General features: G+C 46.0%; 4 protein-coding genes across 7 annotated transcripts; 2 read left to right on the top strand and 2 right to left on the bottom strand.

The window, feature by feature from the left end:
* The first annotated feature begins 3,006 nt into the window (after nt 1-3,006).
* Nucleotides 3,007-9,136, top strand: LOC101066771 (desmin-like). Of its 2 annotated transcripts, XM_029840721.1 has the most exons (11): nt 3,007-3,702; nt 4,312-4,372; nt 4,479-4,574; nt 5,062-5,223; nt 6,782-6,907; nt 7,009-7,119; nt 7,227-7,336; nt 7,437-7,489; nt 7,945-8,036; nt 8,205-8,243; nt 8,530-9,136. In XM_029840721.1, exons 1-11 carry the CDS (start codon nt 3,122-3,124, stop codon nt 8,569-8,571), a joined length of 1,473 nt encoding a protein of 490 aa, XP_029696581.1. In that variant the 5' UTR covers nt 3,007-3,121; the 3' UTR covers nt 8,572-9,136. The 2 variants fall into 2 exon arrangements, with proteins under 2 accessions (XP_029696581.1, NP_001292528.1); NM_001305599.1 differs by lacking the exon at nt 8,205-8,243 and having other exon boundaries at nt 3,200-3,702; nt 8,530-8,571.
* Nucleotides 9,137-10,071: 935 nt separating this feature from the next.
* tmem198aa (transmembrane protein 198aa) lies at nt 10,072-28,877 on the bottom strand. Its single transcript, XM_029840628.1, has 7 exons — nt 28,460-28,877; nt 17,596-17,838; nt 15,037-15,275; nt 14,732-14,944; nt 14,421-14,544; nt 12,222-12,523; nt 10,072-11,891 (listed from the first exon to the last, which is right to left on the bottom strand). Exons 2-7 carry the CDS (start codon nt 17,732-17,734, stop codon nt 11,739-11,741), a joined length of 1,170 nt encoding a protein of 389 aa, XP_029696488.1. The 5' UTR covers nt 17,735-17,838; nt 28,460-28,877; the 3' UTR covers nt 10,072-11,738.
* A 1,250-nt stretch (nt 28,878-30,127) lies between these two features.
* Nucleotides 30,128-40,454, top strand: bin1a (bridging integrator 1a). 3 transcript variants are annotated; one of them, XM_029843944.1, is made up of 19 exons: nt 30,128-30,452; nt 31,185-31,265; nt 31,421-31,475; nt 31,636-31,730; nt 31,988-32,083; nt 32,180-32,290; nt 32,379-32,471; nt 32,693-32,778; nt 32,957-33,032; nt 33,152-33,207; nt 33,432-33,476; nt 34,256-34,325; nt 34,429-34,551; nt 35,722-35,742; nt 37,060-37,422; nt 37,910-37,963; nt 38,151-38,225; nt 38,319-38,420; nt 38,505-40,454. In XM_029843944.1, exons 1-19 carry the CDS (start codon nt 30,366-30,368, stop codon nt 38,604-38,606), a joined length of 1,791 nt encoding a protein of 596 aa, XP_029699804.1. In that variant the 5' UTR covers nt 30,128-30,365; the 3' UTR covers nt 38,607-40,454. The 3 variants fall into 3 exon arrangements, with proteins under 3 accessions (XP_029699804.1, XP_029699810.1, XP_029699819.1); XM_029843950.1 differs by lacking the exon at nt 33,432-33,476; XM_029843959.1 differs by lacking the exon at nt 37,060-37,422.
* A 346-nt stretch (nt 40,455-40,800) lies between these two features.
* Nucleotides 40,801-45,766, bottom strand: LOC101066095 (indian hedgehog B protein-like). Its single transcript, XM_011610797.2, has 4 exons — nt 44,893-45,766; nt 44,211-44,368; nt 44,006-44,109; nt 40,801-42,587 (listed from the first exon to the last, which is right to left on the bottom strand). The coding sequence occupies exons 1-4, from the start codon at nt 45,202-45,204 to the stop codon at nt 41,863-41,865; spliced, it is 1,299 nt and encodes a 432-aa protein (XP_011609099.1). The 5' UTR covers nt 45,205-45,766; the 3' UTR covers nt 40,801-41,862.
* Between the last annotated feature and the right edge of the window lie 7,636 nt (nt 45,767-53,402).

Below are 53,402 nucleotides of genomic sequence, written 5' to 3'. Positions count from 1 at the left end.
AATCTAATATATATCTTCCTAACTGTAGTGTTCATTTCAAACAAAACCAAATGTTTGTAAAAGGGAGTAATACTTTGGTTCTATAATGTTAGTACACAAATATAACACAATTATTGAAGTTTCAAGGTGAAACATGAACTGTAAGAACGCTAAATTAATATATTGTCATTGTGATTGTTTGCCCTATCCAAAAAAATGTGGATTTATAAAAGAACAATGTATTATTGTCAGCTTTTAATATTTTTCACTCTGAACATACATCTAAAAATAAGTCTGAAATTTCCTAAAATATCAGTATGAATACACGTGTAGTACTCATATATTGTTTACTATATGCTGTGACACACACATTAACACACACGCTTGCTCTCTTTAGACTTCCGTCCGTGTGTCACTCTTTTATGACGGCTCTGCTGTGGCATGTGTGTATGAGTGCTTGCTTTGGTTGCTAGGTAACTTGTATTCTGACTGATCTCAGCACCCCTCATGCACACATGCAGCAAGTCTTCCAGTGATATATTTCCTTTTAATAACACCTTTAATAACACCTGAATTTCTATTACTGAGGTTTGGATCTTACATTTTTATTATTAAAATATGTGTTTCATTACCTCACATGTAGCACAGAACTAAATTGCTTTACAGTTTGACTAATTCTGCTTAAAGGACAATATTGTACAATAGTTCTTGAGATTACATACTTAAGATTTACGATCACATAGTTAACATTTATACTTTTTAAAATGTATTTTTCACTGAGTCGTTCTGTTATATCCAAACATACTGCAGATATCTTCAGGTTCTGCATGGGTGTGTGTGTGATCACTCTGGCTCTGCTGGGTAGAGGAGGCTAATTTAAGACGAGTGGTTCTACCAGGCTACAGTCCAGATACTGCGTCTATGTCTGGGGTTGTTTGGTGTCTCGTCGTTAAGAGTGTCACACACACTACAATGGTGTGACCTGAACCACTGGTGTGGTAAGTTTGGAGTTTCCCAGCCCAAGACCACATCATCCTCCTCATCATCCTCAATGATCATGAACTGGCTGTTGATATAAAATGCTGACAGCAGAAGTGTGTGGTACATCACCATTCGGGGATGGTGATTCACTAGGTTTGATGTAGATCAGAATTATTGCATGAAAAAAAATGTGTATTTTTATAAGAATCATAGACACCAGGCAACATGGTGGGGTGAGCATGAAGATATTTTCCATGTTTTCGTATTCGAGTGTGTGTGTGTGTGTGTGTGTGTGTGTGTGTGTGTGTTTGCGTGTGTATCACAGATCCATTGTAGGTTTCACAGTGGAGTTGTCCTGAGTGAACAGTATTCCAGTACAGACAGACAGACAGACAGACAGACAGACAGGCAGACAGACAGAGCTCTTTTCTGTTCTGACACCAGTGTGTGTCAGGTGTGATTTTCATTTGATATCACAATTTAGCCAGTCATCAAAAATACCAAATGTGTATAAAAGTGCCTGGCGACCCTGAGTCACATGATCTTTTTTTGGGAAAGTGGCTGGATAACAGTTTGAACGGGAAGGCCAAAAATAAAGCTGACCCCAGCAGCAGCTGACACACACGCACGCACGTATGCGCCCACGCACGCACGCACACCTACCCACACACACACACACACACACACATGCACGGGGTATGCAAATGGCTGCCCCCGCACAAGCACACATATTTCCCCTGTTTCGGAATAGCACGGATGATTTGCTCATGTTTCCAAAAGGCCTGCTGATGTGTCCCCTCCACCATTTGCACCACCAGCACCAAAGTTGCGTCATTTCTTTCCCAGTTACACCCCTGTGTGCAAATGTCCTCTGATCTTCCATGACATTGGGGGGAACCCCTGTGTGTTTCACCCATTTTTCAACTCTTTAAATGCCCACCTGTTTGTGGATTTCTGGTTTTATGTTCATTGTGTTACCAACTTTACCTCTGGCCACGTGCCTCCAGGGTCGTGGGAAGCCATCAGTTATAATGTATTATCAATGCACTCTTAAAACAATGTTTGATATCTCATCACCGCCATTTTTAAATTCCATTTCAGCGGACACATTCACAGACAAGAGGCCCTGACTCAGGGAGGGGTAGCAGTACCTCACAAGCATGTCTGATAGCTTTAATCTGCAGCCCCGGCTATCTGACAGGAGGAAACCTCTGTCTTCCCAAGCCAAACAGTAAACTTCTGAGGACTGTGGCTTTTCAGAGGCCTTCTGTGAAACATAAAATAATAAAGAATAAAGGAGAGTGCTCTAGAGGAAATGATTCTAATGTTGCTGTTATAGGAGGAATCAGTGATTTAACTCAGACCAGAGAACTGAAAGCTGATTGTGTGGAATTCATTTATTCTCTCCTGAGCTGATGAATAATACATAATGCACTCTTAAAAATGATGCATTTAAATGCTCGGTGAATGGCAGAGCTGCACATTCTGGTGGCGGGTGTGTGCATGCGGTGGAGAGTGTGACTGACCTTCCCAGTAGGCTGATCATGTAACAAGGGTAACTCCATAACTGCTGTAACCCTAGAGGTACTGCCCGGCTGGAAGCCGAAAATTCTACAGTTTGACATGAATCTGTTCTCACAACAGTGGAAATGGATTTAGTTTTGAGTACAATCTGCAGATTTGTGTGTTTGGGCACATGGGCGGGTTGGGGGGAAGGGGAGGGGGGGTAAGTCTGAGTTAACGCTGAGTTTCCCTCAGCTGGAGGAGAAATCAATGAGTGATATGCAAGTGTTCAATGATTTAATTATTATTATTAAAGCTTTTACAATTAAACATAGTGACACAATGATACCCCCCCCCCCCCCCCCATACACACACATTCACACACATACACACATTCATATTCATAGACCATTTATGCTTGTGAGCATGTTATTCTGGAATTTATTTTATTCCCTGGTGGCATTGCTGTCGAGGGGTGGGTAGGTGTAGAAGATAGTGGGAGGTCCGGGGAGGGGTTGGAAGTGGGTGGGGTAGAGCTACAAATAGCGGCGTTGCGTCCAGAATTCCTCCACATCTTTCCTCTCTCAGTTGCCAAGTAGGACATTGGGTCTTCATCAGTTTTGCCGAAGACACAGAACCAGCGGACACAGAACCAGCCATGAGCAAGTCCTACTCTTCAGCCCAGAGTGCTTCTTCCTACCGCCGCACCTTCGGCTCTGGTGTCGGCTCATCCCCAATGTCCTCTCTCTTCTCCTCTGTCGGAGGTGGTGGCCGCAGCTCTGCTTCAAGCCACATGGCTTCCCGAGTCTATGAGGTCAAGAGCACCAGCATTCCCTCTTACTCCAGCTACAGGGTCTCCTCAGGATCCATGGGTGCAGGCTTGGGTTCCTCCACAGCCCTGCGCACCTACTCTGGAGAGAAACTCGACTTCAACCTGGCTGATGCCATGAACCAGGACTTCCTCAACACAAGGACCAATGAGAAGGCCGAGCTTCAGCACCTCAACGACCGCTTCGCCAGCTACATTGAGAAGGTGCGTTTCCTGGAGCAGCAGAATGCGGCCCTCACTGTGGAGATCGAGAAGCTGCGGAACCGTGAGGGACCCGGGCGTGTGGCTGAGATGTACGAGGAGGAGATGAGGGAGCTGAGGAGGCAAATCGAAGCCTTGTCCAACCAACGTGCCCGGGTGGAGGTGGAGAGGGACAACCTGGCGGACGACCTGCAGAAACTAAGGGGCAGGTAGGAAAGTTTTTCACTGAAACTGGCCTAAATTATCCTGAACTACCCACACGAGCATTCGGTGAACGCAAAATCAGAAGAATCTTGTCACATTTCGTGGTGACCTTTGGAGTTTCGAGCATGCGTGTGTGTGACGGCGATGATGGGAATATGGCTGGGGGGGCTATTTGTAGTTACTGGCTCAGTTCTTTGTATTTGGATCATCTGGCGCCGCGACAGCCGGCAACATTATTAAACTCCCTCAGCTGTTTTTTTTTTTCAATCTGAGGTCTTGAGTGAAGCGTGACAAAGCACCTGCTGCTATTAACACACACACACACACACACACACAGAAACTATTTGCCACTTTGTTGTCGCAGTATTTTTTGTGCACATTACTCGCATGCATGTCCCATTTGTCACCTACTGAAATGCTAATTTTGGAAACAACCCCGACCAACCAGACTTCTCATTCCTTCACCTGTTCACCTATGGATAAGAATTTAGAACCTCGTGAGGGTCTACTGTCAGGATTTACAGCCATATTTTGATCTCTACTCGAGTCGTTTTCATTTTTCTTGTAAATGAGAAAGCAGAAATAATAGCCAGGATGCTGTTGTTCCTCTCCAGACTGCAGGATGAGATTCACCAGAAGGAGGAGGCTGAGAACAACCTTTCTGCTTTCAGAGCAGTAAGCCTACATTAGCCTAGCTCATTTCACCTTCTTAAATGATGAAAAAAAGGAAATACCACATTTCCTTTCTTCTTCCTTACTGTGTTTTTGTCATTTCATCCAGGATGTTGACAATGCCACTCTGGCCAGGCTGGACCTGGAGAGACGCATTGAGAGTCTGCAAGAGGAGATCGCCTTCCTTAAGAAGATCCATGAAGAGGTATGTTTCTGTGCTCTACCTGCAGGCAGGTCTTAGTGAGCTGGAAGACTGTGTGAGTTACACTCTGATGCAATCATACCATTTGCCCAGTCGGCTTCAAAGGACACACACGCAGACACCTGTCACCAGTCGCAGTCCCTTCCTGTCATTTTGTCTCCTGATCCTCAAACTCTGACCTCTCTGAAATGCTGAACTGGTGATACGCTGAAGAGAGCATGTCAGCTGTTGTTCGTCTCTCTCGCTCTCTCTCTGTAATAGGGAGAAAGAGATGGAGACAGAAGCAGAGTATGTGAACAGTTGCTCAGCTATTTATACCTTTCAGTAGAGAAGAAGAAAACAGCTGATTGGGGCCAAAGGCTACTATTTTAAACCTTTTGGTTTCAAACGTGCAACTGATCTTGTGCCCACTGGGTTAACTTCTTTTTCGTTTTAATCACGCCTAACTGGAAATCTCAGGTTAAGCTTTGTCTCTACTGGAATCTTGCAGGAGATCCGGGAACTGCAGAGCCAGATGCAGGAGACTCAAGTCCAGATCCAGATGGACATGTCCAAACCAGACCTGACTGCAGCCCTGCGGGACATCCGCGTGCAGTACGAGGGCATTGCCGCCAAGAACATCTCAGAGGCTGAGGAGTGGTACAAGTCTAAGGTAAAGCAGAAACACACACACACATACAAAACATGTCTTAACTCTCAAGCAGCCCTTTGAATCTGTGATTACCATAAAAAAATATCCTGTTACCAAAAATGTCCTCATTTTCAGTTGAAATACATATGGTTCACACTACACAGCATAAACAAGAACCAACACACACACACACACGCATATACATCCAAATGGTTTTCTTGAACCCCTCCCTGGGCTGCCACCTTATCGTGGTGGAGGGGTTTGCGTGTCCCAATGATCCTAGGAGCTCCGTTGTCTGGGGCTATATGCCCCTGGTAGGGCCACCCATGGCAAACAGGTCCTAGGTGAGGGACCAGACAAAGCGTAGCCAACAACTTTGGTGCCAAGTTTCCCTTGCCCGGATGCGGGTCACCGGGGCCCCCTCCTGGAGCCAGGCCTGGGGGTGGGGCACGTTGGCGAGCGCCTGGTGGCCGGACCTCTGCCCATGGAGTCCGGCCGGGCGCAGCCCGAAGAGGCAACATGGGACCCCCTTCCCGTGGGCTCACCACCTGCAGGAGGGGCCAAGGGGGTCGGGTGCATTGTGTTTTGGGTAGCAGCCGGAGGCAGGGACCCTGGCGGTCTGATTCCCGGCTGCACAAACTGGCTCTAGGGACATGGAATGTCACCTCTCTGGTGGGAAAGGAGCCTGAGTTGGTGCGCGAGGTTGAGAAGTTCCGACTAGATATAGTTGGCCTCACCTCGACGCACGGCAAGGGCTCTGGAACCAGTCTTCTTGAGAGGGGTTGGACTCTCTACCACTCTGGAGTTGCCGATGGTGAGAGGCGACGAGCAGGGGTGGCAATTCTGGTTGCTCCCCAGCTCAGTGCCTGTGTATTGGAGTTTACCCCGGTGGATGAGAGGGTAGCCTCCCTTCGCCTTCGGGTGGGGGGACGGATCCTGACTGTTGTTTGTGCCTATGGTCCAAACAGCAGTTCAGCGTATCCACCCTTTTTGGAGTCCTTAGAGGGAGTGCTGGAGAGTGCCCCTTCTGGGGGCTCCCTCGTCCTCCTGGGTGACTTCAATGCTCACGTTGGCAATGACAGTGTGACCTGGAGAGGTGTGATTGGGAAGAACGGCCCCCCTGATCTGAACCCGAGTGGTGTTTTGTTATTGGACTTCTGTGCTCGTCTCAGATTGTCCATAACGAACACCTTGTTCAGACATAAAGGCGTCCACATGTGCACTTGGCACCAGGACGCCTTAGGCCGCAGATCGATGATCGACTTTGTGGTTGTGTCATCGGATTTGCGGCCGCATGTTCTGGACACTCGGGTGAAGAGAGGGGCAGAGCTGTCAACTGATCACCACCTGGTGGTGAGTTGGCTCCGATGGTGGGGAAGGATGCCGGACAGACCTGGCAGGCCCAAACGTGTTGTGAGGGTCTGCTGGGAACGCCTGGCAGAGTCCCCTGTCAGAAGGAGCTTCAACTCACGCCTCCGGGAGAGCTTTGACCATGTCCCGGGGGAGGCGGGTAAGCGGTAGAGAATGGATGGATGGATGGATGGGTTTTCTTGAATAGCTGCAATGTCTTTCCCATTAGGTGTCTGACCTGAACCAGGCTGTGAATAAGAACAATGATGCACTGCGCCAGGCCAAACAGGAGTCCATGGAGTACAGGCACCAGATCCAATCCTACACCTGCGAAATTGACTCACTCAAGGGAACCGTGAGTATCGACTGCGGGGTCTCAATCACACACCATCACTCCACAGATTTCTTTTGTTCATTCTGTTCCAATTGCACTTTCACATCTTCGCTCCCATTTAGAACGAATCCCTGCTGCGCCAGATGAGAGACATGGAGGATCGCATGGGCTGCGAGGCTACTAGTTATCAGGATACCATTGGACGTCTGGAGGCAGACATTGCCAAGATGAAGGTGATTTACCCTCTGGTTTCACTCTGCAGCAACAAATTTTTGTCTCAAATGCATTGAGTTTATTTCTTCCTGCTAATTTAATTATAAATGTTTTTGTGACTTTAAAGGATGACATGGCTCGTCATCTGAGAGAGTACCAGGACCTTCTCAATGTGAAGATGGCCCTCGACATAGAAATTGCCACCTACCGCAAGCTGCTGGAAGGAGAGGAAAGCAGGTGTGTGAGTGTGTGTGTGTGTGTGTGTGTGTGTGTGTGTGTGTGATTTCTATGAAATTGCTCCCTGTGATTCTCACTTTTGGGTCTGTCTTTCCTGCAGGATCACCACCACTGCCCCTCTGCAGTCAGCTTATTCCTCCATTGGATTTCGAGGTACATAAAAGAACCAGTTTGCCTTTCTGCTCCCACTCAGGAATACTGAAAAATCCCTTTTTACATTCCAGCTGAGTCAGTGGGGTAAAAAAAAAAATCTAATTATAGTTTGTGACTCTATATGGAAGGTGCTATTCTGAGGGTATATGTGCCACAAAGCTGCAGTGACACGTTCTGACCACAGTGTGGCACTGTTTGAAAAAGTCTTAATAGCACATAAGCGTTCCAGGAAAGCCGCACATTGGTAACAACAGGCTTTATTCTCATCATTCAATGTATTTAGAGCTGAAGTATACACTGAATCTGTTCTAGCCTCTACTTTGTGGCAGCTAATGAAAACAGCTGCGGCTGTAATGGAAAATGATGTTTAGAAAGTGGTTGTGATTGATTAGGCCTGTCAAGTGTAAATGATACCTCTAAGTGTTAAACACGAATGTGGTTTTTTTTTCTTCCAGAGACCAGTCCTGAGTCCCAGTCTCAGCGCGGCTCAGAGGTTCACTCCAAGAAGACCGTCCTCATCAAGACCATTGAGACGCGCGATGGAGAGGTTCGAAGACCCCAATAATCTTGTTTATGGCACATTTCCTGTTTTTCAAATATAGTTCCTTTTCACTATTTAAAGTCAAAGAATTGTGGATCTTTAAAGGAAAATCACTTTATACTGTGAGACATTAATTTTGCATTTTAAGACACACTCTCTTATATTTTCGTACAGATGATGTATTCAATGAGCCAGGGCAGTGCTGGCCAGTCTGTAAGTCTGGGGTCCAGTAGCCTAGCTTCTCACATCATCACCATTTTGAAATGGCTCATGCAAACTAGTAGATTTAGAAATAAACTGAATGTTTGCGTAGTCACGATAAGCACACGGCAGCAGTTCTCAGCTCCACAGTTCTCAGAAGCTGCTGGTCGCTCTGACGCTTCACCTGCTCCACAGCTGCTAGCCAACACTGCCACTCACACTGCTGTTTTTAATGGCTGACACAGTAAATGAACACGTGCGCTTCCTCCCTCGACCTCACAGGCTCTTCTCTCCGCAGGTTGTCAGCGAGTCCACGCAACACCAGGAAGATATCATGTAACGCGGAGGAGGCGACCGAAGACATGCCATCATAGATTTAGAAAGTAGTAAAACATCCGTATTTTTTTTCCTATCGAAGCCTTGATTTACTAGAAACAGAACCGGTAAAGTCATGATGAAACCAGGTGAAGAGTGCGCAGCATTGCTGTGGTGTGGAGGCAACAAAGGTCATTCCAGGAATTCTGCCTTGTTCATGTTGCCTTCTGCTCCAAAACACCCCATATCTGTCGGAAAAACGTATACATTTATATCAAGAGTAGACTTCAATTGAAATAGGGAATTTGAATTGGCCAAGTGAGCACAGGGGAGTCAGTGAAGGTCCACAACAAATCCACCTTGTTAGTCAGAAGTCTAATCTTTGGACTGACACTCAAATATTTATGCAAATTGATCAAAAGAAAGAGTTTAACGTGATTTAAGGGAAGTGAGATGTTGGGTTTGATGAAGGCAGGAACACACACATCTACTGAGAAAAGGAGCCCAGTCATGTTTGGCTGTGTGCGATGATGGTGTAAAACCGCTTCACTGTGCTAAAGTTCTCAAATAAAGACATTTTCTTAATATCATTTGTCACTGGTGGGTCTCTTTGTACAACTGGAGTCTCTCAGGTCCATGATGCCCCTGCAGAGGGTCTTTGATGAACTTTCTAAATCCTCTTCTCTTGCTATGTGATTCAACAGGAAACAGGAGCTGCAGCTCCGCTGAAATTATCCGTTCCATCGGTGGTCTCGGCGCAGCGTAAAGCGAACAACGACTGATTAATGAGCTGTGCTTTGTATCCAGCTGAAAGCCGATTAACTCTGCAGCAAGAACTCCACCGTCTGTGCGGTTTGTGTCTGAACATCACTGGACTGAAAATGTCAGGAGAGATTAAAAAGAGCAGGGATGCAGAATGAAGGGAAGAAGAATGAGAATGAAAGAGGAGGGAGAGTGTCGCAGAAAAGAGAGAAGAGCATGCAACAGCAGGCAGGGAAAGGACAGCTTTTCCTTAAATCCACCCTAGAAAGGTTCCTAGCTCTCTCTAGAGGCCTGATGAGCAGACAAACTTTTAAAATGGCAGATTTCATTTCTTACCAGAATAAACCTCTGAACCTGAAAGACCCCAGAAACACGGTTCCACCCCTGCCGTCTGCACACTCAACACTAGAGGTCACCAAATCAACCCTTGACCTTTCCACCTTCTCACCAACACATCCTGCCAATAAATGACACACTGGATGACAGATAGTAGACACACAATGTTTATCAGATAAGGTCCATAATACCATGCTCAATAATAATAATAATAACCAACTGCACATACAGCAGGAAACAGGACACAAAATTAAGTAGAAATTGAAATTCAAAATAGCCAGATGGATAAAAGATAATCCAATTCATTTTTACATTGGGAAATAATACAGCTCAGTATCTACAATGTTTCCCCAACATGTAAACAGCAACGATGCACACCAAAGGAGATGAAAAAAAAGCATCTGGAAGCCTGATAAGATCTTTAGAGCTGAATGAAGAGAGGAGGGCTTTGAATCTTCGCTGTCCTCATTTTTGTCAGAGACAGAGACAATTCTGCAAGCACACAACGGAGGAGCCACAAAGGAAGACAGAAACCTACAGCTAAATATAACAAAGACTTATACAGCAGACAGGAGGTGACGTGTGCCAGGAAGAGAAGGTTACCTTTACAGAAGCCCTTTAAGCCAGACGGTGTAAACAGAGAGCGGAGGACAGGGAGGGAAAACACAAGGCGCATTTCTGCCGGCTCACATTTCCACAAGGTGCAGATTCATCTTTGGGGATTCACACCGTCACACACCTTTGGCCCCCGTGGGGCCCACAGCCGAAACTGGGGGCGTTTGAAGTTTTCACCGGACAACAATGACACACTAAAACACTGACAAAGTGGAATCACGCTGACGTTCATGCAGTAAAGTTACAGGTCCTCTGCTGTCCCAAAATCTCTGTCCCGCTCTGCTTTCACAGAGACCAGGTTACCATGACAATCAAATTCCGATCCGTAAATATCAACCACAAAACGATGCACACGCAAAGGCGTGTGCAGCACAGCTATATGCAGCACAGACAGTGGGACAAGGTCCAGCGGTAAACGTTAGAGGGCATCCTTTGAAGAATTGTCTACTGTACATTTCAGGAGAGGTTCTCCAGTTTAAACCCTCGGCTTCACCATGTAAGGTGTCACTGAAGCGCAATGTTAACATTTTATTCCGATCATTACGAGAAAAAAGAGGGGAGGAGGGGAGGTTATGGAGTGCTTTACATATTTTACAACAATTCCCCCCTTCTGCCTAAATTTGGTACCATCTTTCATTTGCCGGAGGGCTCCTGTGTCCACTCGCACGTGCCAGTACGCTATATTTAACATTTTGGCCGTCTTGTCTGCTCCTCTTCAAACTCCCAGAGAGGTTTCAGCATCATCACACACCAGTTTCGGGTGCTCGTCAACGAGCGCGTACAGGCGATGAGGAACAGACGTCACAGCACTTCAGCGGACAAAATAGTTCATTTTAGCACAAAGATCAGGAAAGATCAGATCCACGAGGGCCAACGAACACTGATTTGGGAGCAGATTCCCTTTAGAAAATGAATATTCTGCATCTTGATGAATCAGAAGACTTTTGCTGTCTTGATGACCTTTCTATGAAAAGAGCCGTCTTTTCTGCTTCAGCGAGGGTTGTTTTAGATGCTGTTGGTGTTTTTCATTTCATTTCTCTGCTTGAAATCCTTGAGGAAATCCATTTCCTCATTTATCTGGCCTCACAGTACCTTGAAAACCACATGAAGTCTTTTCATTTGAAATGTTGCAGACCTCCAAGCGAGAACCAAATCTGTTCCTATTATATCCCCGGTGCTGCTGAAAACCTCTTTATGGCTCAAAGCAACGATAAAATCCTTGAGGCAAATGTTCTGCAATTACGTTTCAATTAAGCCCACAGAAAACAGCTCCTTCCCTTCCAGAGTGCAGGAAGAGCGGAGCGTATGATGGCGGATGGCAGGACGGCTATTGATGCGCATGGATTTGACCCCGTTGCTTCAAAAAAGCAACCGTGTCTCTACAATAATGAGCTGCTTTTCCATCTTGAGCTACAGGAAGATTTCTTCCAGAAGGTTCCTGATTTGAGCTTTGGAGAACTTTTGCAGACTTTTGCTGCCTCAGATGCGAACGGGGGCTCCAGTGGGGGCCGTGAGGGGCACCTGAGAGCCGCAGTCGTAGTCCAGTTCGCCTGTGCGCGTGCGGCTTATCATCCGAGAGTGGGAGTACGCGCGTCTGTCCGTGTGTCTGTCCCTGAAACTCCTGATGTAGCTCTGTGGGCAGACAGATGGAACAGGGTTGAGGACAGAATATTAAACATGGGCTCCTAACGTGATCAATATAATGTGATTACAATAAACCGCGCAGCGCTAAGCGATAACGCCATCACACTTCCTGTGCTTCAACTAGCACCAAAGATCAGAACAACAAAAAAAGGGAAATTATTTCTTCCATTTCTCGGCACCAATAAAGTCCTGAATGCTGTGGTTGGTTGCTGGGCAACACCAGTTATACATTCCAGTTTAAAGAAATCACGACTCCCGATGTTGTGCTAAGCTAACGCATATTAAATGGAGCTTGAACGCATCTTCGGCGCAGCTCACCGGTGACAGAACATCTCCGTCGAATCGCCTTTTGTGATTGGCCTTGCAGTGGTAGCCTGGTTCAGTCTGGGACGGAGGGACCTTTGGCGTCTGCGAGCTGTGAGGCCGGTGATGAGGGTGGGCCACAGAGGGGTGGTGGTACTGCTGGTGCTGGTGGTGATTGGTTAGGGACTTCTGCTTGTGGGTGGACTTCAAGTTCTGGCGCTTTTTTTTCTTTTTGTTCTCCTTCTCCTTTTTCAGCCTCTCTTCGCGCTGCTGGATGCGCATGAGCTGGACCCTCCGCTGCTGCCGGCTCAAAACCACTGGGGCAAAACAAAGGGAGAAAGATCACGTCAAAGAAGCCCTGCTACTCAGTAGGAAAGCCTGAAACCCATTCAGCATTGTTAGAGGCTTTAAATGCAGGGTTAAAGCTCGATGTTCACATTTTCACTTCCTTTATTCCATTCAGTCAGTTCTTAGACATACAGTTCTGTGCCGCGTGTATCTGTACCGAGCTGCTCGTCTCCTGATGCATTTATATGCGTGGGTGAAAGCAACTTGTGTTATTTTCACACTCTTCGTCTGCAGTGGGTGTGTAAAACACATCCAGTCCATTCACTGCATGTTAGGGTTCAGCATGTTTTTCAATTATTCTGATCCTGCGGATTAATCAAGCAACAGCAAAACGAATGGGAACATTTTCATGAGGTCCAGACATCAATGTGTGTGTGTGTGTGTGTGAGCGTGTGTGTGTGTGTGTGTGTAAGGAGATCTATTGTTGTATTTTCAACTAACGATGCGCCATCTGCCAGGGAGAGCGGTTAATGATGCCCCTTTTTCTTTGGCTGGGCTTACCCTCACGTCAGTTTTGTGAGTGGTTATTGTGTGTGTGTGTGTGTGTGTGTGTGCTCCATCTCTGTCCAACCAGGCCTATAGAACTTATTCAAGTTATCTACATCAATCATTCAGCAACTTTTCTTTATTGCCCCAGTCTGTTGCCTCCTTTACTGTATGCCCTAGTTTATCACCCTGTCCCGCCCTTCCCCTATCCTCCTTTCTTTTTTGTGACCAGGATGGTTGCAAAGATTTACGGTATGTTTAATTCGGTAAATGCAGAAGTTCGAGGCCAAGATGTGGAAGTTACAATATTTCCTATAACACAAAGGCGATCCAGCATATTTAAATGACTCCATATTCTATAATATCAATGATCTCGTCATCCAAACCAGCAGGAACCTTAATGACATTCATGATTTTCCCTCTCATTCATCCCCAATAACTGACATCCCTGATATTAGAGTAGATTTGTTTGTATAGTATTACCTGCCCTTGTTGTATTGTATTGTATTGTGCTGCGAGGGCAACATTATTCTGTCAGTGAGAGGCCCGCATGGGTGTTTCTAATAAGAAAAACACCGAATGTGGCGGAACGCAGCAAACGGTCTTGAGTTTCCAAAAGAATGTGCTCTCTCTTTTCCTCCATGTCTTTTTAGGTCGCTGTGCACTTGCAGAGATTTCAAAATGGCACCAAAAAGGTTTCTTTATGTGTTTGCCAACACAATCGTGAGTGGAAACCGTGGCCGCTGGCTGTTTAATCCCATTATTTTAGGCCGTGTGTGACTTCTTCCAAGGCAGCAAAATCAACCGTCAGAACATTAAAGAGAGATCGAGCTGTGTGTTTCTATTTTCCTGTGAGTAAAAATCTAAAAACAGAGTCGTGTGTGTTTGTGTGTCTTTTTATCCTTTCCTTGACTTACGCTTTCTCTTACACACGGAAAAGCACGGGCACATACACAATCTCCCAGCTTTATAATGGTTGTGGTTCACGGCTGCCAAACATATTGAATTTTTAATAACATTAGAATAGATTGGGCAGTCTTGGCAGAGCCCTGTCACAGATCGATACCATGACAACATATTCTGAGATTAAAGGTTTGCCATCAATTCCCAAATCTTTGCTGAGTGTCCTGTTGTTGGTTCTAATGGTGCTGAAAGACCAGGAAAAGGCTCCCTCCTCTCATTGGACTGCTCTCTGGGTGCTGTGATGCATGGATGTAAGCTGATTTCTGAGTATCTGTGAAGGCTTCTCACATTCCTAACTCAGCTCCTGAAACATCCTGTTACCAACAACTGATGAGAGAGGAACCTGTGATAAATAGCAGCATTGTTTACCAGGAGCAGAACGTCCATGTGTACGTGCGCACATAGGCCATCACTCACCCTCTGTGTGGGAAAACCCCTCTGCTGTGACTTTCCACTGGATCAGCACACCGAGGAAGGTGAGGACAGGCCACACCCCCAGGATGACCCAGGTGAACCAGCACACTGGCTTCTTAGGTGCCACCTGCAAGTAAAACACCACAGTAGATATTTATGGAATGGCTTTATTAGCTACACCAAGGTCTCCCGGAGATGACAGGGAGACTGACACACAGATTCTGGCCAAGGCCAACATGAACACTTGATGATGATGATGATGATGATGATGACGACGATGCCATGGCGGCACATAAACACGCGGCCCCACCTACCCTGAGTCTCTCGTAGATGTAGTGCACCAAAGCAAACAGCTCGATGAAGTAATCCACAGTGACGGTGATGATGGCGGAGCCGAAGGTTGCTGTGGAGAAAGTGACGAAGCAGCGCTGCCACTGGAGAGTGAGCACGGCGAACAGCGTCCCAGAGCCAAGAAGGATGCCCAGGGGGACCCACACGGTCCTGGGGTGGTAGAACTCTTCCATCACCTTTAAGAGCGGAGGGTTAGTTTTAGGCTATTATAACCCAAATGCATTTTTTAGGTTTAATTGTTCTAATCTGCAGAAACAGGAAGTCTCACCACCAGAGATGCCACTCCTAACAGCAGACCCAGAAGGAGACCCACCATAAACAGCCCCACACTGCGGACCAACATGGTAACCAAGCCGCACAGGGTCCCGATGCCCAGGCCAATGCCCACAGACGCCTCCACGCTCAGCTGAGTGTCCATCACTCTCTCCTTGTAGCACAGCATGAAGATGACCACAGAGCCGAACATGAGGCCGGTGAGGAACAACACCGCCTTGAAACATCGATAACCTGGGGGGGGGAGAGAAAGCAGATGCTGTGAGGCAGCCCACGGCATCAAACTCTGATCCATAACCACGGGAGCGTCGCGGCTCAAGGAGCGGGACAACGCCAGGTGATTGATTATTGTACACAGAAACTTGGAAATCGATCTTAAAGACACCTTATTACAAAAGTCATGATGGGCAGGAAAACAGTGCAGTGATTCATTTTCAGCTTTTTCATGGGAGAGAAAGGCGTTGTTGTGGTTTGAGGAAGGTCGGACATGCTAAACCGTCTCTACAAACCTTCCTGAAGCTATGCTAACGTAAGAAAATCCCCACATTCTAGGTCAGCCACACTTATTAGTCCACCAGCCTGCTGAATACAACATCCTACATCCATCTCTGTTATCTGTTGTTCTCTCTGTTCTTTGTTGCAGTGAAAACAACGGAAGGATGAAACGCTAGCTTATAAAGTTAGAAGGTCCTCGGCCCATGCTTTTATTTTTACCGCCCGCCCGCCTTCTTCCTTGCTCTGACTGGACTGTATCTTGGGGGAGAACCGACATCAGATTGTTATCTTTGTGTAATCAGGCGTCACACAGCTGAGCTGAACAATCCTCTGCCTCTCATCCAGCGCTCCGTTCATGCTCATCCCTCAAGACTCGCTTTCTCTGACTGCTCCTCCACGTTTGATCCTTCATCCACACTATCATTCCTCTGCTCTCCTCTTTCGTGTCTTCTCTGCTGCCCCTTCTCTTCCAAACTGCTTCTCTTCCAGGCATCAGTGCGTCCACCCCAGCTGTTCACTCCAGCTCATTTAAGAGCTTCCTCACTTCTGACCTCTTTTTCTGCCCTCCAACCATGTTGTTTCTGCCTCATCCTCCCATTTCCTGCATCACGTATATGCAGAATACAGCACATTCCCTGTGCTTCCATCAGCGGGAAGATTATTCAAACGTGAGCGTTTTGAGGAGCGCTGACAATCTGAATCGTGTTCTCGTTTGCAGGGATCTGGTTTGTTGGGGAAATTCTGGCTCAGAGTTCGGAGACGCAATTTAGCTTTCTGAGGGCTGAGGACAGACAAACAGATAAGACTCACAACAGATGGTGAAGGACTCGGAGTAAAGTGTGATTCAGCATCACACAAAACCATCTTTACATGCTCAGATCCACAGCTAACATGATATCAAGCGCGAAATGAGACAGTTCCTGCATTTCTGCAGTTTTGTGAAGTACAGTTAATTGTGATTGGGGTCGTTTTCTGGCACATGCCTAAAGGCACTCTTGGCATTTTGTGCCGGTGGATGTAGGACGGTAATGTTTGGTACCCAGACGATGGCTTTGTTTCAAGGCTCCAGCCTGTTCGCCTGCTGTCGGCTATCTAAAATAAAGTTCTTAGGGAGCCTATTTGTAATGCAGGGAGTGAAGCTGCCGATGCTTTAGTGGGACATATACAGAGAATGCCAATGGCTGCACGCTTCAGTGCATCGCTCACCATCTATTTGTATGCTGCACACCTGTGGAGAGCTTCAACGTGCATCAATATTCATTCCAAATCAGCGTGGTTGTTTCACAAATCTAATTACAGTGTTTTGCATTTTCTGTTATTTTTGTCTTTTAAATGGATTCTCCCCGGATATACTAGTGGCCACCACTGTCCAGGGCTGCAGGTGTGGTTTTAAACAACATGATTTATCTCAGCAAAGGCTGAACACAACAACCACAATAATGAGCTGCGCTGACTGCCTGTCATTCAAATACATTTACACTCCCATAAAGTTCTGAACACGAGGATGTCTCTATTCAGAGGCACGTGAGGAAACTTCTGCAAAACTACAGGTTTGTGAAAAGCCTGCAACATTTGCAGGACTTCTCTCTAATTATTTATCGATCGCTGTAATGACTTCACATTCCGACTCATTAGGCTGAGCCGTTAATAGTTATGGTTCAATCAAACAATCACACGATGCACAAAATTCTGCCTGCAGTCAGAATTCTGCGGACCTGGTGTACACTTTGTAATTAGCCCAGTCTCACTTTCAGCTGTGAGTCAATGATTATATTGGCGTATTTAAGTTGAATTTCTGCTGCTCACTTCTTTGAATGCTCAGTAAGAAATCCCAATACTGTGTGTGACAACTTTATAAACCAAAACATGGAATGAAAAGACAAGTCCGCCTGCTGAAGTGACAGCAGGGCCTGGGTTATAATTAGCTCTTTTGATTTGGCAACGGCAATTAAGAAATACGTTTTTATCAAGCAACTTTAGTACATTTAGAAATATGAAAATAAGTCAAACTACTGTAATCAGTTCTCCACTGAGAAGTATTTTTAATATAATTACTCACCAAAGAAGCAGTAGATAATTCCAAAGAGGCAACACATGGAACAAACCACTGACGGCACGATCTCATATCGCCTCTCAATTTCCCGGTCGCAGCGCAGCGCCTCCTCCGACAACCCCAGCAGCGGGCTGGCGGACGTCATGGTGAGGGAGGTTTCAGCAGGCCTGACAGAGAGGGGGCTGAGGGCTGGAGGGGGAGCGCAGGGACGACTGGATCAGGGGGACTCGCCCATCGAAATGTGCCGACCTGCAAAACCGGGGAAGTAAAGAGAAAATATGACAGAGAGAAGGAGGATGTGAAGAATTTATCACCAGGGAAACAGCAGCACACGCTGGCAGAGCGACAGAATACTAGAAGCCCAAATCATTTACGTTCACTCCACTACTACAGACAGAAGGATGTCTCTCTCTCTCACACACACACACACACACACACACACCTGCCTACCATGTAAATCGTTCAAATCAGACTTTCACACGTTGCGTTTCATCTCCATGTTCAGTGAGACACTGTCAAGATGATTGACAAACCCTAAATCGTGTGAACTTCAGTGAAGCTGTGATTATTTGACTGCGACGGCTGAAATTCAAACCCGAATTTCTTTTTTGTAATTTTTGAGACCTTTTCTCTGTAGAACATGTTGCATTAGGGAAAAAGAACTGTACTGATATGATGTTGGGTTCATAGGCCCAAATAGGTATGGGTTCATTTCTTTAAGGTAATTAATGCAGAATATAGCATAAACCACCGTGTGTGAGTACAAATTGTGTTTAATAAGGCTTCACTTTCCTTAGTAAATGTTGCCAGACGCCAGCTGTGATATTGCCCTGCTGCTGGATTTATATTTAAGCTATTTAGCCTAATGCATTATTACATAAAGATCTACGCTTATATAATCCAGCGCAATATTGACAACTTTATTCCTAATTGCTCTGCTTGTGTCCTCCGGGCCTGAAAAAGACACAAAGATCAATTAGTAGAGTGTTTCCTCTGCAGGCAGGCGTCTCTGAGATTCTAATCATTCATTCCTTTTTTTCCTAGAGGACTAAAGTGTGCCCTGGGGCTTCCACTGCCTTTGTTTCCTAGCATCACTGCCATTAGCTAATAAAGTGATCAAATTAACTGTGTTTTCCCGTGTGGGGGTGTATTTATCCACCCCAACATGAACAAACAGACACCATTTTAGCCTTTAAACACCTATTTTTGCATCAAAATGCTGCATTTGAGTTACATTCACCCTAAACACACCTCCGCAAAATCCAAGCACCAAAGCCAAACTGGGTCCGTTTATTCCAGTTGAGCCTTTGACTGAGAACACTCTGTAAGTGGCGCAAATCTCTGAATTTTATTCACTATCATCATTATTTTATGAAATGTCTACTACACCTTTTACATCTTTTATGCGCTCGTCCTGGCTGCTGCTCTCACAACACCACTGTGTTCAGGCGGTGCTGTGTCTTTCTAATTGAACCCTTGTGACTCCTGTACTTTTCACATTTCCTTTCCATTGTAAATCCTCCATTTTCCAACATTTTTTTTTATTCCAGTTCGTTGCGGTACAAAGCCACTGTGCTATTAACAGTTATTGATTTTTATTAATGAATGGAAAGTGTTGTGGCAGCATCTGGTGTAATTCCGTTCATGATGTGAGTGTGTTGCTGTCCACCAGTGTGGATCCACCACGGATCTCGGCTCTTCACAACAGTGTTTAATCAGCGTTATTCCAGCACTCGATTCCCTGCGTTACAAGTCGTAACTTCCAACACATTCGCTGATATACTGAAATCTGATAAGCTATCACACCGCTGACTGGAAGAGAATAAAGTGTTTATAATTCATTTAACAGAAACACTTGTGTTTGCTTCCATCATGAAACACCATGAAGGTCTTACCACTACTTCACTGGGACTAGAAACATCTTTCCAGTATGACACCAGGACAATTTTAACTTGGCGTCCCACCAGCTCCTGCAAACTGTGAAAATCCCCGGGCGAAAGACACAATCAGCGTGGCCAGAGTGCCCCTCTCACACAGAGCTCCGCTTCCATTATCTGCTCTTGTGTCTTTTTCACTCTGTGTTCCATGTTTGCTGCTGACTCGTGCTTTCTCTCTGTGTTATTATCAGCTATTCCTGAATTATTGCTTTGTCCAACTACCCAGACTTTGTTAATATTCCTGAACCCACCAGGACACCCTTCAGCTGTCTTTTGCATGGCATGCTGCCTCTTTGCTTTCCCATTAGCAAGAGATCAGATTTAAATATCCCTCTCAGGTTAGGGTCATCAGTATTTGGTACAGGTTGCCACCAAATCTGAAAAGCAAATTCAATAATTTAAATTCACAACTGTCGTTCCCAACTCGGTGGTGAAATGGATCAATTCACGATGTGGCTGCGGTGGGAAAGAATAATGAAATGAAAAGTGTGTTCGAATTCCCTCCTACTGAACGGCAGTTTTACCAAATCAGCTGCAGAGTCAGAGTCAGCTGCATGTCACATGACCCTGGTGAGCCGAAGGCCGACTCAACGAGTAACATTGCGCCGACATGACGAAAACGAGCCACGAGGTCAGCAACAGGAGTGGAAACGCCTTATAATATTTAAGAACGCCACATGCACTTGATTGTCTGATCAACCAGTGGAGCTGGAATAACCCTGTTTAGAAGCTGTGGTGCTCGTCTCCGTGGGAATGTGCATGTTAACAACCCACTGTGGTGGTTTCTTTCAAGCCCCAGCAGCAGACAGCTTTGACCTCTGACCCCTATTGAGCTACACCCTCTTTATTAGTCAAGGCTCTCGCTAAAAGCAAAATGAGCATATTGTGACTAAAATCGCTCCGTTTGGTTTGTGTGACTGCGGATTTTTAGCTCTGTGACATTGGGGAGCTACATTAGACTCGTGCGTGTGTAGCAACATGACAGAAACACCCAATTAATGCAATTAAAGGTCACTGATTGCTATTACCATTATCTGATTTCATGCTAACGTGCACCCTGAGTTCTCTCCAGACATCGCAGCTCAGGTCTGCGGCTGATTTAACGTCTTCCACCCTCCGTGGGGCGCGACGGCCGCAGGACGAGGCGATGATACGGTGATAGCTTTGCTTTGGTCTGCGGTAAGTGAAGATAATGTAGTGAGACCTAAATAATCGAATGGAAGCGATCGAGATTGTCGCCTTTCCTCCCTGCCGAAGAATGATGAGCCAGTGATTCACAGCATAGGGACCCAAACGGCTGACACAAATCACAGCCCGCACGCCGATTTGCTCCGCTACATCCTGGCTGGTTACATTTCAGAAGCAGTGGCGGCGTAATAACCTTTCCAAGCACTCTGCTCTCGACTCGGCTGGAGTTTGCTTTCTGCCGCTCTCTCCTGCAGATGCGACGACTGTCCGAGGTCACAGATCAGATCTGGACGCTGCCGGCGGTGTGATAAGACCTTCATGATTTGTTCTGCTACACGTCAGCCCTGTCTTCAGAACTGTATTTCTGTGCTCGTGCAGTAAATGCAAGTTCATCTCTGTGTCAGCGCTCACACAGAGATGAACAACACATTCAGATCATTGATCCACATTTGCTCCGGGGCAAAGGAACGGCTGTCTCTCACTGTTTAAACGGGTTGTTTGTAGATTACTGTTCAAACCCCATTTTGGGGTGGATTTTCCTCAGCAAGCTTGTAATTGTCAGAATGGGACGACGCAAAGAAGATGATGAGATGTTTGCACGTGTCTCTGGGTGTGTGTATGTGTGCCAGCATGAATAATTTAGAGAACGACACCAAGTGGTGGTGACAGAGTATCACCAGAACGAGGACATCCTGCTCTCCAGGGCAGAGAGAGGAAAAGAGACAGAGAGAGAGAGAGGGAGAGAAGGGTGGTGGCTGATCACAGAAAAAAATGGGAAAAATCAATAACTAGATTTTCTCTCTCTCTCACACACACAAACACACACACACACACACACACACACACACACACACACATACACACACTCACTCTCTTTTGCTGTGCTAGCAGGGTGCAAGCAGGTTCAAAACTTCCAGATTCCTGCTATGGTGAAATCTTAAAGTTTGAAAATGTGATCCAGACCAAAAGAGAAAGCAGATTTAAAGGAGTGATGGTGACAGTTTTACGTGTATGTATTATTTATATTCTTATAAGACACAATATGGTCATAACAGATTAAAATGTAATGTATTATAAAATAATGAAATGTAGCGCACATTAAGATGGATTAACTAGAGTTAACGAACACCTTGTTCAGGCATAAAGGCGTCCATATGTGCACTTGGCACAGGACGCCTTCGGCCGCAGATCGATGATCGACTTTGTGGTCGTGTCATCGGATTTGCGGCCACATGTTCTGGACACTCAGGTGAAGAGAGGGGCGGAGCTGTCAACTGATCACCGCCTGGTGGTAAGTTGGCTCCAATGGTGGGGAAGGATGCCGGACAGACCCGGCAGGCCCAGACGTGTTGTGAGGGTCTGCTGGGAACGCCTGGCAGAGTCTCCTGTCAGAAGGAGCTTCAACTCACGCCTCCGGGAGAGCTTTGACCATGTCCCGGGGGAGGCGGGGGACATTGAGTCCGAGTGGACCATGTTCCGTGCCTCCATTGTTGAGGCGGCTGACCGATGCTGTGGCCGCAAGGTGGTTGGTGCCTGTCGTGGCGGCAAGGCCCGAACCGGCTGGTGGACACCAGCGGTGAGGGATGCCGTCAAGCTGAAGAAGGAGTTGTATCGGGCCTTACTGGCTTGTGGGACTCCTGAGGCAGCAGATGGGTACCGGCGTGCCAAGCGGAGTGCAGCTACGGCGGTTGCCGAGGCAAAGACCCGGGCATGGGAAGAGTTCGGTGAGGCCATGGAGAACGACTTTCGGACGACCTCCAAAAGGTTCTGGACCACCATCTGGCGTCTGAGGAAAGGGAAGCAGTACACTGTCAACACTGTATAGTGGTGATGGTGTGCTGCTGACCTCAACTCGGGATGTTGTGGATTGGTGGAAGGAATACTTTGAGGACTACTCAATCCCACCAACACGCCTTCCAGTGAGGAAGTAGGGCCTGGGGACCTGGGGATAGGCTCTCATATCTCCGGGGCTGAAGTTGCCGAGGCAGTCAAAAAACTCCTCGGTGGCAAGGCCCTGGGGGTGGATGAGATCCACCCGGAGTTCCTTAATCCTCTGGATGTTGTAGGGCTGTCGTGGTTGACTCGACTCTGCAACATCGCGTGGACATTGGGGGCAGTGCTGCTGGATTGGCAGACCGGGGTGATAGTCCCTCTTTTTAAGAAGGGGGACCGGAGGGTGTGTTCCAACTATAGGGGGATCAAACTCCTCAGCCTCCCTGGTAAGGTCTATTCAGGGGTACTGGAGAGGAGCGTCCGCCGGATAGTCGAACCTCAGATTCAGGAGGAGCAATGTGGTTTTCGTCCTGGGCGTGGAACAGTGGACCAGCTCTACACCCTCAGCAGGGTCTTCGAGGGTGCATGGGAGTTTGCCCAACCAGTCCACATGTGGTTTGTGGACTTGGAGAAGGCATTCGACCGTGTCCCTCGGGGGTCCTGTGGGGGGTCCTCCGAGAGTATGGGGTGTCAGGCCCGCTGATACGGGCCGTCCGCTCCCTGTACGATCAGTGTCAGAGTTTGGTCCGCATTGCTGGCAGTAAGTCGAACTCGTTTCCGGTGAGGGTTGGCCTCCGCCAGGGCTGCCCTTTGTCACCGATTCTGTTCAGAATTTGTATGGACAGAATTTCTAGGTGCAGTCATGGTGTTGAGGGGGTCCGGTTTGGTGACCTCAGGATTGGGTCTCTGCTTTTTGCAGATGATGTGGTCCTGTTGGCTTCATCGGCCCGTGACCTCCAACTATCACTGGATCGGTTCGCCGCCGCATGTGAAGCGGCTGGGATGAAATTCAGCACCTCCAAATCCGAGGCCATGGTTCTCAACCGGAAAAAGGTGGAGTGCCTTCTCCGGGTCAAGGAGGAGATCCTGCCCCAAGTGGAGGAGTTTAAGTACCTCGGGGTCTTGTTACGAGTGAGGCATGAATGGAGCAGGAGATCGACAGGCGGATCGGTGCGGCGTCCGCAGCAATGCGGACTCTGAGAGCTGAGCCGGTCGATCTTCATTCCTCCCCTCACCTATGGTCATGAGCTTTGGGTAATGACCGAAAGAACAAGATCACGGGTACAAGCGGCTGAAATGAGCTTGGGTGAGAAGGGTGAGAAGCTCTGCCATCTGGGAGGAGCTCAGAGTAGAGCTGCTGCTCCTCCGCGTTGAGAGGAGCCAGATGAGGTGGCTTGGGCATCTAGTTAGGATGCCCCCTGGACGCCTCCCTGGTGAGGTGCTCAGGGCATGTCCCTCTGGTAGGAGACCCCCGGGAAGACCCAGGACACGTTGGAGAGACTATGTCACTCGACTGGCCTGGGAACGCCTGGGGATCCCTCCGGATGAGCTGGAAGAAGTAGCTGGGGAGAGGGAAGTCTGGGCTTCTCTTCTTAGGCTGCTGCCCCCGCGACCCGACCCGGATAAGCGGTAGAGGATGGATGGATGGATGGATAACTAGAGTTTAGGACCTTCAAAGTGTCCCAAATTATTTGCAGTCTGCAAACTTTCAAAATCTGTTCAACAAAATGTGAACAAAAGGCCCTGATATTAGAAGATAATCTGGGTGTCAGGAGGTGAGATGGATTTTTTTAAAATGTACTGAAGAATATTAATTACGGTTCCAACCGATGGCCTCAATCTTGGCTCTGAGGACTCGTGCGCAGACTCACAGTAACGAGTTCAGTAGGTCGGGAGGTTTAACCTGGTTGATGTATTGAGAAATGCTGAGTGGAAAACCTTATGCAACCAGAGCCACTGCTGAGCTGTTGGCTTTTGATTACAGTGGATCTTGAAACAAATAAATGCATTTTGATTTATATCCTGCAAAAGTGGTGAGGCAGAGGAATATTCACACGTTCACAAGTCTTTCAGTTAGAAACAAAGTGGAGCAACATTCTGGCACCTACAGAGGGAGACCTGCCGAAATATTCATATAAATATTTGATTTTCATTTTGAAAAACAGTACAATACAGATAATATTCACTACAAAACAGTAAAGTTAAGGTTCACTCACTGGTTTATGGATTTCCTGACTGACCTGCATGTAATCTAATGCATGTAATGTAATCTAAACATTAGTTAAGAGTTTATTTATGTCATCTTAAAATGAGAAAGATCAAGAATATGAGGATAAACTATAAAAAGGTTGTGTGTTTCCAGGTAAGCTGATACTACCGTGTATCCCAAAAACCATCAGTCTGAACATCACAAAGACATGTGGTTCTGTTGGCAGCTGCGGCCCTCTGATTAAGAAAGACAGAGTGTACGTGACTCACGGTGTTGCTGGTGTCATGGTAACAGGATGACTGTTTGCATGTATTCCATCTGTCCCAGGTGTGTGTTTGTGTGTGAAAGAGAGCGAGCGAGCGAGAGAGAGAGAGAGAGAGAGCTTAAAAATGTTAGGGAAACCAGCACAATGGCAGATTTTCCAGGACGGGAGTGCTGTCATGGTGACCACTGCTGGTCAATAGCTGCAATTTCCCTTCCCAAGGTTACAAGACTGTTGTTAACACACACATAATAATTGGAAGCAAATGCTTCCAGTTATTTACAGCATTGCTGGTGGCACAAATGTGGATGGGAACTCCACCCTTATGGGGACATTGAGGTGTTGAGCACAACTAATCGGTGCAAAAAATAATTTCTTTTGTCGGGGGCTTTGGTTTCTAGCAAGCCAGACTGTATGCTTAAATTAAAGTAGTCTCTCCTGTTGGCATAGCAACCATCAAGGCATAGATAACCTTGCTGCTCTGTGAAAACACACCCACCATCGCATCTTTCATTAACTGTCTGCTGGACTGAAACTTTATAGAGCAAAAGCAAAAAAAAAAAAAGAAGAAAAAGAGCAGAAGCAGTGTAGCTCAATAACTGGTAATATTTACAGATGTGAGATGTTGGTCAGTCTTCTACTCTTTTGCCTTTGTTGATTTTATAGAACGGTCCTGTAGCGAGCAGCCAATTAAGGCTTTAAAACACCTTAATTGCACCGTTTCTGTGTCCAAATGAGCAGTCTGTGTTCAGTTTCGTACCTAGATTTGTTGCTCTTGTCAGCAGGAGTGAAGTCCAGTGAATATTCTAGCACCTGTGGCCGCTCTTGCTGCTCGGAAGGTTGGAGGCGCCCGAACTGGCAGTGAGCAGTCCTCTCCCTGCTTCACCCTGCACTGGATCCTCCGATGTGGTGTTGAAAGTAAAGTGATCTGACACCGTGTTTGCATATGTTTGTGTGTGTGTGCATGCACCGGTGGCCCTGGCATTGATCCCCCCGTAAGCCTCGCTCATCGTTTGCGGTCTGGAGGTGAGTTGACAGGGGGAGTAAAGAGGCTTTCATCAGATTACAGCTCATTCGCTGTCACTGTCTCTCCTCCCTGAGTCATTTATCTCTCTGCAGCTTTCAACTACTTCTGGCTCTGGCTGAGCATCAGACCTTTACACCACAGTGGTGAATGTGTCTTCAATCCCACACGGATCCATTTCTCTCTCTCTAAATGCCCCCAATGAGCGGAGGGAGACAGAGAATTCATCAAAATGATGAAGTTACAAAAGAGGGCATTAACGCCCTGTAGTACTTTTTAATGCAGGTAACATCATGTATATGTGATGTTTCTGAGCTCTATAGAACAGTCATTACTTACACATAAATGGTTCTGATGGCTTTCAGGAACCTTTTTGTTTTCTATCTTTTTATTTGCAGCTTCAGGAGCAATAAAGCAGAAGCTAGCAGAGCTAAATTTACCAACAAGTACCTATAGCAGCAAACGCTGTGTGTTCAGTCTGACAGAAGCGTGAGAACAAGACAGTTGCCATCTCTCTGTATCGCCTCCTCTCTTTGGCTGGTTTAGCAGCGCAGCCTCTCTGAAGACCTGTCCTGAATTACTGCGTATATTTGTTGCTTTTTTTGCTTCTGCTTTGCTCTACTTATTTGTTGTTGTTTACCCACGTTGGCGTCCTCATTGATGATATTTATGACATCACATTGAACTCCTGAGCATCCTGTTCCATCATGAAGCTGAATATTGCTGACAGCATTCATTGGTGTACACATCTCCATCTCTCCACCCCCCTCCACACACACACACACACACACACAGATGGGGAGTCCTTACACACATTGGCTCTCGACCTGATGCTGCCCTCACCACAGTCATATACATTTAGCACAGAGTGCTATAATCATGAGATCCCGAGAGCCCAGTGGCCACAGCAAACAGGCGTGTAAGTGTTTGAAGCGGTGCGTATGTGCATACACCAGTGGAAAGGACAACACGTATTAATAGGATTACCATCGACTTTGCCCTTTCTCTCCCTTCTTTCACTCACACTTTCTTTCCTGATCCCCCACCACCGCCTCCTACTCGTTCATCTCTTTTGCCAGCTTCGGTCTGGCTGTACATTTATCTTCCCACTTTGACTTCGCTCTTAATATTTATTCCTCTAATTACTCCCCAGTTCACTCCGGGCCCTCCTTTGCTCTCATTTGTCACTCTCTTTCATCCCCACTCCTTATTTCCACTGATCAGGAACACTGATGCTTGATGCGTAATAGCTCTGTCAGACAGTGAAGCCCCCGTGTGTTCTGTTCACTACACTTACATAACCCGACAGCAAAGCTATGCGCATTGCGTAGCAACATGGGAAATCCAGGGGCAGCATGAATGAAATCGGTGTCCACACTCTGCTTCGCTGCGCCTCAAACCCAAATCACTGACTCCCTGAAATGCATTTGACAGTTTTTCTTCATACTAACATTTATAAAAAGGGGAACCTCTGATATTAAACTACACTTCCTGTGATGCCCTAAAGCTGGTTCTGAAGGAACAAAAGACAAAATTGGTGTTTTGGAGTCCTGAGCACATCCCCCAATGGATGTTTTCGGTGGAAGTCACAAATGTGGACTTCCACTTGATGAGTTATGGGATCAACAAAGGACCACATGGGGCCCCTCTTCTCAAAAGCACCTGCACACAAGCATCGTTTCATGCTGTGTTTTATTCCCACATCCTCATTGAAGGCACGTTTGGATTTGAATGGTTCGATAATCATTTGCGTTGGTATAATTAAGAAATGATAAGGGAGATGTGGAGCATATAACTGGTTTGTATCTTACTGATAGACCATATAACTAATATTAAAGCATAAATAAAGGAAGATGCTTGATTGATTGCGATAATTGCCCCGTTTTGCTCGCATGAATCTACCAATAATGATGATTTTTTTAAGTTCGGGTGGGGGTAAATCCTTCCTCCCACTTTGCCTCTCGGTGTTTTGGTTCGCGGGTGAAGTCAGCCAGGTGCATCCAGATGTGCTGCCTGTTTTGAAACTGGCCAGACAGCCAGATGTTGACGGGGCGCGTGCGACTTTCCGCGAAATCAGTATTTCCTGGCGGTGGCCACGCGCTGCCCGACGCAGTTAGCGACGCTGGGGTCAAACACAGCGATTAGTGGCTTAAATCTTTAATTCCTACGCACCGTTGAGGCTTCATCTGGCCGCCAGCGACAGCCTGCCGAGCCGAGGCTGCGCCAAATGTTCCGTTAAGGGACGGTTTGGAAACAAAAGAGGACAGACAATAGATGTGCGAGAGCCCTCCATGTGTCTCATTTACAAAGGCAGCTACGGCGGCACTAATTAGCTTTTGTCCGTCATTTTAAGACATGTTGTGTCTGCTGGATGGAGATAACCACAAGCTTCCGTTTATGTCACAATAAAATAAATAAAATAAAACGATACAGCGGACCAAAGCGAGCAGTTCTAGAAAAACAAAGAAAACACTCACCTCAGAAAAGCATCATATTCCCGTTCTTGCTGACCAAACGGGAGCCAAGAGAGAGAGAGAAATCTAGCCTGGTGAACTTTAAAAGCCCACCATCATGAGCCAGACCAAAGGGCTGCTAACACAACTCCAGAAGACACCCAGAAGCTGGGGCTCACACAAAGCTGAACTCCTCTCCGCCTCTTCCACTCTTGGCTTCCTACCGGTCGTGTTTTCCAGGCTGACGCGCTGTTGTTGTCAGCGGCGCCTCATGTAATATTGAAGAGCGGTAATGGAGCCACTTCGACGGGAAATGGAGGCGCCTCTCTCTTTATTCCGTGTTTACATCGCGCTGTATTAGCAGCCTTCGCGGTGTTTATCCCCGCCGACGCACCAGCTCGTGCGCTCCCTTTGTGCTCTCTGTCCTCGCGGCGGGTAACGGGTTAAACCATTCGTTGAGTGGGAGGGGGGGTGGCAATCGAGCTATTCATGTGGGAACGAGCGACGTAGTGATTTGAGTTCAAATGTGAAATAAATAGATAAATACTAAAGGAAAGGGGAAGGGGCGACGAAGACTGGGGAGAAGTGAGCGGAAGGGAGTGACGAAGCGAGGTCGTGCCGACGCACCCACCCCTCCGCGAACTTCAAGAGAGGGTCGTTTAAAAGAAAGCCTTATTGCCAGATCGCGCGACTGTTATCTTTAAATGTGCACATGATCACAAAGAAGCTTGAACGGTGAGATTAATGGGGTTTAAAATTTTGGCTCCCAAGTCATTTTTTTAACTTTTAGTTTTTAATTTATTCTAAAGGAATAACATCCTTAACGGGTTGTCTAGGTTTGGCTAATTGACTGAATGCCATCTGATAATGGAGGAGGTGGGGGAGCTTTTGTCTGGGCGCTCCTTCCCTCGGTGATGCAGGAGACTGATCAGGACCCTGGAGAGCTCCCAGTCAGCTGCCACCTGTGTCAGTGATGAGACATGAAATTTCAGCCAGGAGATATCCGTGGCGTTTTGATTAAAATCCACATTTATACACGGAGATTGAAATGAGGCTGAGCTTTCAAGATCAAGTAATTCAATAATAGGTTAAATACGTCAGCTCTCCCCGGTTTTAGCAACTGCCTCCGTCATAATTTTGTATACTACAATCATAATAATATTAGTAATAACAGCAGCAAAGGAAATAAATTAAATGTGTAAATTAAAATCAGTCGCTGTCAGATAACTATAAGCAATCAATAGCGCCCTCTTCTGAAGAAATACGGTCACTTGAAGTGGATTGAGAATAAACAATTGTATAAAGTTCAACGTGTCTACGGTGCCAAATCCATCACCGCAATCTATTTTTGATTTAACAACTGAGTCATCAATCACAAAAACAAGGCAATTCATGTTTAAAACATCACCTTCTCGGTATTCCATCAATCATCTGACTCCTGACAACAACAGTTGTCATGTTACATAACAAGACTTCAGAATTTCGCATCAAGGCATATTAGAAGAATGCAGGCACGTTTGTGGACAGATCTGGGAGATTTCAGATCCATAGACCAAAGAGAGGGTTTTCTAAGCACACTAACGCTTCACCCTTGGTCTGACCGGAGAATTAAAGCATCACAGGGATCAGCAGTGAGTGTTTCTGTGCGGGTGCGCGGCAGCATCTGCGCCTTTAAGACCATCTCTGTGCGCATCCTCCTCCTCTGTCACGGATGCGCGCAGAGCAGCTCAGTATTTGTAGAGCTTAGCTTTCTCCGGGCACTCACATCTTTCCAGAGATACATTTTCGCACCACACACGCCTCATTAAACGTGCTAGGATTATTCCATCTTTGGACATTTATGGTTTTGCGTCAGTGATCGCAGCAGCGGTCCAAAGGTTCTTGCTTTTATTTCCTTATCTCCCGCACCCAAAGATAGAAACGCACCAAGATGGCTGAGTTGAATTTGGGGAAGGGGCTGACTGCGGGGAAAGTGGCCAGCAACGTTCAGAAAAAGCTCACGAGAGCCCAGGAAAAGGTAGGAGCGGCATTTTGACGCGTTCATGTCGGGAAGCGACGGTTTGGGCCACCGACCAGCGCAGCGGCTGCAGCGGCAGCAGCAGCAGCGGCAGCAGCGGCAGCTGCCACATCGCTCAGTGCCGCATCACGACGTTTAATCATCGGGGCATAGATGTTGTGTTTGCTCGAGATGCCCGCGTCACCTACTTCATTCTCAATGTCACGCAGCGGGCACGTTCATGTTGTAGCTGACAAAATGAGTACGCAAGCCGAATTTCATCCTTTAGAATAAAATCAATTGATACTGTTTTTCAGGCATTTGAAATAGTCGTGGGCCATATAACAATATTATGATTATGACGAAGAAACAAAGTCCTATGTTTTTTGATAATAAATACAACCCATAGTACAATATAAAAAGTGGGGCCTAGTCTATGCATCTGCATGTCATATAGTGTCCGACCCACAGGGGGGGCTGTGAGTTTATGATTCTGTCCTGTAAGGTGTAAGAACAGGCTCCGAAGCATAGAAAATACTGTCTTCCTGCAGACACAATGCTTATGGATTTATACAAGAGAAGTAATTCAAATTTGTATTAAATATAGACCGATGTGTTCATCTTTACTTTAAGCCAGATTTTCACTCAATGCTTGAAAGAGACAAATATTCCCTACAAAATTCCTATAAGAGATTTTATATGTTATTTATGACTATCGAAATGATTTATGGCTCAATATTTGTTTTTCGTCAGGTTCTTCAAAAGCTTGGCAAAGCCGATGAGACCAAAGATGCTGCTTTTGAGGAGGGAGTGATCAATTTCAACAAACAGTATGTGAGTAGAGCCACGTGTCACATCCGACCTCTCCCCCATCATCAAATAAAACCTGCCTGTCGTTCAGGTTTGGGGAATCGAGTCACAACGCTGTTGATAAATGCCCCCCAGTTTTTTCACCTTTTAAAGTGTGTGGTTTTACATTTCGACCTCAGGCTGAAGGCTCCAAGCTCCAGAGGGACCTGACGGCATACCTGGAAGCAGTGAAAGGTTTCAAGTTCTTAAAGATCCATACAGATTGACTAATCTGATATAAATAGATATACATATAGTCATAAAGATATAAATGTACTCATACAGCTCAGCATGCACATATCTACTGATGTAATTGTACATTTCACTTCTATAAATCATGTGTCACTGTCATCAGCTATGCACGAGTCCTCAAAGAACGTACAGGCGTGTTTGGCGGACATGTATGAGCCAGACTGGTACGGCAAGAATGAAGTGGATTCCATTGTGGAGGTGAGATACACCTTTATTAGCGTACAGGTGTGAAGACAACTTTGTAGTAATCAGTAATGATAAAATTGATTTGTTGATCAAGTAAATAGGTGTCTTGACTGCATAAAAAGCCACTTGATCATTCTCCCTTTGGCTTCTTATAGTGATTATGGCCCAATCACATTCAAAAGCATTGTAAAGCGACAGAGAACTAAACCAGAACTGTGTTACAGAACAATTCCGCTCTGTAATTTGTGTGTTTGTGGACGGCGCTGCAGGACTGTGACGTTCTGTGGACTGACTACCACCAGAAGCTGGTCGATCACGCACTTATCTCCATGGATACCTACCTGGGTCAGTTCCCTGACATCAAGGTGAGCTGTTGTCAGCAAATATCAGAGGTGCTGTCTGTGTACTCACACCCTAAAAACTTAGTCTTCACAACAAATACTTTCCCACCTTGTGTTTAGGCACGTATAGCAAAGCGTGACCGGAAGCTGGTGGATTACGACAGCGCAAGGCACAACTATGCCATCACTCACAAGTCTAAGAAAAAGGATGGGGGCATTAAAATTACCAAGGTAGATGGAGTACATCATGGGGCATTCAAGTTCACTGAATTTGACAGAGTTTGATTTCTCTCCCTTCTTTTTCGCTCCTGTCTGACAGCCTTCGTCCTTGTTGGAGAGGGCCACTCCAGGCTGGGCTCAAGGGCTCCTGTCTGCCCATAATGTTGCCCAGAGTAGTCTGTCACGGAACCAGGTACAATACTGCGACATCTCACTGTTTTCCCATGAGGGCTGTTGACTGCAGGATGGTGACACGTTGAGATGTGACATTAAGGCGAACCCTTTGTGTTCCGCTCACGTTTCCTGTCACCACCTGAAGCACACTGCTAGATATAGAGGATATTAGCCACCACACTAGCTGAATAAAGCATGCTCCTCCAAATACGTTTGCACTGTGCTGCGTGTGTGTTTCAGGCCGAGGAAGAGCTGGAGAGAGCACAGAAGGTGTTTGAGGAAATTAATATTGACTTACAAGAGGAGTTGCCTTCACTGTGGAACAGGTGTGTGTGTGTGGGTGTGTGTGTGCGCGCGTGCGTGCGTGTGTGTCTGGATGGGTGTATTTCCTGTTGCTGCAGGCTAATTACGGCTAAGATCTGCGCTACATTTACCATTCACATCATTAAGCCAACAGTTCAGCCATTGCTCTCTCTCTCTCTCTCTCTCTCTCTCTCTCTTTAGCCGTGTTGGGTTTTACGTCAGCACCTTCCAGAGTTTGTCCGGCTTTGAGGAGAAATTTCACAAGGAAATAAGCAGGGTGAGACTGTGGACCTCTGTTAATGTGGTTTATCCATGAGCAGTTGATGGGAAATGATGAAAATATCAAACGTGACTTCTCCAATCTAAAGTTTTTATCTTCTTTCCTCTCCTCGGCAGTTGGACCAGGACTTGTATGACATCTTAGAGAAACTGGAAGGAACAGACACAAGCGGGTTAGTTCACAGCTCTTTGATTTTTTAAAAATCAACAAGTTTTAAAAAAATAAAATTGAAATTCAAGATGCAGAAGGACATTTCCATCTAAAATGTAAATAAATATATTTAGGTCCTTACGTGTGTAACCGTCGTAAAAGCAGCCATATTCCAAATGTTATGCTAAGTGGCGATAAACCCTGTACACACTGACCTGAAGCCAATCCTGACCTCCCTACTTACAGAAAGACAGGTAACAGCGGTGCCACATCGTCAGGAACAAATAGGAGGTAACCTACAGTAGCTGTGGTGGTAACCACGGTGACACAATTTATGTCTGTCTATCATGCTCCCTGTCTGTCCGTGAGTCAGTCAGTCTGCAGCCTTGGTATAGATGTACAGTCGCCTTACTTGGGTTTAAAAGGTCTCAAGAAACACTTCAGTCAGAGGTCCAAGCAGCCTGAGCTGGAGATATCAAGGAGTTAATAACATTAACATGTTTATTGCTGCAGTAGGTAACATCAGGACCCCTAACTTTGATGCAGATGTAGACCCTTTTTTGGGGAGGCAGGTAAACAAACAAAAAACCTCGAACATCATTTTCATGCTGCCTTCAGGGTATAAAGATCCCTCATTAACGAATGTGAGTCACAGAAGCAGCACAAGCCTCAAGGAATGGCTTTGTTCGTGCTGGCTCATACTGTATCTCAATAGAAGATAAAGAGCTGAACTAGTAAATAGGCTGACCGAGGAGCCCTGCAATAAGCTGCAAGCTTTTCCGGCCCTTCACCTATCTTCAGATCTCTGGCTGCTTCCTGAACGTCTCTGTCATTGCTCGCTTTTATCGGACGCACACTTTGAGCCTGCTTGCATGGGCTGGAGGACGCAGAAGGGGCGGGATGGAGGAGAAGAAAGCCTCCCTCTTCTTGCATGAGAGCTCCTGTGGACCTGCAGAGCATGCCTCGGAACTCACTTCATCCGCTCTTTTAAACCTTTTGTAACACATTTTTCACTTAGTCTAGAACGTGCGGTACATCTTCTGAAATGTTGCATGTGTGCGTTTCCTTAGTGTCAAAGAAGCATCCAACCACACTCTCAGGCCCGGAGGACCACCACCGATCCCCAAATCTCCATCCAAGGTAGCAAAAGGTTTTTCCTCGCTATGAAAAAATTCTGAACACAAACCAGATATTGGTTCCGTATAACAAAAAGCTGATGTCACCATATGGTGCTTCTGTCTAGCTAAAGCCAGCAGTGCCTCCTCCACCAAAGGTGACCCCATCAAAGGAGATGAAAGCAGAGAACATCATCAACCTGTTTGATGCTGCAGCTGCTCCAGACATCAGCGTCACCTCCCCAACAGAGGTGAGTGATGATGGACAGCCAGGAACAGGAACCCCCCCCCCCCCAGACCTTCCACAGTGCCACACTGGTCACAACTTTTTTTTCTCTTCCTGGTTTCACTCTCTTTCTGCTCTGTAACCAGTTACTGCTCCATGACAAAGATGTGAACATAAAACAAAATTCTGCATTCTGCTGCCACTCATCCTCTGCATCTGCCTTAAGATGTACCGCACGTTCTAGACGAAGTGAAAAAAAGCTGCAACTCATCCCATTAAAAACAGCTTTAAAGCAACAGCAGCTATTCTATTCTATTCTATTCTATTCTATTCTGTTCTATTCTATTCTATTCTATTCCTTGTGGTTAGCCAGTGAGTGGTCACCTTCCTTGTGTTACCAGTTTGAGAGTCCTGCAGTGAGCAGCCTGTTAGACATGGACCTGGACTCTTTCACCACCACAGTCACACAGGTCATCCATCTGGCATGAACGCAGACTTTCTAGAGACTCTCTACTGCTCCTCATGTCAAGCTTCACAAGAGATTTTAGCCTTTATTCAGAGAAACCAAGACGCTGATGTTGCCATGCTGTCCATTCCCAGTTTAGTAGACCAGTTGTGTAAAATCCCTTGAGAAGCTTGGCGTAGTTTGAGGTTTGTGCTGCTCTTTCTGGTTCCCTAATAATGCTGGGTGATGGCATGAAGACCTGCAGAAGCCAGCTAATCCCAACAACCTGTTCTTGCTTTAGCACGATTTACAGATCACTCAACGCATGAAGTCTTGGCTTATCTCCTGTTCTGCAGCCTTGGGATTACTGTAAATGGCAAAATGTAGATTTGGAGTGAGAGGCAATAACATTGTTTTGTAATTTCAGGCTTTAAATAAGTGATTGTTACATCTGTCAGGTGGTCTACTCTATCATGTTTGCGAAGGCCTCTTAGACACATGAATTTAAAGGTTCTTGCAGAAGAACTTTCCGTTATATTCCAGTCGTGGTGTTGGTTGCTGACAGTCCCCTCCAGACTGGCTTAGGTCACCTGCCACTGCCTGTTTTCTTGCCTTGCTGGAGATCTGCTGCTACAAGCTTGTAGGTTTAGTAGCATGAGTCCTGCAATGGAAGCCACATGTGACAGGACGAAGAGCTTTGCTTTGCTTTGATGTGCTCTCTGATAATGTGGCTGTCTTTCTTTTGCATAGCCGGCGAACTGGGATTCATGGGTAAGCGACTCCTCCACGGCCCAACACGTCCCTTTAATGTGAAGACATTTGGATATTATGGGCATCATCTCCATCAGCATGTGTGTATTTTGTGTTACCTGTTTGTGGTGTCCGTGTGTCTGCAGTGTTGAACGTGGTCCCACTCAAGTGTGAACGGCACAGACAGAGCTTCTGCAATTCAGTTTCAAGGCACTCAAGGCAAATGTTTAATTTCGGACATGAATCCAGAATCAAAGTCGGCGTTTTGGAACTGAATTGTCATCCGTTCTTCCTGTTTCTCCTCATCTCCCCGTCTGCACGCATGTTGCTGCGCGGCGTTTTGCGCGTCGGCAGCGTGCATGGCGACACATGGGGAATAGTTCGGTTCTGAAAGTTGAGTGAAGTTGCTCTGGGTTCTAGTGGACTCTGGACGTGGACTGCAAGCGTCCGAACTGACCGGGCAGCTTCACCAAGCATCGCTTGTCTCTTGCCACCTCTGGCCATCAACTAACCTTTTAGTTGGTTCTTGTAAGAGAGATGTGCGTCAGCCATGGCGTGACGGTGCGGAGCGACGCGACACCTTCACTCTTACAAAGCTCCTTTCCTCTTTCTCCATCTGAACATAGTCGTGGAAAAAGCAACTCACAGGAGATCCATCATCTATATTCCGATGGGAAAAGGCGGAGAGTTTCTGCATTCTGCCCCCACTCATCCTCTGCATCTGCCTTAATTATGGGCATTCAGTTGATTGATTCACATAATGATGGTGATGCTCACTCGCTGTTCGCCATGGCAGGTTGAACTCGCCCACTCTAGGGTGCAAGTCTGTACCAGATCACATCATCTTGTGATCACAAAGATTGCCGTAGCATTCCCGTGACTCGCTCATAACGTTCATTGTCAGAGTTTCTGGCGAGCTTTCACGTGTAACTATGTGATTCATCATTCAGCCACAACACAGTTTAAAACACTTAGAAACATGATGTGGAATTGCACAGAAACAACCACAAAGGGCATTAAAAGATAGTATGCCTGAATGTTTCTAGTGTTTAAGCATTAAGATGGCTTCGTCTTGCTTCATTAAAAGGCAGCAGCCACATAGAAATACATTTTTTAAAGACAACTTTATCGTTTTTCTTCCATTTGTAGAACTAAACATAACAAGTTCATTAATTCACTTTCTTTTAATACACCAAATGTCAGCAACACCATTGAATCTGCCCTGATACCTCCCCCTTTCTATTCCAACCTTTTGATTTATGGACGACTTGTGATACCCAGACGGTAAAATGTCTCTTATGACCTTTGATTCCTTGAAACCTGACCCTTGCCCTGCAGTCTGAGGACAACGGTGCCCAGGAACAGGAGACCCAGGAGTACTATGACCCTGTGGCTGCTGCTGCAGATGCCTGGGGGGATGACGGTTCCTTACCAGTCCGTTATGACCCGATAGCAGCTGCTACAGAGAGCTGGGGAGATGACGGTACTGAACCGGTTCACTATGACCCTGTGGAGGTGGCTCAGGAGGGAGGGGGGGATGACGAGAAGCAGGCAGATCATTCGGCGCCTGTGGCTGAAGCCCAGGAGGGCTGGGGTGATGACGGGAGCCAGCCGGCCGCAGAGGAAGAAACACCTGCGACCGAGGAAGCCGAGGAAGAAAGCGTTCAAGCCATCACGCCGATGGATGATGAAGAGGGTCAGGTAACCAAGAAGAGGGGGCAAAGTGGAGAAATGCATCTGCATAGAGATGGTGGATGCATTTAAGAGTGTAACATATATTTGTGACGAGGTTTCAGCATAATGTGAAGACAAAGATGAGCTACATCGCGAACAAAGGGTCAAACGATGCAGAAAGATGTAAAAGTATGGATGCATCTGGACCAGCGGCACGGATGCTTCCACAAAGACGCAGGGAGAAATTTGAACCTTAACTGCTGAGTGAAGAAGACTGTGGCATTCTGCTCCATCTCCCACTCACTTTTAATCACAAACCCTCACATGCATTCTGCTAATTCTTAAGCTTGATGAGCACTGAGCTTTACTGTCACTCAGAATCTTTGCTGCTAGGGCTGCATGTCTTCTGACTGTCTCTGTCTTATCTGTCTTGTCCTTTTGTTTCAGCCTCACCCTCGAATCTAACGTCCATCTCCACCCTCTCACCTCTGACTCTTTCCCCTTCTGCTTCCAGGGCGAGTCTGCAGCAGACGCTCCAGCCGCAGTGGAGGAAACAGCAACACCAGAGGTGAGCAAAAACATCTGGAATAGGATTAATGTATGAAAACCTACACATAAATATTCATTCTATAAGACTTTCTTTTATGTGGGTTGGAACGATGGTGGCGAAAACCTTTTAGAGGTCAATTAGAGCTCTTAAACTGACAGAGATCATCCTTTTCTCGCCTCTGTGGATCGACTCTCTTCCTCATTAGCCTCCCGCAGCTGCAGCGCCTCCAACAGAAGAAGCATCGGAAGCTGCAGAAATGCCTCCAGGATTCCTGTTTAAGGTACAGATGTGAGCGATGAGGGAGAGGGAATGAAATCGTTGTCATTTTCAAATCCAGTCCAACCAGAGACGTATGTGGAAATGGCTGTTGTAGGTCCAAGTTATGCACGATTATGCCCCCAACGACACGGATGAACTGGAGATGAAGGCTGGTGATGTGGTGCTTGTAATCCCCTTTGACAATCCTGATGAACAGGTAAAACACACACACACACACACACACACACAGGCATAATCAATTTTAGGTAAATTGTCTTTCATTTCTTCTCTGAAACGTTAGGATGACGGCTGGCTGATGGGGATGAAGCAGGAAGACTGGAAGCAGAACAAAGAGAACGCCGCTAAAGGAGTGTTCCCCGAAAACTTCACCCAAAGGCTGTGAAGGAAGGAGGAGATATTAGTTCTGCCTCCCTTCCTCCAGCCTCACTGTTCCCTCCCTTCACCCGTGCTGATCTCTTCTAGGACTTTGGCCATAGAAGCCGGGCTGTTCCAGCTCTGGCAGGAATCGCGTGTTCCTAAGGTCTGAACGCAGGCCTTGGCAGCATTTACAAATTGCAGAATTAGCCATTTCACAGGTGCCGCTCTGCACCGTTCTTACTTCTCCACATGAGTGGAAACGACCTGAGAGTCCCATCATGTCCGAGAGATGCAGGGATGGGTGCCTCTGCAATGCCTACTGCCGTATTAATGATGTTTGATTCATCCAAACCCCTCCATCACACCGATAAAGCGGCCATTTTATGCATTCACCAGAATGTGTAGCAGACTGACCCTCATACAACCCTAAAAAGCTGTTTGGGAAATAACGCACAAAGGAAACTGAGAGTTGGTCTGTTTTAGCCACGTGTGTAGCCATCCAGTATCGTTTCCCACCAGGGCGTCATCAACTCAGCGAATCCTTCTTCCCCATATATCAATTGGTCCGGCGTGCACATGTGATTCCAGATATGCATTTCCCTGACTCGCTAAAATGCAGGCAGACAAAAAAATGCTGCTATGAACTAGGTAGACAGATATGATCATACCCCAGTGCTACTCAGACGTGACCAAAATGAGCCAGCCTCATCCATTAATTTAGAAAAAAAGTTTTTAAAAAGAATTCCATTCTCTTTTTCGGAGCAGCGCTGACTCCAATGCAGACCATTCAGAATATGCACCAGAGCAAGTTCTTTTATTTTTGTATTATGCAGATTACTTAATGTAATTACACACAGTTGCCAACTTGGGATGTGGGGGAGCGTTTTTGTTCTTCCGTCAGGTGAGCTGGTACCACAGGAAGTGAACCCTTCACCGAGTGTCTGAGTCTGCAGACATTTGTCAGGATGGAACATGATGTACAAAAAGTGGGAGAAATGTGTGATCGTATGTGTGTGTGTGTACTCTTGTGCGGGTTCTTGGGAAACGTAAATTATTTATCTATAGTCTAAAGGACAATACCACCACGAGGTTGTCAGCTGTACACTAATGTTATTTTTTTATTTATTTATTTTTTGACTTGACTAAAATGATTCCTTTTTTATTTGGTCTTTTCTTTCCCCTCTGGCTGCTACTACAGTTCCAGGTGTTATCGTGCATTTGTTGTGTACATGTGTGATTTTGCCAAACTGTGATGAAGGAAGCATATTCTATAAGGACATTCATATCTGTATGTGAGTAAATGTGAGCATGCTGAATTCCCATGTGTTGTGTGAACGCCCTCAGTTTAAGACAATGATGCTGAAACACTTTTGAGGCAGTTTGCTTAGAATTATTATGATATCAGCTATTAGAATTATTATCAGATTCTGTCGAGTGGGGGGTTTGCTGTATGTTCTTTGATTTTATTTTCTTCTATTTATTTATTTTTGATTCTCAAATCAGAAGTTCTGTCAGCCATGCCTCAAAATGATGTCGTATCGTCGTCCGAACCCAGTTAGAAATTCCTACACTGAGAAAGGATTCATGGGAGAAGTTTTAGTGAACCACCAGACTCAGGCGGAAGTGGGGGTTGTTTGTAATGTTTTTTTTTTCAGTATTTCAACCACTTGAGACGTGCATGAGATCTTCATGTGTATTTGCAAACTAAAGCAGTCACTTTGGCATTGTTATTTTTAAGGCTATTTAATTTTCACCTGGGTCTGGTTCCTCTCCCATCTGTCTCCTGCAGAGAGCCGTGAGACTGGGACGGAAATATCTCCCCTCTACCTTGATGGCCCAATAATAATGACAATAAATATTACTTTGAATCAGCTGTTGTGTTGGTTTGGTTTGGTGCATTTTATTTGTATTTCGTTGATACATTTAGTGCTTTCTGAGTTTATCACACATCGTTCCTAAAGGGCAGAGAAAGACGCTCATTCTGATACGTTCTCGTTTACATGAATGTGTCCAACAGGGGGCGCGGTGTTCTCACACTAATTCTAAATCAACGACGGAACAAAAAGCAGAATGATGAGGAGGGCTGCAGGACTGCTGCTGTCCGTGGTACTGAAAGACAGCAGCAGCCCACCCTGGAACCACAGATAAAGAAGCTTCATCCATCAGCCTAAAGGAAGAACTTTTCATTTATAATAGGCAAATAAAGGACACAGCCGTCATTGTTTATGAACATCAACTTTATGTTCCAAATACAAATAGTATGCTGAAAATAACCGTAGCTTACATTAATCTCTAAAAATAGACCTTTAAATAATTTTCCAGCAATAGCTTAATACACACATGTGACAAATCTGCTTCCCACATTTACCAAAATAGATTCTTAGTGTCAGAAATATTACAAAAAAAATATGGTTCTGAGCAGTCAGCCCCAAAGACACACTAAAGCCCGTCTAGGTACTGCAAACAGTCTTGGATGATAAATGGAATAAAATATCAAGTCAATTATTCAAGATTAAACTGGCCAAATGATGTTAATACAGTAGTAGAATATAGCCTGAGTGTTGTGCACGCCTCGACCCGGCCTGCACTTTGAACTGTTACAAAACCTTTAAAACAGGTAATAGACAGAAAAGAAGTATGTACCAACCTTACCATTCAGATCAGGGAGCCTGGAAAGCAGACAAAAGTTCTTTAAAAAATGTTTTGCCGCATGTTCTGGCGGTATGACACCCATCGGTGTTCCCAGCTCTTCAGATACACAGCTAACACTTACTTTACACAATGGCCCCTGTGCGAGTAAACCTCATTAGTATTTCCTTTGATTTGCTAAGCATCCTTTCCACAATCTCACTTCCCTGCTTCCTTCTCATCAGAAAACTCTGGTGTCCTGAGAGCGCTTGATAAAAAGCATTGAAATTGAATTCTTCTTTAAAGCTAGTGTAAAGGTAGTGTCATAACCTCCTCCCCGCCAAGCACCTTCCAGCCTGCATTCACGCCCCGGCGGCAAACAGACGCCGCTCGTCAGGAGTGATAATCATTCAGACCCACAATGCAGTTTGAAGGTCCGGGATCCTTCAGGCTTTCATTCATGCAGACACAAATTGAACAACCCTTATGTGAAACGCTCCTGGAGAAAGCACCCAGAACATTGTCCTCGGAAAGTTCGCCCGCCCGTCTTCCCAGTCTGCTGACGTCCAAAACCATTAAGCGGTTAGTTTCTTGTGATTAGCAGAAATGCGGATGACCCCCAGCTTCAGTCCATTAATCTGCTTCCCCGAGCTCTAGCTCTGTCCTCGATCCACCCCCCAGGGGTGAAAGTGTTCAGTGTCCAGCAGCATTGTTCCCAGCCTCTGCAGAAGCCAAGGATACCAGTGTAGGCCATCAGTCTGTGATCCTGAAGGTCCCAGTAGGGTGTAGAAGAGTCTGAGTGGGGCCAGGGCCCAGTGGGCCAAACGGTGACTGTCCACAGCAGCGTAGCACGATGCTAACACGCCGTTGACCACTATGGAGCCATGTTCAGTGAGAGGGGCGTACAAGCCCGTGCTCCTCTGTGCCCGCACGAAAGTCACAGGTGAGAAGGTTGCTTGTGAGCCCACCTTCCCTCCTGATGTTAGCACACACTGTCCCGGCTGGACCTCGCTCGCAAAAACTATCCTGAGGCCTCTGTCCCGGCTAAATCCCACTTCCTGTGCTGGGTCCAAATACAGATCACCGTAGGTCTCGTTCCACACACAGTCTGTGACGTAGATCAGGTGAGCTGCTGTCAGAGTGATACTGTGCCCAGCAACGGTGCCGATGGTGTAGAAGACCGACGTGACGTTGGGCCGGCGGTCCAGAAAGGACAGGACCGGGCTGTAGATGAATGGACCAAGACCCTCCGTGGCTGAGGAAGACAAGACACGGTCACCAGGGCGAAGGTCACGCATTGGCTTGGTAACGCCGCCCTCGAGGACGACCTGGGCGTCGCCACTGAAACAACCACCAGTTTTGGCCGCGACAGAATGTTCTGAAAACAAGAGAGAAGACGGATTAATTAAGGTTTATTCTGATGCTTGGAGGGGTTCAGGGTTCAGGGGTTCACACTAAGACCTTGACTTGACTGAGAGGGAATAAGAACGTGATATACCATAGTAGGTTTTGAATGCTGTGACCGGCCTTTTTCTTCTTGGAAAATGCAAATGATTCTGACTAAAGTCTTGAAGTCTGACACTTGAAATGTTAGTAAAAATGTTTTTTACTACCATTAAAAGCATTTTCTCTTCACAACTTAAAAATGCCATCATCAGTATCCATCTGCATATTTTGTCATAATAATTTAACCGTATATTAACCCGCATCGCACGACCTGTTGTTCCTCTGCTCTAGATTCAAAAGGGAACAAATCTGATCCCCGATCTGCTGGTTATGTCCTTTTAAATAATTTGGCCCTTTAAGACACAGTAAGATGAGGTGGCAGGAACATGGTAGTCAGTAATAGCTAATGGATAACCAGCTGATTGTATCACTGCAGCCAAAGCACAGCCTGGGGTCAGCGAGACAGGAAAGCAAGCAGACTCGCACTTCTTGGTTCTGTTTGGATTACAGCAGCCTTCCTGATTTAAACTGTGTCACATGAGGACTCGCAGCAATTCCTCACAAGGAAGGATCACGTACGAGCGGCAATCAGCGTGAACTTTGAATCCATCTGCTGCTTAAAGGAAACAGTGAAGAATCTGGGAAATGTTTCCAGAACAATACGAAGCTTTTAAAAAAAACAAGAAAGGGTCTGGAATGAGCCCCTCGGTCATCTAAATCCCTGTTTGTGTGTGGGAGTCTGGTCTTAAATCAGTCTTAAGGCAACCTAATATTTGACCAAGGTGTGTACGTCTGTAAGGCTGAAGGCTGCAGGGAAGGAGGGCTGTGATAAGACTCAGATAACAGATCTGAGAGAAACCTACTGGAGGAAAAGCAACAGAAAAACAAAGAGAGAGTTAATCATCTCACAGCCTACTAACCTCCCTGGCCTGCTAGAATGGAGTTTGGCATCAAATAACTGGCGCTGCCAGACGTGGGTAAAGGGTCTCTGTCTAGCAATTTGCTCCATTAAGAAAAAAAATAATAAAAACCTCAGCAGAAAATAATTCATAAATACAATTTCAGAAGCAAGACAAGGAAACAAAAACACATAATTTCCTGCACAGTGGCAATGAAAGGTCACATGATAAATACTGTGCACAGGTGCACACCCAGTTTTGATTGGCTCCCAACAGGCTTTTACACACACACACACACACACACACACACACACACACACACACACACACACACACACACACACACACAGATAAAAGGTGGCTGGGATCCCCCTTTAGTGATAATGATATCTGACCACAATAAGCACAAAGTTAATGTGCCCAAAGAGTCTCTGTCACATCTTTGTCTCACCTGATTTGACACTACAGTGAATGTGGGCTTTAGACTCGTAGTAAACCCAGTCAAACCCAGCTTCCACAGCCAACCGGGCCAGCATGGCGTACTTATTTCTGTCCCTGTGAAAAATAATGACACGGTATATCAGGCTCTTACTGTGGGCTTTCCCCGACATTCAACCCCGACACATATATTTCAGATTTGTAAGGGGTCGCCTCACCTGTCTGAGGTGGTTATATCAACAGCACGTCCCTCGTAGTGGAGCGAGTCCTCAGAGTGGTGACCGTCCTCATCCCAGCCCTCCGTCACTCTTAGCTTAACACCCGGCCACATGTTCATCACAGAGATGGCCAGAGAGTTTAATTTGTCCTTACAGCGCTGCAGACAGCAAAGGGAAGGAAGAAAAGGCGTTTTCTTAGAGAGACCTGACCCGAAGACATGCAAAAGATCTGTGTGTGTGTGTTTCTGTGTGTGTGGCCACTTCAGTTTTCCAGGTGAATAATCAAAGTACACACTTGCGCACTTGGGAGGATTCCACTTTTTAAAACACATGGCCTGAGGTCAAGATGCCTCTTGGGATTTATTATTTCAGACTGACTCAAATTTAATTTCGAGGTGCCTCTTTAGAGCTCAAATAAAGTAATAAAGAATGGAACAGACTTTTGTTGCGAGATTGTGCAGTTATCTTTAGAGCAAACACAATCACAGAAGCTGGAATAAATGAAGCAGAGGATTAAAGAGTGAATTTAAATCAATCATTTGGTTCCACTTTCTTTTCTTTTTTTTATCCCGCAGCAGCTGATAATCAGGCCCAAGTGAGTCCCTTCAAATCTGACGAGGGTCACATTAAATAGCCAGACTGCATCTCTGCGCATCTGTTGCCAGATGTTTCCTCTCCTTACCTGAGTCATGAGCCTGTCGGCGCCCGTTTCCTCCTCATCCTTGAAGAAAATATCCGTGTTGTAGTTCGGCGTCAGCTCTTTGAAACGCTCGGAATTGCGCGTTATTTTGCCCTCGGGTCTCCCGCTGGCCCCCAGGGTCTTCTCGGCTACGTTTGGGCTGAACTGTTTGTAGGCCAGCGGGATGAGTTTTTTGGGAAGTCGCCTCTTGCCGTACCCCCTGCCCGGTCCGCAGCCCTCCGAAGCAGGTGCGAGGAGGAAGAGGAGGACCAAGGCGCACAGAGAGGCGGTTAGACGGAGTAAGGAGATCCTCATCGCCCCGGGCTGAGGGAGGACTCTCCCTGGGGGAGAGAGACGTCTTCAGTACCTCGCCGGTTCAGTCCCCGACTACATGGTCCGTGACTGCCGCAGCATCGCGCCCCGCAAAGCCAAAAAAAAACGGAGCGCCGCGTCTGCGCCAGGCGCCAAGAGGACAGCAGCAACAAAAAAAAAGTTTTAGCTCCCCGCAACCAAAACGAGTTGAGAAACTTCGCTCCCTCCGCCTTCCAGAATCAACAGTCAGTGCAGGCTGTAAAGTCCGTGTATTTAAACAAACAGGTTCAAAGTCGATGTGGTGGCTGAGAGTTAAAGAGAGACAGATAACCAGGATGCAGCGTTGTGGTCGCTCTGCCGGTCTCTCTCTCTCTATGTATGTGTCACAACATCCGCCGCCGCTGCCCGCTCTCACTCCGCACACTTCCCTTCTCCATTCATGCAACAGGCTGCAGCTTCCCAGATGAATTGAGGGGATCTGAGTGATTCAAAGCGATCTGTTGCCACTCCAGACCGCACCCTGCCTGCGCTGCCCTCCTCTGCCGGCTGCCTTCTCTGCCACCCACCCCGCCCCTGCTGCGTGGGGACAGCTCAGGGCGCACTGGTGCGTCCTGTCCACACTCTGCTGGCAGGCAGGCAGGAAGGCGGCTAACACGCTGCTGCTGCCACTCCGCATTTGCAGTTGTTCTCTTTGTTTGAGCTCTTGACAGCGGTGTGTGCTTTTCTCCTACATTATGTAAAGTTCTGGCCGTTTCCATCAAATAGCTCGATGTATTTCTCAAGTTTGAAGCCATTGTTTGTGTGGTTGCGTCCTGGCTGCTTCTCTATTCCGGGTGTTTGTTGGTTGACTTGTTGGATTTTTAATGTCTGAATGAAACTGATTGACAGAATGATGAGCTGACTGGCTGATTTGTTGGCAGTCTTTGGCTAATAATCACCCATGATAGCTGGAGCTGATGGTTTCACCTGTTCCGGTTGGTGCTGCTCCAAAAAGGTTGTACATACTGTAGCTGCAGATGACCTAATTAACTTTAAATCATTACTAATTATAGCTCTAGATCTCATGGCTGCCCTAAAACTGATTGGATAGATTTACCTGAATGCTGTGAGGAGCTCCAATGGTTGTGTGGAGGATAATTTGAGGTAATTGATACATTATAATTGGTACATTAAAAGCATTTATTCTGTCTTGAATTTCACCGACTACAACAGACAGAAAGAAACTAGCAAACACAACGATGAACTATGTCAGTCTGATCAATTTGTGAGCTTCATTTTTTCTTTCTTCTCTTGTTTTTGATGATTGTGTAGTTACGATCAAAGGAGTTAAATATAAAAAATGTTAACAAGAGGCAGAGTCAGAATACAGGTTTGTAGAACCGACACTTCACACTCTGCAATAAGCAATAAAATAATTCAGAACTCTATGCTGTGTTAAGAACCCCCCCCCTCGCACACACACACACACACACACACACACACACACACACACACACACACACACACACCAGTTTAACACCAGGTAACCCAGCCTCTCCAAATTAGCTCTTCAAATATTTGCCAGCAGAAAATCGGCGGTCTCAGCCCTGTTTCTCGGGGCTGCCTCCTTTGAATGAGCTGAACTGTACAAGGCTGAGGGTTTCCATAATTTCTGTTTTATTATTTGTGTGGTGTAAACACCGTAAAGTATTTTTGCTGTGCCGCCGCTTTTCATGTCTCTTGATAGAACAGAGAAGAGCAAAGAGAGATTCACACACAGTAAACAGCCATCTATAGCTGTATTTACCTTCCAGTCGAAATAGAACATCATTTGACACTTGGGGGAATTCATTAGAGTTTTCCTGGTATGGAAGCCATACAGCAATTAAAATAAATCAAAATTTGCCAAATAGAAGAGCCAGTGTTTCTCCAAATCCTATGTGTGCCACACACGTCAAGAGGTAGAGGTACCTATGTATTATTTATTTATTTTGGGTTTTTTTTAATTCTATTCTATTAGTATCATCACTAATGTGGATGTAGGCAACCACATTTTCTTCTTTCATATCTAAGAAGATGTTGATACCCCAGGGAAATGTGGAGGGGAATGTACAGCATGTAAAGGAAAATTACAAATTCAGACCGCTTTAGGAGAGGAAAACTTTGCTTCCATATTCAGAGGATGAACATTCATCAGGAAAGAGACACAACTCATAACATTAGCCATAAGATTTAATGAACTTCAGACAATTAAATATGTGAAACATGGCGTGCGCATGTGTTTTTGTATATGCAGACAGAACACTCTTTAGTAGCAAAGTGAGGACATTTTGGCCGTTACTTTAAACTTTACGGAGCTGTGTGAGAGTTGCTTGAAGGTTACGGTTACAATCAGGTTCAGGTTCAGGTTTGGCCTGCTGGGTTTGGGTTAGGGACTGGTGAATCCACTCTGTCAAAGTCCTTACAAAGGTAGAAGTATAAGTGTGTGTAAGATGAAGAAAAAGAAAGAGACGCTACATTATGTGAAACCACTTGGAAGAGTTTACGGAGTTCCTTTATAATGTTCCTCTCTCCATGGACCGGGAATACTGAAAACTTTACTCCCAGCTCACCTCAGACTATACGCTCATGACTCAACCTTCTTGTCCAGCGTCTGTGTGTTGACTGTACTGTTTAGCTCCGAGCTAGCTGTCAACTATTGATGTTATTGATGTTTTATAAATGGGCAGAAATGCAGTGCTTGCAAAAATCTAAATGCAAGTGACAACCCTTGGCCCAGGTGACACAAGCCTTATGTCTCCACTGAGGTAACAAACCTCAGTTCTCAAGGGGTCATTAGAGCTAATATGAGCATTTCCATGACCGCAGTAGTAAACATTTATAGTGTTTGTGGGGGGAGTAGAAACTTCGTGGGAGGGGGAAGAAGACAAGAGGAGGTGGCATTTTCCTAAAAGTGAATGTGTGAGCTGTAGGAATGAATGGATGAAATGGATGGATGAAAACTGGGCAGCCCTGCATGTTTTCAGCAAAGCGCAGCACAAACAACTGCAGCAACCAGGCCTCAAATTCGGCTTGTTTACTTTTACACATTTCAGTTTGAGCGCTTGAAAAAAAAAAAAACCCCCCCCCCCCCCCTCAATCCAGGTCTTTAAAACAACACTTTGTCCGGATGTTTCTGAAGGAAAAAACCCTTAAAAAGCCAAAATGAAACATATTATAGAAGCATTCCTTTTTGTGGCTGCTGAGCATTACAGGCACCCCCAGCCAGGGTTCGGATGCACGTTCCCCACACTCCAACGCTGGCTGATTACACGTATCTGAAAACAATTTGTGGTATGGAGCAGAGCGGAGATCTGCTCATTTCTCGCCATAACTGAGAACTAATTTATTAACGCAGCCATCACAGTCACTGTAATGGTTTCCAGCCACTGACACCAGCTGCCTCGTTACGTCACAGGACCTGGCTGGCTGTCCGACACGTTGCCTGTCTGGTGCAATAAAATGTGTTTACAGTCAGGGTCGCACCTCTCTGGTGGTCTCATAGTGGCGAATTTTGTGAATTATTGATCGTTGTGACACTTATTAGACAGCAACACTTGTTATTGTCAACCCGAGTGATAAACTCGACACCAACAATGCTGAAATGAGAGAGTAATGAGCTTCCTCATGTTGACAGAACGTTTATCCTGCAAACATTCTGCCCACATTTGGGCCGGACTTCAGTGGCTGTTGTCCGTGTGCACGAGCAGAAACCTTCGCCGTGTCCCCGTATGCTTAACCATATGTTTCTGTAACGATCAGCGTTTTGTGGTCGCGTGTGCATGCGTGCCATCCTTCTTTGAAGATCATAAATACGGGCGTAGCTCCAGGCAGACCCGCCGCCTGTTCAGCAGCATGTCAACAATGCTTCTGAAGTGGTTACCCTCTTCCATCCGCTGCTCTGCTCTTTTTCTTCTGCCATCCATCTTTTGGCTCATTTTCCCCCCAGAAGCACCGTCGCCCTTCAGACAGGCAAAAAAAGAATCTCATTAGAAACAAATCAGAGTGAAACCTGACACCGCAGCCACCTCTACAGAAAGTCATCCATCCTCTGATAGCATTCATCATTTTGTCATTTTAATTCTTACACTTTTTCTCCTGTCAGGCTTCTTTTATCTCCACTAAAATACACGACTTTTTTCTCCCGTTAGTGATTGATTTTAACACAACTCTCACTGTTTTGTCGACGAGAACGTATGAAAGAAAGAAATATTTCTAACAGTCTTTTTCAAAGGTTTTTTCTGTAACCAGTTTGAATTTTGTGATATTCTCCAAATTGTGGTCCCCCAAATACTTGTAGGTTAAAAGTGGTTTTCCCCTCACTTTTGTTGAAAATTTTACAGGAAAAAAAGTCAAAATTTAGACAGACAGTTTAGAATTCTTTGCATCACACTCTTATCATTTGATGTGCGATTAAAAAAACAAAAAAAAGAGAATTTATTCACTGTATCAAAGGCTGACATTAAGCATGAATTCTAAGCAGTCTTGTGGGTTGACATGTGGGGGGAATCACTGATCTTTTTCAGGAGTTCGGTCACTTCTGTGGGCGGGTCTGTTTCATATCTAGAAATGTGCACTCAGTAGACACAAATACGGCCACGCTGAAGCAGCTGATGGACCAACCAAGCATCAGGCCCTCATCCATTGATGTTTATTACAGTTATTAATTTCCTCTGCAAAATAAGAGGCCACAGCAGCAGGACAGAAGATGATGGGTGCCAGCCCAAGAACCTCTCTCCGCTTTCATCTGCTGGCACTGGGACCCTGTTAGTCCGCAGCTCGGGGCCTTCACACAAGTGCATGGGTTAGCCATGCGTCCCCGGCATGCTCACCAAGAAAGATGAAGAAAAAACAGATAAAAGGAACTATCACAAGGCAAATAATATGATTAGAATGAAGAGGAAAAGAAAACGTTATGGCACATAAAGACAAAAATCAGACAAACTTGCAATAATGATGGTTTTTCTTTAGTGACCACTATTTTCACCCCAAAGTGGGCATTATCCAAAAAAGGTGATGACAGAAGAGATTGCAGGTCTTTCACAGCAGCCTGAGAGAACACAAGGGAAAGGAGAGAGATGGGGTGTTTCAGATCCTGCCTGAGGGTTGTAGGGTTGAACACATTTTTTATTGGTTCTGTTAACTTTTACAGTGTATGCTGCCACAGCCAACCCTTCTGAACAATATCACATGTTCATAATGACCCCACAGAAAATGGAAATGAGCGTTACCTCTCAAGGCCCTGTAGATCAGGAGAAAAGCAATGGTCCAAGTGCAGGATCCTGGGGAACTCCATTACTGAGCCTATGAGGAGGAAGCACAACTTCCATGAACAAATGGGTATCTGTTTGATAATATGACTTCAGTCTGCTTTGTACTGTCCGTTTAATCTTAATGACATCTGCCGCTTCAGTCTCTGTGGCCAGCTATGACCAACTGAAGCACTGAAGTCCAGCAAAACAATATCAAGTGCCAAGTTTCTGAAGCTGTGAGAGGATCATTTTTAACTGTGAGAGGACCATTTTTAACAGTTTTTTTTTCAATGTTTTTAATAACTTACGAATCCTGATTTAAATATTTCATATGTTTAATTAAACAAGTCTATTTCATTAAATTACAGGTCACAAATATTAATGAAGTCTTTTAAGCTGTGCCTGCAGTTACAAGTGGTAACTCAGAAGTCAGTAATGCTAGAAAAAGGAAGACATGGCACATTAGATGGTAAACAAGTGAGTTTGAGTTGTTTTGCACTCAGTGGAAGCTAGCATGTTTGTGGCTTGTGGTGATTCACTGTAATGGGGGTTAAAGGGCGTTATGCATAAGGTAACAACAGCTGGTGGCTTAAACCACCATCCCTCTTCCTCTTTCTATCCCTCCACACACTTCAGCATCCAACCTCAGACCACAATAAACACCTAACACTGGGTCTTTATATGTCGGGTTTTTAGCATTAGTGAGGCTCCATCTAAAAGCTCATAAGCCGGAATCTTCCACGGCATGAAATAAAATGTTGTAGATCTGATAAACTTCCTATAGCTTCCTATAAAGAGTTGGAGGCAAGAGGTACTAGGCTAGAGTAAGACTTAAGATGTAGCTGCCATGGTAGCTAGTGGAAAAACCACAATGACCAAATCTGTCTATCAGCGGTTGGGGGTGGCACCTATATCAGTCATGGTGGACATTTTGATACAGTGTTTTTAGTCAGAAAACAGACATCAGGCAAATAAAAGCAGAATGATGTATAAGTGGCACACAGGCTAAATGTGTTCTGGAGTTAGCGGGTTAAGCTAGCCACCGTGTAGCTAAAGCAAACAAAATGTTGCCCAAGGGACTGAGTTACGCTGTAATTGACACTAAGCACACGTGCTCGGCGGCAAAAAAGCATGTCGGCAGCCGCAGGCACATGTCCCCAGCCATGCACGAACACGTACAGACAAGTGGAGCATCCATCCATCTGTCCGTCCGTCCGTCCATCCATCCATCCATCCATCCATCCATCCATCCATCCATCCATCCATCCATCCATCCATCCATCCATCCATCCATCCATCTGAAAATTTTAGCTCTTCCTTTTATCATGGTGAAATTTAATATGCCACATAACTGAAAATTACCTAATAAACGTATAGACGCCATCCAACTAACTGTGAAACCAGGACTTTTGTTTATGGATTACCAGGTATACCAATAAGTGTTTTTAAAGTTAATTGTTTAAAAAGACCAGTCTTTAAATAGGACATAAATAAGGCTTGAGGGCTGAGCTGGACTCATAAGATTGTAGGGTTGAAGACTGTTGATGTTGAGGCAAATTTGTATGAAGTGTCCTAATAACAAGTCAAGCGATGCCAACAAAAATGCAGTCAGTGCTTCTGCTGCGCTCCCCTCGTGTATTTTCCTCCATCCGTCTCTCTCCCCCCCCTGACTGTGTGCCACATCTGTGGGCTCTGTGGTGATGTTTCTCTGCTCAGAATGGATTCACCAGCACAAAAACGTCCTTATTATATTTATATTTTACTACACCACTTGGAGGCCATTCCAGCTGGGCTGCAAAACCTCGGGCAGAAAGAGGGAGGAAAAGCAAAGAGGAGGGCAAGAGAGGAAGAGAGAAGTCATGAAAGGGGTTAATGGAATGAGACAAACTGTTAAGGACAAAAATGACCTAATACAGTAATCTTATTTAGGTGCAAATATAAGATGAGGTAACATGTAGGGGAATCATCCGTGACGTCCCAAAGGGTCAGGTCTCATTTTATGACATCATTTTAATTTGGCCTTATCTGGTTGGTTTAGGGTGGCTAAGAAGGGTTGACTTTATGTGCTGTTATTGTAAATATTTGAGGTTACCTGTTTGTAAAACATAAATAAATAAATAAACATCAACACTGGCCAATTATGTAACATCCACTGATGTAATAAGATGGATCTGCGTCATCGCTTCAGAATTAGAGAGTCATGGTCAGTGATGCCTGGCAGGTCCAGATTGCCCTGGTGTCGGGATCCCACCTGTATGACCACCAGAGGAATTATCAGAAATCAGTTGACAGTCAGTCAGATTTTACTCTTTTCTTTCCAAAAGGCTTATTGAAATAAAGAAAGAATGACATTTTGGGTCTTCCTATGCGGAGTTTGCAAGTTTTCCCTCTGTGGGTTTTCTCCGGATACTCCCATTTCCTCCCACAGTCCAAACTTAGGTTGGTAAGGTGGCTGACAGATAAAGTTGGGTTGATCGGAGAATATGAATTGTCCTTAGCTGTGAGTGTCCTGTGGTGGCCTGGCAACCTGGATATACTGGGATGGACTTTACCTTCCCCCTGTCCTCATGGGTGGATGGATGGATTGATGGGAATGTATGAGAGGAGAGGAGAGGAGAGGAGAGGAGATGAGAGGAGAGGAGAGGAGAGGAGAGGAGAGGAGAGGAGAGGAGAGGAGAGGAGAGGAGAGGACAGGAGAGGAGAGGAGAGGAGAGGAGAGGAGAGGAGAGGAGAGGAGAGGAGAGGAGAGGAGAGGAGAGGAGAGGAGAGGAGACAAGATGAGAGAAGAGGAGAGGACAGGGGAGAGGGGAGGAGAGGGGAGGAGAGGACAGGACAGGGGAGGAGAGGAGAGGAGAGGAGAGGAGAGGAGACGAGAGGAGAGGAGACGAGAGAAGAGGAGAGGACAGGGGAGAGGGGAGGAGAGGACAGGAC

Source organism: Takifugu rubripes, chromosome 1, assembly GCF_901000725.2.
Source record: "Takifugu rubripes chromosome 1, fTakRub1.2, whole genome shotgun sequence".
Classification (NCBI taxonomy): domain Eukaryota; kingdom Metazoa; phylum Chordata; class Actinopteri; order Tetraodontiformes; family Tetraodontidae; genus Takifugu; species Takifugu rubripes.
Note: the sequence above shows the minus strand (reverse complement) of the source record. Positions and strands in the feature narration are given on the sequence as shown.

Bases quoted from the DNA above. Each gene is read 5' to 3' on its own strand.
- LOC101066771 (XM_029840721.1), top strand. From the start codon at position 3,122: ATGAGCAAGTCCTACTCTTCAGCCCAGAGTGCTTCTTCCTACCGCCGC. The intron at 5,224-6,781 runs GTAAAGCAGAAA...CTTTCCCATTAG, and splicing joins AGGAGTGGTACAAGTCTAAG to GTGTCTGACCTGAACCAGGC. The intron at 8,244-8,529 runs GTAAGTCTGGGG...TTCTCTCCGCAG, and splicing joins AGGGCAGTGCTGGCCAGTCT to GTTGTCAGCGAGTCCACGCA.
- tmem198aa (XM_029840628.1), bottom strand. From the start codon at position 17,734: ATGACGTCCGCCAGCCCGCTGCTGGGGTTGTCGGAGGAGGCGCTGCGC. The intron at 14,945-15,036 runs GTGAGACTTCCT...CCGCTCTTAAAG, and splicing joins TAGGAGTGGCATCTCTGGTG to GTGATGGAAGAGTTCTACCA. The intron at 14,545-14,731 runs GTAGGTGGGGCC...TTTTACTTGCAG, and splicing joins ACATCTACGAGAGACTCAGG to GTGGCACCTAAGAAGCCAGT.
- bin1a (XM_029843944.1), top strand. From the start codon at position 30,366: ATGGCTGAGTTGAATTTGGGGAAGGGGCTGACTGCGGGGAAAGTGGCC. The intron at 31,731-31,987 runs GTGAGATACACC...ACGGCGCTGCAG, and splicing joins AAGTGGATTCCATTGTGGAG to GACTGTGACGTTCTGTGGAC. The intron at 32,472-32,692 runs GTACAATACTGC...TGTGTGTTTCAG, and splicing joins GTAGTCTGTCACGGAACCAG to GCCGAGGAAGAGCTGGAGAG.
- LOC101066095 (XM_011610797.2), bottom strand. From the start codon at position 45,204: ATGAGGATCTCCTTACTCCGTCTAACCGCCTCTCTGTGCGCCTTGGTC. The intron at 44,369-44,892 runs GTAAGGAGAGGA...TGCTGTCTGCAG, and splicing joins CCGACAGGCTCATGACTCAG to CGCTGTAAGGACAAATTAAA. The intron at 42,588-44,005 runs GTGAGACAAAGA...TCTTGTTTTCAG, and splicing joins TCACTGTAGTGTCAAATCAG to AACATTCTGTCGCGGCCAAA.